General features: G+C 42.3%; 4 protein-coding genes and 2 long non-coding RNA genes across 6 annotated transcripts; 3 read left to right on the top strand and 3 right to left on the bottom strand.

The window, feature by feature from the left end:
* Positions 1-333: 333 nt before the first annotated feature.
* Positions 334-2,924, bottom strand: LOC112185333 (root phototropism protein 3). Its single transcript, XM_024323572.2, has 2 exons — positions 1,913-2,924; positions 334-1,083 (listed from the first exon to the last, which is right to left on the bottom strand). Exons 1-2 carry the CDS (start codon positions 2,720-2,722, stop codon positions 535-537), a joined length of 1,359 nt encoding a protein of 452 aa, XP_024179340.1. The 5' UTR covers positions 2,723-2,924; the 3' UTR covers positions 334-534.
* A 9,831-nt stretch (positions 2,925-12,755) lies between these two features.
* Positions 12,756-16,842, bottom strand: LOC112186441 (plastidic ATP/ADP-transporter). Its single transcript, XM_024324871.2, has 5 exons — positions 15,718-16,842; positions 14,840-15,094; positions 14,090-14,233; positions 13,635-13,982; positions 12,756-13,405 (listed from the first exon to the last, which is right to left on the bottom strand). The coding sequence occupies exons 1-5, from the start codon at positions 16,471-16,473 to the stop codon at positions 13,070-13,072; spliced, it is 1,839 nt and encodes a 612-aa protein (XP_024180639.1). The 5' UTR covers positions 16,474-16,842; the 3' UTR covers positions 12,756-13,069.
* Positions 16,843-28,631: 11,789 nt separating this feature from the next.
* LOC121051594 lies at positions 28,632-29,165 on the top strand. The gene is made up of 3 exons (XR_005806176.1): positions 28,632-28,735; positions 28,844-28,908; positions 29,146-29,165. It is a non-coding gene; the product is annotated as an uncharacterized LOC121051594 (long non-coding RNA).
* Positions 29,166-29,177: 12 nt separating this feature from the next.
* On the top strand, positions 29,178-29,870 carry LOC121051593. Its single transcript, XR_005806175.1, has 3 exons — positions 29,178-29,330; positions 29,530-29,686; positions 29,792-29,870. It is a non-coding gene; the product is annotated as an uncharacterized LOC121051593 (long non-coding RNA).
* A 31,954-nt stretch (positions 29,871-61,824) lies between these two features.
* On the top strand, positions 61,825-63,686 carry LOC112187846 (loganic acid O-methyltransferase). The gene is made up of 3 exons (XM_024326797.2): positions 61,825-62,009; positions 62,085-62,771; positions 63,201-63,686. The coding sequence occupies exons 1-3, from the start codon at positions 61,908-61,910 to the stop codon at positions 63,543-63,545; spliced, it is 1,134 nt and encodes a 377-aa protein (XP_024182565.1). The 5' UTR covers positions 61,825-61,907; the 3' UTR covers positions 63,546-63,686.
* Positions 63,687-64,172: 486 nt separating this feature from the next.
* LOC112187847 (caffeoylshikimate esterase) lies at positions 64,173-65,518 on the bottom strand. The gene is given in 2 exon segments (XM_024326799.2): positions 64,173-64,793; positions 64,796-65,518. Coding segments are annotated over 2 exon segments (981 nt in total). The 5' UTR covers positions 65,478-65,518; the 3' UTR covers positions 64,173-64,494.
* Positions 65,519-72,089: the final 6,571 nt, after the last annotated feature.

Raw genomic sequence — 72,089 nt, 5'->3', positions numbered from 1 at the left:
AAATTTAAATCAAGTGGTGAGTGATCATGAATTTCATGCTCACCATTGATCACGTGAAGATCTCTGCACTTATTATAAGATGAACATAATTTTATGCAACTTATATACTACAACAATGGAATTTGATCGTTAATTTTTTATTCAATATGGACTAAAGTAATATCAACTCAACAAACCCGCAAACTCAAATATGTGCACAAGCGAGGAAGGCATGCAAGATGCATGTGTTTAGTGCAATCGATCAGAAGAAAAGTGGATTATTAAACTATAAATAAAAAAAATCTCGCATTTGCGATCGTAATGTTTTCCCACTAGCATATAGGAAAGATAGTATAAATGAATGCGATCATGACATCAGGGTTAAGTTCTTTTGTTAATTTCAGATCATACTTGTCAATGCACGACACATGCAATTATTATTTTTTCCTTAAAAACTTTGCACAATACACTTAATACTACATACAACATGCATGTAATCAGTCCCATAGCTAGAAAAAGCACGAAAGCCAACCAATTCCCAACCCCCTTCAACATTTAAGACATAGAATTCCTCCACTTCGGGGTAACTCTACCTCTAACCAACTTGGTCTTCATATCCATCGCTGGCGTTTGTTTCCCATACCCAACCTCCCCTTCTCCACCCTCATTAATCCTCACCAGACCATTCCCGCTCTTAAATGAAGGTATTCCAAAAACATTCCACTTGAAAATCCCTTTCTTTTTCTCCCTTGATTTTCTCTCCATCTGCATTTGCATTGAGCTGCATTGGCTCTGTAGCCTAAGAACCTCATCTTTCAAGCTCCTTATCTGCGTATGCAGATTCGACATGTCTCGCTTTGAGTGGCATCTGGCGGCGCCTGGATCTGCTAAGGGGTTTGGGCTCCGTGCACTGCCGCTGAACGAGCCACTCCAGTCGATGTTTCTGTGGAGCTTGGTTTGCTCGCAGAAGAGAACTTGGATTACAGCTCTGACGGGCAAGCGTTCGTTTTGAGCAGCATGAAGAGATGCCTCAGGGGAGAGCTTTCGACTGTCAATTAGTCTACACAGACTCTTGCGATCATGCTTGGATACTCCAGGATGTGCCTGCATGCAGCAATATATATATGGCCGGAATTAAGGAAGCATATATCAGTTAGTTTATAATTAAACACAACATGCTAGATATTTAGTCTATATATATGCAACTCAATCATCGTAATTCCTCTTTCTTACTGTCACGTACTATTCTTTCAGGGGAATTCTAATTAAAAACTAACCAATTGGATGCTATTACTCGGTCATCTAAAATGTGCATTAAACTTATGAATTTGTCTGGTAATTAATCAAATAGTTAAATGAACTCTAATTCACTAAGACCTTAAAAATAAACGGTCCGTCCTCCGGGATGCAAATTCCTGGATAGCACATCCTCATCCTTACCGATGAAAGAACAATGTGATATATATTGAAAAAGGCAGGGACCCTAATTAATTTAATCATATATATATATATATATATATATATATATGCACAGCGTTAATTATGCAGCAGAATGGAACAACAGATAAACCAAATTTTGAAATATCCAGATGGGTTGGCCGACCACTGTGTACATTAAAAAAGGGCATTTATGTCATTTTACTAATAGAGTCGTCCAAGAAGCCACCTAATTAAACAGTTTCAGATGTCTTGCTGGTGACAACACAGCCATATATGGCTCCATTCGATCTTCAGGACCAGTTAACAGATAAGCTTAATTCTTTCACTGGCTTCTGTACTGTCTACGTCCTAAGCTCCCCTCTTTCTTATCTTGTTTCCGTTATAGTTACAGAGTGAATCATCCAACTCATCTTAATTAATGAACTCAAATTATCCAAAATTCTTACTGATTAATTAAGTGATGAACTACTCAAATGATGCTATTATAACTTACTTTGAGATAAGTATCAATGGCTCGGTATAACCCATCATCTGTGGCTCGAGCATGGCTAGGCAGAGCTCCAGCGAGGGCCGCAAACTCCGGCAAGCTCAGATTCACATCCACAGCGGCCTCAGCAAGGTAACAATCAACGAGCTTCGCCACCTTCACCATGGCAGCTCCACTTTTAGCAGCAGAATCCTCCAGGTTCACAAACCTCTTCACCAACCTAATAACAAGTTCAACGTCCAATAATGTCCCGCACGTGTGACTAAAAGAAGGAATCATGAGTTCCTTTAGTGACGCTTGGTCTAGCTGCCACGAAATCCTCTTCTCCAGCTCTGCTCGATAAGAGGGCTCGACCCCCACCATGTTGGCGGTCCTTAGCAGCCGGAGGAGGAAGTTGCACGGGATGCAGTCCTTCTCCGGAGGCAGAACCCCGACTAGGGTTTCAACGAAGAACCTTTTTCTCATCCACAAGGCTGTAACGCTTTCCGGGGAGGACTCAAAGTTCGTCAGGCTGCTCTTTTGGTCGGAGAAGACATCACCCAAGAGGTCGGGAAGCCATTTGGAGGCGTAGTGGGTGATAATTGAGCCGATGAGGTCGGGTCGTACGCCTTTGGCCTTAATTCCGGCTAGCGTTTTGACAAAGTAGTCCATGTCGAGAATGCAAGCATCGTCGAACCAGCATTCTGCTGCGAACGGGGAGGGTTTCCCTGGGAAAGTGATGGATTCTTGCAAGTAGTACTCTTGGTTGTTCTTCATTATTTTGGTGCAGTGGGTAATGATGGAGTTGAGGGTATATATGCTTTCTTTCGCGTACATGTAGAGGTAAAAGTAATTCCTGAATTGGCAAGAATGCCCTTCTGTTATTGAAATGATCTGAAGAAAAGGACACGGATGGCTTGGGGTTTAAGTAATCTCAGTGGTGTAGCCTGTACTGAAGATGAACGGGTGAGAACCGAGGAGGACGATGCATATGGATAAAAGACAGAGAGAGAGAAAGAGAGCTGGCTAGCTATTAGGGAGAGGGTGAGTAAGATGAGTACAAGATGGGTTATAAGTGCAAACTATTCCTTCCTATGACACATTTAATGGCTCATTGTCTGGTATGCATGGAGAACAAAACTAATTATAACACCACCGATGGCTTGAAAGAGACTCCTACCAGAAAACTCTTCCCTCCCTCTTTCTTCTTCTCTGTAAATTACTGTGAGGATCCAATATATATGACCAGAAAAAACGGTGTGATATATTTCACACAACACGTACACCGCACGGTTATCACATTTCTATATAGAGTACTCTTGATTTGCACCAATATTGTGTTTATGATTAACCGGGGAATTATTACATTGTCTTGGATCATAATTACTATGATTAACCTATGGACGTAAATCGAGACTGCTTTCTTAGATTGCAAAAGAATGTTGCAAATAATGAAGTCGATGAACAATCCACTGAGATTACTTAAACCCCATAATTATGTATCAATTGACGAGAATTGTTCATTGACTTCATTATTTAATTAACCCATAATTAAACTCTATCCTAATTAAATTGCAAAAGAATGTTGCTTTGGAGTACTATGATTCAAATAATGAAGTCGATGAACAATCCTCGTCAATGAGACAGATTTGGTACGGTTATGTATCAATTATGTACTCTAATTACGTGATGGTAGTTGGTATTAATGGGTTTTTTTTTTTTTCCTTTTCTCCATGGTGTAGTTTAATGATAGTTGGTATAGGGATGGAATGATAGGTCTATCCGAAAGCCTCTATACCAAGTTACCAACTATAGTATATGAACCTATAATTAGAGTACTCATCACTTACCGAAAGATGAAGAGATGCTGCTGTTGAGAGTAATATAAAAAGAAGAAGGTTATGGGTATTGCCGCATGAAAGCGCCCACTCTTGTAAGTTAGTACATCAAACTAGCACGTGAACTTTCCCTTCTGTATGGTAGCGCTAGTAGCGCTAGCTGCGCCACTGACCAACAACGCCTCCTCTGGATGCGCATGTCCCCACTAGAGAATTCTGCTAGGGGTGGTCCATAATACCAAACTTGTTCATTTAGCGACGGTAACGGGACGAGTCGAAGCATGGTTGAACCTAATAAGGTGTATGGCCCGATCTCAATATTTAGCAATGTAAGGCGAACAATCGAAATGTGGCCTATGTAATTGTTTTTCTTCAGGTAATTAGATTACACTATTATTCTTGTTTTTGGGCTGCTGAGGTGAAACTCAAGAGGTTTTCAATGTTTATGGGCTGGCCTCATATTTATTGAAGAAATGCATAACTGCGGTAGAGAACTCAAGTTAAACCTAAACGAATTATAGTTCATATTTATTGAAGAAATGCATAACTGCGGTAGAGAACGCAAGTTAAACCTAAACGAATTGTAGTTCAAGCCCATTTCAATCCTTTGTGTAGTCCTTGGTTTCATAATGCTGTATGTTGTCATTGTTGCCCTGTATGATGGTTTCTTGGACCTTACCGATCTCGATGCAGAGTGCAGACCCTCATGTTTCGGCTCCAAGAAATTTTTCCTATTCTGAAATTTGAGATGTTTGAATGGTTATCAACAAAACTCTAGATTGTGCTAAGGGTTGAAGTGCATGGGCGTAGGGAGAGGGGCACGAGAAGGGTCAGCTTCTCATATTTTCATCTTAATTAATTGTTGATTAATTGAACTTTCTATATAAAAATATAAAGAAATGCTCATCTAAGCGGTAAGGGACAAATGCATCTCAACCACATGTATTAAATATGAAAGCAGAAATTATAACAATTTAAAACTGTGCATTTATCTTCAGCCTCAGATTCATTTGTCCCTCACAATCTCTTAAAAACTGTCCTTTTTTTTTTAAGAGGATCAAAATATTTCACTTCTACCTTTATGCTGACTCGAACCCAGGACTTAGATCCTAGGTAGTGGGTGGTTTAACCACTAAGCTAACACCACTTCGTCACTTAAAAATTGTCCCTTAGATGAGTAGGCATTTAAATATATAATATAATGTTCAAGTGAATCTCTATTTTGTGTCTGATCCAAACTCTAGGTTACTTGACCTAGTGGTAATAGGGTGTTAATTAGAGATAATCTCGGAGAATCTTAGAGATATCCATTCAATGTATGATTAATTTTCCTTGTACAATTCAGATTCTATGCATTGTGATCCTCTATATAAATCAATGAGAATACACAACAACTTTCTCTCAATTACTGTTTCTCTAAAACACGTTATCAGCATGAAACCCTAATTTCGTAGCCCTCAAATTCCAGCACCCACCGCCTCACACATAAAATCCCTCAGCCATAGGAGCCTAGAACTGGCGGCGAAACCACCAGAACCGGCCTGAATCCACCTAAACCGGCCATCGAAAATTCCAGACCGGCCCTGTTAGCCTCGCCAGACCTCTGCACAGCCCCTGTTGAGATCTGCCGAGAAGCCCCGCACAACCCTTACTGAGACTCGCACACCCTTGTGGCCTTGTGCCTGCCCCTGCCGACACATGCGCATCTCTGTGACTGCCCCCTTGCACACCTGCAAAGCATCTGTCGACATCTGCCAACAGATCCCTCGCACACCCCTCAACAGCCCCACTCGCGCCCCTGCGCACGACAGGCCCCTGCAACACCTATTGACATTTGCCAACAGAGCTCACGTGCCCCTTGCCCAAGCCTCGACCTCTGTCGACAACCCTCGCCTAGCCCCTGCAAGAGCCGCGCAGCAACCTCGCACAAGCCTTGCAGCAGCCCTGCACGGCCCTGCCAGCTCCGTCAGCAGCCACCGCCAGAACAGCTCCGACCATCATCAACCACCACAGGCCGCCAGTTTCCAGCACTTTTCCGATGAAATCTCCAACAACTTTTTCCTGCCAAATTTTCCGACGACCTATTTCAAGGTATTTTTTTCTAAAAGTTTCCGTTTTTGAAGTTTTTATTCTTTTTCTCGGGGACTTGCAACCTCCCTTTCTTCTTCATATGGGAGACCAAAAGCCGAACTGTGGGAGTTCGTGCTCACTCCAAACTTGGAGCTTATAGAGTCCTCCAAACTTAGAGTTTGTTGAGAAGAAATGATCGACCATAAATATCATTGTTTCAATCTAATCCAAACCCCTCTTGGAATTGGATATCTTGGAAGCGACTACGCTCAGAAATCCCTAATTTCTTGGAAGTGACTATGCTCAGAAATTTTATTGTTTTTCTTGGTAGCATTTTTCGCTATGAAACTAACCCTAATCTTTTGTTGTTTTTCAGGATAAGTAACCTGAACAAGTTGAACTTTGTTCTACTAGAGACAACAGGCTCAGGATACCACAGGTGGGTCGGTGATGTGCGCCAGCATCTTAAGGCTGATGAAATTCTGGAAACCATCCAAGAGCCAAGTCAGAACGTGCTCACTGTTGAGCAAGCTGCCTCTTTTGAAGCGAATCAAGCTAAAGCCATAATTCTCATAACAAGGCACATGAATGATGTGCTCCAAAGTGAGTACCTCAATGAAGATAACCCTAGAAAACTATGGGTAGAACTCGAGCAGCGATTTGGCAACTTTTGTGACTCCCTGCTTTCTGATTTAGAGGTGAGATGGCATAGCCTCCGCTTCTGTGATTTCAAGTCTGTACTTGACTATAACTCGGAAGCCCTTCGTATCAAATCTTTGATGGAATTCTGTGGAAAAAACATTACTGATATGATGTTGATCGAGAAGACTCTCTCTACCTTCCCCGTCTCCGCACTGATGATTGCTAAGAATTATAAGATTGATATGAATGCAGGACGTATCACAAGGTTTCATGAGCTTATTGGTGCCAGAAACGTAGCTGAGAAGCACAACAATATCCTTGGAATTATAATGCTAGACCCGTGGGAACCAAGTCTATTCCGGAGTCTAACTATAGTCGCTCCCCCAAGGGAGGACACAAGCGAAACCCTAAGAATAGGGACAATTCTGGACGTTCTGGTCCATATACTCACCCTAAAGAAGAAGGAAACCGCCAAGAGAGGCGTGCACGGAACTTTGGAGGTCAACATGTGAAGAGAGAGAGGCGGAGCCTCCGGCCATGGTGGTGACTCCACCAAAGGGAATGGTCGTCCAAATCGCGCCCCAAAGGTGCCTCGATCAAGGGAACCTGACTGTAATGATGTTTGTCTTCGGTGTGGATCATCCGGACATTGGGCCAAAGCATGTAGAGTATCCCAGAATGTTGCAGACTTATACAAGGCATATCGTGAAGCAAGGGAAGCACATTACATGGAGCAAGATGATCAAGATGACGATCTGGCTCTTAGGGTAGACGACTTCAAGGGCCAAGAAACTGGCGATTTTGATTAAGTCCTTTTATTTTCCAAGAGATGTAGGCAATTGCCATAATATTTTTGTAGTCGATGCCAATGGTTTAGTCTTTCTTCAAAGTAGGCTCACCAAAAGTGAATGTGATGTCTATGAAGGTTTTGAGATTAGTGGTACTTAAGCGAGCCTTGCTCCATCGACATCTCTCTACCCATCTGGTCACATTTGCATTAGAGTTACCAAAAGAAGTTAGACGACTGTTATTGTTTTGCATTAGCTAGTTTACTGGATTAGATTTCCTTGGGCTAAAAAAAATAATTATGTAATTCCGTTTGGCTTATTAATAAAAGTTGAGTTCTTTTTTATATGACTCATTTTTTCAATTACGAGCTTTTCTTTTAGGAATGTATTCTGAAGAACTACAATGTCTTGTGGATAGTGTGACCATGCATACCATTCTCCATCATAGGCAATTATTCTTGGAGATGTTGCCTACATATTCCTCTGTGACTACAATGGTTGGGCCATCAGGTCTAGTTCAAGGACATGGAATTGCCCAATTCCTATTGCCAAATGGCATATTGATTAATATCGCAGAAGCTCTCTACGCTCCTAAGACAAATCGAACGTTATTGAGTTTTAAAGATATTAAAGCCAACGGATTCCATGCGGAAACGCATACTGAGAACGGAAAAGAGTTCCTTTGCATTACCTCTAATGATTGCGGATGAAAGCGCATCTTAGAGAACCTTATGTGTCAATATAGTGGACTTTACGTCACTACAATTCGACCAATTGAATCCCATAATGTGATAAGAGAAGATCTTTTCGATTCCTACACATATTGGCTTTGGCATGACCAACTAGGACATCCTGGTCGTGATATGATGATCCGTATATTAAACACTTCATACGGATATCCATTCTTTAGAGCGAAATTAAGCAAGAATCAAAGATTGATTCCCGGACTTAGCGTGACCGTCGCCGCTGCTGCATCTGGCGCAACCTCCACCCACCGCAGCCGTAGGGCCACAAATGTCCCCTTTGACAACACCACAAATGGCGCCACCCATGGCCATAACGCCATGGATTTTAATCCCCATGACCATGACGCCATGCATGCCACTTCCCATGGTTCAAACGCCGTGATGGGTGATGTAGTCATACATTTTGCTTCTAATAGCTCTACAGACGCTCAAGCCCAACCAAAATCCTCATTGGTTGCTTCTAAGCCCCCTCACGCATTTTTCAAAACCTATTCCTTAGGAAAATTAGGACCGAGACCGTCCTACGCAAAGGATCCCAAAATACTCATTTCGTTCTTATAGAGAATCCAAGGGGATATCTGTGGACCAATTCAACCATCATGCATACCCTTTAAATACTTTATGGTATTGGTTGATGCGTCGACACACTGGTCACATGCCACGCTGTTGTCCACTCGAAATGCTTCTTATGCTAAACTCCTTACCCAGATTATCCGTCTACAAGCTCACCTGACCATCCAATTAAGTCAATTCGACTTAATAATGCTGGGGAGTTTACATCGAAAACGTTCGATGACTATTGCATGTCACTAGGGATTGATGTAGAGCATCCAGTTCCCCATGCTCATACCCAAAATAGTCTTGCGGAAGCCGCCATCAAACAATTACAAATGATAGCACGGACATTGGTTATGCTCACCAATCTCCTTATTTCCGCTTGGGGATATGCAATATTGCATGCAGCGACACCTATGACCCACTGCCACCCAACCTTATTCTGCGTTACAACTAGTGACTAGGTACGAGCCCGATATCTCGGACTTACGAATATTTGGGTGTGCAGTTTATGTGCCTATCACACCGCCACAGCGTACCAAGATGGGTCCCCAAAGACGAATATGAGTATATGTTGGATATGAGGCTCCAACTATTGTTCGCTACCTGGAACCCTTGACATGTGAATCTCTTTACAGCTAGATTTGCGGATTGTCACTTTGATGGGGAAATAAGAACAAGAATGTTCAACAGGAACAACAGGAATTGTCGTGGTCTGTCTCCACTACGTTTCGGATTTGCAATAGTAGCGGTTTATGTTGATGAGATGAACATAATTGGCACCCTTAAAGAGTTAGGGGAAACCGCTGAATACTTGAAATCTGAGTTTGAGATGAAAGATAGATCTTGGGAAAACACGGTTTTGCCTCGGTTTAGAACTTGAGCACAGTGAAGATGGTATCTTGATTCATCAATCAGCTTATACCCAAAAGATGCTTAAGCTTTTCAATACTGACAAGATTAAGCATTCAAGCACCCCAATAGTCGTCCGTAGTCTTGATATGAAGAATGATCCATTTCATCCAAGAGATGACGATGAAGAAGTGCTAGAGGCAGAAGTGCCCTACCTAAGTGCAATAGGCGCATTATTGTACTTAGCTCAATGCACTAGACCAGACATCTCATTCGCTATGAACTTGTTAGCTAGATATAGCTCTGTGCCAACACGACGCCATTGGACTGGTATTAAAGATATCTTTCGAAACCTAAGTGGTACGAGTGATATAGGCTTGTTTTATCCATACAGAGAGACGATAGATTCAGACCCATCATATGCCAGGGACGCCACACATAGTGGTCTGCGTTCCCTCTCCCCATCCCAAAACGACATAAGTGTTTTGGAAGGTCTACCAATCAGAGCTTAGTCGCTACGTCTTCAAACCATGCAGAGATTATTGCTCTTCACGAAGCAATTCTTGAATGTATATGCAGAGCTTAGTTGCTACGTCTCCATAGTTACGCATGTTCGAAGTAATTGTGGTCTGAAGTCTACCACAGATGAGCCAACAAGCATTTATAAGGATAATGCTGCTTGCATTGAACAAATGAAGCAAGGTTACATCAAAGGCGACAACACCAAGCACATATCGCCCAAATTCTTCTACAATCAGCAACAACAGAAGCTCTTCAAGATCAAAGTGAACCAAGTTTGATCTGAGGACAATGAGATCAAAGTGAACCAAGTTTGATCTGAGGACAATGTGGCAGACTTGTTCACTAAGTTATTGCCCAAATCCGCGTTCGAGAAACATATGGTAAGCATTGGCTTGCGGAAGTTTTCTGAACTCCCGTGATCATAGTCATTAGGGGGAGACGCATACATCAGGGGGAGATGTCTACATGTTGATCTTGAAACGTGAATGATGTGTTGTACTCTTTTTCTCCTTCGACCGAGGTTATTTTTGTCCCACAGAGTTTTTGTTACTCGGCAAGGTTTTTGACGAGGCAACGAGATGAGCACCACGTTTGGGCGACACAAGGGGAGTGTTCAAGTAAATCTCTATTTTGTGTTTGGCCCAAACTCTAGGTAACTTGACCTTGTGGTAATATGGTTTTAATTAGAGATAATTTCGGAGAATCTTTGAGATATCCATTCAATGTATGATTACCTTTCCTTGTACAATTCAGATTCTATGCATTGTAATCCTCTATATAAAGATGCCCCTATTATCAATGAGAATACACAGCAATTTTCTCTCAATTACCGTTTCTCTAAAACATATAATACTATAATGACCCTCCTAAATAAGTCCTAACAAATGACAATAATATATGCTTTTTCAGCTTTACCATTGGTCTAATTAAATGCATAATTTTATGTCTTTACTTTCCGGTTTTAATGTTTGATACATTCCTTTTTCAATTTCTATTAATACAGAGGAAACCAATATTCTCCAATAAATCAATATAATAGGGTAATTTATAAAGCTAGGTATAAGTCAACTATTTAAAGATTTTACATGGAGCTAGCAAACTTTTTTTTTTTCCAATGTGATAGTTATTTATGTTTTGACTCTCCTAAATAAAATTTCTAGCTACACTACTGTTGAAGTCAGCATTCAACCTATGATCTCTCGAGCATGAGGTGGAAGATGAGGACTTTCAAACTTAAGCCAACAACAAAAAATTGATGTCAGGTTCTCCAATAAAAAGTTTGCTCCCTGTTTTTGACACTAGTGTAACATCTTGTTCCTGAATCGTTTGCTAGGTTTTAGAGGGATCAAGATTCAAGAGGGTGTTTTTTGTTTACTCTTTATGGTTTTATGGCTCAAGTTGTGTTTATAGTTTCCTTTTCAAATTACACAATTACCCAATTTGTTTATCATGTAATTGCGATAATGTCACTAGGTTTGTTTTACTATATTCCACTTTGATTTTTTTTTATTGGTACAAACTACAAAGGCTCAAAAGAAAAAGATTACATGGAAATAGACTCGGGAAAGAAAAAGTCTAGCCTCCTCCTTCCTTTCTTCGTGTTCAGTGACGCTGTTTTTGCATTGTTGGGTGGACCATCCTTTTGAAATGTGGTATCAGTTTGATGCAGTTACTCTCTAAGGTGATTTGCAAATGGAGAGTGAGAAGTCGAATAGGGAGCTATTGAAATGGTGAATCTGCAAGTGCATTTCGTGATTTGTATGAAATAGTTAGGGGAATTTGTGGTGATTGGTGGATCAGCAAGTGCAAATCGTGATCTATGTGGTGAAAATCGGCGTGGCGACAAGTGGTTGAATCTACAAATCGTTACCTGCAACATGTTCCGATTTGATGGCAGACATATATAATAAGGTAGTGGCTTCTTTTCAGTTTATAGTTATTGTTTGTTTGAAGTTTTTAGTTGTCTTTAGATTTTGAATTTGTGTTCAGATCACAAATAAGTCCATACTCTTTCGAGTTAGGGTTGTTGTAATTTCGGTGCGTGCCTAGATTTGGTTATCTAGTGTGCTCTCAATAGAACTCAATTTTTTGCGCGCTTAAGAGTTAAGGCCATATGTGAAATTACGAGCTTGCATTGATGTGATCATGAGATCCGGGAATAGTTTTGTATCCCAGTTATTGCTGACTATTTTGATCAATTTGGCTTGGTCAATTGTCCAATTTTATCCTCGTCGTTGAATCCATTGACATGTCAGTCTCTACTCTTTCGAGCGAAAATATTTAGTTTTAGTTTATTAATGTTTTTGTTTGTTGTTAGTTGTAAGATGTTGTAATTGCAATCAATATATAATTGCAGTTTATTTGAATGAAATTTCTTTCCAAAAGATAAAATAGACTCGGGATGCCACGTCTAACATGAGTCGGTTGCAAGAGAACCCGTTCCCAACACCTTGTTACAAGAATGAAGTTCCAATTTCTATGGATCTAGACTATCCATTTTAGCAGATCTTGTTAAACGGCTTTGATTTAGGTTGAAGAATGTAATTAGCCTTTAAATCAATTTTGGGTTAGCTTGAGCTCTTGGCCAATTTAGACCACTCACATAAGTTACCATATAATTTGGAGCTGCCGAAGCTGTGAAGCAAAACTCCAGATTCAAAGTCTGCTGGTCCCCAGACTCAAGTACCCGAGAGGGGAACATCAATTTACAGATTTTTATGGAATTGAGCCTTTAGTTTACTCAATCCACTCACTAAAACAGCATCGCTGGCCTCAACCAGACCATATAATCAGGAAAATAGCGAACTCATGAACATAACAATGACTTGGCCTCGCAATGTAAGATTTTTCTTTGAAATAAGAATCAAGACAAGCATAGATTTTTTTATAAAAATAAACTAATCAAGTTTATTCCAATTGTAAATTTAAATTTAATTCTACAAAATATGGGAACTCGGACTAAACAGACTAATTCAAATATCTATGGAAACAAAAAAGCTGGCCATAAAAGGGAGTCACAATCTTATGCTTATTTTTCAAGCAAAGTAACAACTATCCTACCACCAGTAATCACCTAGCTTTGCTGATTTGCTGCTTCTCATCAACCACTTATTCTTCCTGTTTTGGCCAACGAACAGGAGACTTGTATGTTGCAGGGAGGTGAAGTGACGCTTAAGCACTGCTGGTTGAGTCTCCGAGTGCTGGGTTCAGCAATGGCTCGGTCGCAAGAGAACCGTTTTCACTTCCTTCAGACACAACCGGGATCTTAACATTCGCTCTTTCCATCTCCTTTTCAAGTTCTTCCTCCCGTCGCAATGCAGTGAACTGGGTGTCAAGAGACCTGGCTGCTCCAAGCCATGCGAGAACAATCACCAGAAGTACTCCTCCAAGGTAAGGAGTTGAGTTTGCAAGTGACCCGAATGTTAAAATCATAAACTGCTGAATAAGAGCACCACCAGACTTCCCCAATGGGTTGCAGACAACATCAATGGCTGCCTTTCCTTTAACCTGGAGCAAGAATAAAATAGCCAGTATGAACAAAAGAGGTCTCAAGTTAAAAATTAAACTGGAAAACTCAAAACTCTTTTTCAAAGACAATCATAAGCATTTGCCGAGCTAAAGCTTTCATCTAATGATGATGTCTTAACAGATGACAATTAATAAATAAAAAGAAGGCATGACTGACTATTTAATGGCGGAGTTCTAAAACCTTGAATTCCAAGTAAAGTGCTCAAACCTTAGTGTCTTCATCCAAGGGAATGTATGCCATTTCTTTGCACGGGTCAAACAAACTGTACTTGGCACTCTTGCTGAAAATGTTTTGCAAAGCACCCACATATACAGCTGCCAGAAGAGGAGTCATCCCAAAGCTTGCAATAGCTGGTGAAAGTGGGCCACCAAACAATATCAGAGAGAAGAAACCAACTCCGGTCAGAAGTAGTACAGTAGGTGTGATCTTCGCAGCAACTCCCCATCCATATTTTTCGAATATAAATTGGCTGAGCAACATCATTGTGAAAGTCGCTATTCCGGTGGCAGTTGAGAAGTCACCCATAAAAGAAGAGTACTCATTCGGGCTTGGAAACTGCACAGTACACAAGGTAACAAAAGCAGTGAAATATCAATTAGCAATTCAATCCTTTTTCATTTGTTAAGGACAGGCAAATATCAAGTACTCTAGCTGAAGTTTACCTGAGCTTTGAGCTTGGACTTCCATGTAACCTCAACAAGGTTGATACTAATACCATATGCAACCACCAAAGTGGCAAGATCTCTGATGTATGGTGAAGACACCAAAAACTTCAAACTCTCCATTGTCCCCATTTTGGGCTTTTCCTGTAAAGAAATTGAAGATTAGAAAAAATGCTATGCCTCATATTCAACTTAGGATCATAAAAATATGCACTAGCCTGTCAACTAAGTACAATATGTGGCAATTCAATAATCATAGCTTTTCTTCACGATAGTTCCATGTTTTGGAATTTCATCAGGATAGGTTTGATAAATTAGTGTTGGGGAAAATTGCTACAAATCATACAAGTGATATGACAGTTCCATTAATATCATGGCTATAAGAGCTATTACCCATACATAAGAAAACAAAAATGGCCTTCAAATCATTTTGGATTCATTAAGCACCATGTTAACAAACATCCAAACTTAGTAAACAGAAAAACAGCCCATTATAAAAACATTGGCAAGGAATCCAAGAAGCTTTAAAGATTACCACAATATGTAAAGGATTTTAAATACTATTATGCTACTTTTTCAATTTCCAAATAACATGTAAACAGGTGGTGCTGTGATAAACAGTAATCAGGCAATAACAGAGCAGACCAATGTGAAAAGTTGGGACTTAGGACCAAAATGAACAGAATCAGACAGCCTATGTATCAACACAACTGAAATGTGTAAACAAGTAGTCTTGTAGCAGTAGATTACCTTCTTCTTCTTGCTGCGGGTGGGAAGAGGAGCATAAGCATTTGTCCACCAGTATAGACCGCAGATTGCTAAGCCCATCATCACCACAATGCTCATCATCCCCTTTAAGGAAAGGGCCCAACCATCAACTCCAGGACCCAAATTTTTCCTCAAATTAGAGAAATACTTTACGGTTCTGCCTGAGAAAATGAGGGCAATATTGGCCCCAAGTCCAAAAAGAGGGTAAAACCTTTTTGCTTCGTCAACGGTAGTTATCTGCACAAAACACGTCTAACATTAAGTATGCAAAACATTGGGAAGCAGGCCATAAAAAGTTGCGTGGGAAATTGTTGAAATCGTTTTGTGTATTCTGTAATAATCCAAATTCTTGGCAAACAGGTCAGATGGGGGTTGCAAACTAACTGTGATATTACTGATATATGTTACAAGAAAAATTAATATTCATATGAATCACAAGTTACACTAAATGCTTAGGAAGCCAGCACTTCGAAACATCAAACCACCAAAGTTGGTTCTTGGCCAGTTGGCCCATACGCTGTGCTAAAACAGAGATGACATATACTTTCTGCTTAATTTTGAAGGATAAAAAGCAGAGCACCATACGCAATCAAGAAACCAAATAATATCAAGACTCCAATTTGATCCTAAGAACACATTCCGTTTCCATTTATGAGCAGCCCACACAAATGAATTGTTTCTACAACAATTTTCATTTATAAGGAATCATACACACACACACACACACAATGAACAATAGATGTACCAAAAGTAAGAATGAAAACAAAGAAACTAGGAAATGTATATGTCATGGCACAAAATAATCATATATCATTGATGCGATAAGATTAGTAGAAATGAATCATAGGACAAAGTTATACCTGATTGGCAAACCCCCAGAAAAGCACAGAAACGACCACACTCCCCCACAATTCAGCCATGACATAGAACAAACAAAAGCTCCAAATCCTCAGGATTGCAAGTGGACCAAGGAATCTAGGGCCAAGAGTGTTGAGAAGACTATCAGCAAGCGCTTCAGGGTGGATGTAGCTGCTCATGGGATACAAGATGAACCCGAAAGCCCCAAAAAAGGCGATGAATGGAAGAATAACAGTGTAGAAGAGAGCCTTCTTTGACAAAACATTAGACAACTTCGTGTACAAGAGCATGAAGCCAACAGCCATGGGCAAATTCACCCAAGTCTTTAAGAATGGTATAATCTCTGCACTACTCCCTTTAGCTGTTACAACCAACACATCTTTTGTATCTCTCAGGATTGTGTAATTGAAAAGAATACAAAAGAACATCAACCCAAGTGGTACAATCTTCTTGAGGGTTGAAGTCCCAATCCCAAAGAACTTGCGCTCCTCAATTTCACCAAACCCATCAGCCGCAGCAGCAGCAGCCTCAGCTCTGCAGACGAACAAGTTCTTCTCTTTCGCGCCAAAGCCATGAGTTTTGGGGGCAAAGGTTTGAAATTTCTGGAACCCATTTGAGGAGGAAAGAGAAAACCCAGTTGGGGTTTTGGGTTTTGTGGAGAAAGCTCGTTGCTTTAAGCCCAGAGAAGGCTGTGAATACCTGGCCTTGGGATTTGGGGGCAGAGAGAGGAGCCCTCTGGTTTGTAGAACAGCCTCCATGTCTCTCTTTAGGTCCCTTCAACAAAACCCAGAGGTAGGTTTTAATCAAGAGGAGCACATGAAGAGATTTAAGAGAGACACAGATAAGGGAAGTGGGGGAAATACAAATAAGGAGAGATAGGGTGAGTCAAGATCTTTTATAGCTCTGTCTCTCTCTTTCTCTCAGAAAGGTGTGAAAGGTGTGAGCCTGTGAGGGGTAAGAATGGATGCAAATATCTCTACCGGGGTAAAAAACAAACTTACAAACCCAACACACAATATCAAAGTAGTAAGCTTTCACATGAAAAAAGAGAGAAAATTTTAGAGAAAATTTTAATCTCTTTTGTTTCCAGAATCAAAAATTTAACGGGGAAGATGGGGTTAAGAAAGTGCAGAGCAAGTTGGTTTAAACTGTGGGGCGTTCGTGGCCGCAAACACACACAGATGGAAATGAGAGCGTGACTGGAGGCAAATTTGAAGTATGGCGCAGTCGGGGTAGTCGGAAAAGCATCCCACAAGTTCGCCCAAGAATGATTCTCGTGATGGTGCATTCACCCAAATGCCCCTGTTTTGGGAAATGACGAAAATGCATTGGAGATATTTCTCATAACTTTCTAGGGTGTATGGTTCTTTTGTTGAGGCAGGGACGGATGGGCCTTTGAAAGTTACACGTAGGGTTACAAATGAGTGGAATGTGATGTTATTTATTGATTCCACGTTTCTATATAGGGGCTTTTAGTAGTTGTGTGATGTGTTAAAGAACTTAAAAATGAATTTAACCTTTGACAGAGTAAGAAAGTTTTTTTTTTTTTTTTCCTAATTATGAGACATGTTCACCTAAAAGATAGTTGTAAAAAATGTAATTGAAAAATTAATCTGATTGCTGAAAATAAATGCACAATTTTAAGTTGTTATTATTTCAACTTTTTAGTTTAATAGATGTAGTTGAGATGTATTTATCCCTCACAAGCTAAAATTTTCTTTTAAGTGAGTAAGTTTGTTGTGATTATTATACATAGTAACTTAAGCAGTAAAATATTGTGCAATGAATGCAATACTTGAGTATACATTAGACTATTAGAGACATATCTGTGTACATTAAAGAGTGTTTTGTTTGAATCAAAAAGTCATTAATTTCAATTATTATCTTCTCACACTTGACCTCATTCGTATCTTTCATTGCGTGTAATTTATATTGAAATTTTATCCATCACTAATTTGTTCGGTTAATGAGAAAAGAGATCATACTATGAAAGGTTTGAGGGTGATAAGCCCCTAGCGGCGACAGTGGCGTTTCTCCAAACTGCATGAGATAATAGATTATAGATTTTCTTTTGATGTATGTATTATTCTAACCTTTGAATCAAGGCAATTAAATATATCATATCCATCCTTTCTTCCCAAATCAAGGTCATTTTAGTTTTATTGATTATAGTATACACAAGAATGATTGATTTTAGAGGTGTGAATTTTGAAACATTGTATTAGTAATTTTTCACATGAATTCAGAGGTGTTACAACTTTGATGCAGAAACCAAACACATCCACTGTAACTTCACTCTTAAAAGAGAAGGATAATAGTATTTCTATTAACATATGACGTAGAATATAAGGTAGAAAACTAGAAAAATCTAGAATTTGACCTTTGGAACAGACCAAAAAAAATATTTGATATTTGGAATAATAAGAGAGTTTCTGCATCAAAGCATTTAGGCAGTCAAATCAACATTTTAAGATTTTAGGAGAATTGAGTTTTTGTTCTTTTTTAATTTTTATTTTTTTTTCTTCAATTTAATTTATTTTGTTGTTCCATATGATTCGTTCCTCTATATGGACGAGTCAAGTTTTGAATTAAAATTTTAATTTTAAAGTTTGAAATATAGATCGTCATTTTTAATAACAACAATCAAATTTCGTTCTTTTTTCTCGCAGGGGTGGGTGGCAGTGGCACAAGAGTTTGTGTTTGCAAGCTTGTTGTTTCAAAATAAGCGTCCTCTTCCCTCCCCAACTTAAATCAGCCAAGAAATGTCTCAAGTCAAAACGAGGGGGCTTTTAGTCTTATACTTCAAATCTTTCTTTTCTTCTTCAATATTAAGAACGTACGCTAATTAATCAACATACTAAATGTCTATGAAGAATTTCAACCATTCTAAGCTTTGGGTCCGTGTGATTGTGATTTTTCTATATGATAATTGACTAGGAGATTTTTAGAGATCCATCAATTTAGATTCCAATGAGTGGGATACACATAAAGACAATGGAGGTGTGCGGCAGTTGCACGTTTAGCCCCTCTTATTATTGAAAACAATTTTTATATAACCAAGGACCGACCTTGGCTATTGAACACACATGTAGTTTCCAACTTTGCACCAATATAGCTAAGAAGGAACTCTCGTCCTTCCAAAGATTGAAAGCATCAAGTACCAAGAACTTTGGAAGCTTGTTAATATGATAGTAAGGAATTGGGACAGTTTGCAGTGAACTGATACGGCTTCGTTAACCTTGCTTGCTCGCAAGGACTAACGTTGAAGTGTAATGGAAGAGGTGATCAATGAACACAAGTTACACAAGCCTTTATTCGATCCAACTCATAGCAATGTTGACCTGGTAAACCCGTAAAAGAACCACAGCTATCTGAATGTTCATGTGCGACACGCACGCCTCAAGTGCGAAAGTGGTGCATGTTAAACAATTGGGCAAATGGGGTAGGGTATGGTGGGGGACGAAAAACATGTACTTTTAGAACCGTCAATAAAGAAAATGAAGTGACCGTCAATAATGAAAATGAAGTGATGTCTAAGACATGCAACTCAATATTTCAGAGCGTTGGAACCTTGTGTTTAAATCTTTCTATGTTACTAACTTACTATTAAGAGATTCTATTGTCAAAAGATATTCTGGACTTTAAAAAAAATAAAATAAAAACTCAATATTTAAGAGATAATTTTTTATGCCGGAATTAAAATACTAGTAAAAATTATCCACATTATAAAAATGTGCTTATTTATTAGAAACTAAAACGAGCATGCCCATTAATACCCTGCCACCCATCTCCTAATGACTGCAGTTTGCATATAGCGAGAAATTTCATTAGCACGAAGTGAATTTCTTAAATCAACCAGAGCTAGAGGCAATGTCCGTCAAACCATCACCGTCAAATTGGCCTCCTTGTTTGCTCCGCCTGGATACATCAAAGTTCTGTCTCCATCATCCACATAAGAGATAGTTGTGAGTCGTCTTATCACTCTTATGCTTATGAGAGTAAGAACTAAAAAGTAAGATTATAGCAAGTAGCAACCCTAAGTGAAGGATCCAAAACAATTCAAGCACAAAATCATAATATACAAGATTATCTGTTGATCGCGAGTACGCACCAACTCACAAAGCAAGCTGCCCCCAACTTTGCTCTCGACGGTCCAAAACCATTTACAAAGGGCTTTTAAGGTGGCCGCTGAATTATTATTAAATATTAAATCAATTTATTCACAGGTTTGCCCTAAACAGGTTGCACCAATCACCAATGGGCTTCGGTGGCGGTGGACGTACTCGGGTTCGATGATGGACGGCGGGGTTTGACCCACGTGGTCGTAAAGGCTACATCATACATTACCTACCTCGAAAACTGGACGCACGCCGTTCAACACGTAGTTCCTCCTCTTACCCTTCTCTCTTAGCCGCTAGCTACCAGCTCCATCCCTCCTTCCCTCACATACAACCGCATATTGTTCACACACGTCATTCCTATCTCTTCTTTTTGTCCCCATTTTTGTATGATATGATTAGGGCTTTTCGATTGGCACTTCTTGGGCTTGGCGATCCAATTCTACGCAAAGGTGCTTAAACAAAACCCTACACGAGAAAGGCAGCTACAAAGGTTTCCCAGCAATTTGCCTCGTTTGCTTATATCGACCCTGAACGGTTTCTTTGGGAAACAAGTAGGTCATTTTGAAAATAATTTATCACGAAGGTCAGGCCAACATGTGGGCAACTATCATTGAGTCTATATATGTATGTAAGCCTCGTTTGTTGTCACATACAAAGGTTTCCCAACAATTTGCCTCGTTTGCTTATATCAACCCTTTAGGGCCGGACACCCAAAGCCAAAAGCACGAAACAGAATCAATAGCGGCCCAAAAAGTGTCGGAACAGGCCGGGATTGAAAATAAAAAAACTATTGTTTAGGCTTGTCCAGTTCTGAATTTAATAAATAAATTCAATCTTGTTTAAGGATATCTCTATTTGTATTTGACCCAAACTCTAGGTTACTTGATCTAGTGGTAATAGGGTTGAATTATAAGGATCTAGATTCATATTCAATGTACGATTACTTTCCTTATATGATTGAGATTATATACATTGTAATCCTCTATATAAAGAGGCCCCTATTATCAATGAGAACACACAGCAAATTCCTCTCAATTCTCGTTTCCCTACAACACGTTATCAGCACGAAGCCCTAACCCTGAAACCCTAATATCGTAGCCTTCAATCTCAGGAGCCCAGTTACCGGCCTCGCTTGCGCTTCCCCCACACCAACGTAGCAACATTGCCGTCAAAAAAAAAAAAAAAAAAGACGCAAGACGCTATGATGCAGCAAAGAAAGAAAGAAAAAACGGAAGCTGCGCACATTGGCAGAAAAAAAAAAAAAAAAAAGATAGAGCAGCCCACGTGCTGGGCAGAAGAAGGAGAAGAAAAAAGAAAGAGAGAGAAAGAAGGAGTAGCCCACATGCTGGGCAGAAAAAGAAAAAGAAAAAAAACGAGGAAGAAAAAGAAAGGAGAGAGGCGGGCCCAGCAGAAAAAAGAAAAAAGAAATAGAAAAAAAAAGGGGAGTGCGACGCCCAGCAGAAGAGGAAGGAAAAGAAAAGAGAGGGCCCGCGGCCCACCTGCCACCAGAAAAAAAAAAAAAAAAAAGGGACCAGCCCAAAGAAAAAAAAGGGAAGGCCCACGGCCTGAAGAAGAAAAGAGAAACAAAAGGAGGGGAGCAGCCCATCAGTCAACCCTTACAGTCAACAACTTTTCCGGCGATTTTCCGGCTAGATTTCCAGAGAATTTCCGGCCATTTTCCGGTGACTTCGGGCACTTTTTCGGCGACTTTTTCTGGCCATTTTCCGACCATTTTTTCCGGTCAAATTTCCCGGCGACCTATTTTGAGGTATTTTTTACTAAACGTTCCCCTTTTTTTAGAGTTTTTAAATTTATTTTCTCTTCTTTTCGGGGACTTGCAACCTCCCTTCTTCTACCCCCTTTTTTTAATTATAGGGGAGACCAAATTAAGCCGAACTGTGGGGGTTCGTGCTCACTCCAAGCTTAGAGCTTGTTGAGATCTCCAAACTTAGAGTTTGTAGAGAATTTATGGTCGACCACTTACATCATTGTTTCGATCTAATCCAATATCTCATGGAATCGAATTTCTTGGAAGCGACTACGCTCGGAAATTCCTAATTTCTTGGAAGCGATTAGGCTCAGAAATTTCATATGTTTTTGTGGTAGCCTATTTCACTCCGAAACTAACCCTAATTTCTTGTTCTTTTTCAAGATGAGTAACCTGAACAAATTGGACTTTGCTCCATTAGGAACAACTGGCTCTGGATATCACAGGTGGGTTCGTGATATCCGCCAGCATCTCAAGGCTGATGGAATCCTGGATATGATTCTCGAGCCTAGCCAGGACGTGCTAACTGTTGAGCAAGCTCAAGCTTTGGAAGCAAATAGAGCAGCCTTAGAGGCAAATAAGGCGAAAGCCATCATCCTAATGATTCGTCATATGGATGATTCGCTCCAGTATGAGTATATGAACGAAGAAGACCCCAGAAGGCTGTGGGTCTCACTCGAAGAAAGATTTGGCAATGTCCGTGACTCCTTGCTTCCTGACCTAGAAGTGAGATGGCATAGCCTCCGCTTCTGTGATTTCAAGTTAGTTCTTGACTATAACTCAGAAGCACTTCGCATTAAATCCTTAATGGAATTCTGTGGTAAAGAGATCACCGATGCGATGTTGATTGAGAAGACTCTCTCTACCTTCCCCGTCTCTGCATTGATGGTTACTAAGAACTATCGAATCGATGTTAATGTAAGACGGATCACAAGGTTTCATGAGCTCATTGGAGCTATGAATGTCGCTGAAAAGCATGACAATATCCTTGTGAAGGACTATAATTCGAGATTCGTGGAAACAGAGTATATTCCAGAATTCAATTATAGTCGCACCTCTAAGAGAGGGCGCCAAGAGGGAAACCCTAATCTTAGGGATACTTCTAGACATTCTGGTCCATATAATCGCTCTACTTGGGAAGGTAACTGCCAAAATAGGCAAACACGGAACCGAAGAGGTAAACGTGGAAAGAGAGAGGGAGGCAACGCCTCTGGCCATGTTGGTGGCGCCACCAACATTAGGAGCCATCTAAAGGACGCTTTCAAAGTGGTTCAATCAATGGAGTCTGAGAGAAGAGATGTATGTTCTCGATGTGGAGTATCCAATCATTGGGCACACATTTGTAGAGCTCGTGAAGAAATCATCACTGCCTACAAAGCATATTGTGAAGCAAGAGAAGCTCACTATGTGGAACAAGAAGATCATGAAGATGATCTAGAGTGAAGGGTCAAAGACTACAAATCTGGTTGGGATCAATAGATCGCCAATTCTGCTTAAGTCTTTATTTTTCCAAGAGATGTAATAGGCAATTGCCATATATATACTTTGTAGCAAATGCCAATGGTGTAGTCTTTCTTCAAAGTAGGCTCACCCAAAGTAAGTGTGATGTCTAGGAAGGTTATGAGATTAGTGGTACTTAAGCGAGCCTTGGTCCACCGACATCTCTCTACTCACCTGGTCACATTTATTTTGGAATTATTGAAAGAAGTTAGACGACTACCATTGTTTTGCATTAGCTAGCATTTGGATTAGATTCTCCTAATGGTTAAGAGACAATGATGTACTCTGTTGGCTTATGAATAAAACTACGAGTTCTTTATGACTCCATTTTGATTCTGAGCAAATGACTTTTGTGACTACGATGGCTGGGCCATCAATATTAATTCAAGGACATGGAATAGCCCAAGTTCCACTTGCCAAATGGCACCTTAATTTCTGTTACAGAAACTCTCTACGCTTCTAGGGGGAATCACACTATGAATAGCCAATGGATTCCATGCGAAAGCGTATGTAGAGAACGGAAATGAGTTCCTTTGCAATACCTCTAATGATTGCAAAAAAAGACGCATCTTAGAGAAGTTTATGTGTCTCTCTAGTGGACTCTATGTCACTATTCGAGCTATTAATCCAATAAAAGTTATGAAACAAAATCTCTTGGATTTAGACACATATTGGCTTTGTCACGACAGGATAGGTCATCCTAGTCATGATATGATGATCCGTCTACCAAAGACTTCACATGGACATCCTTTCTCTCGAGCGAAATGAAGCATGAATCAAAAGTTGATTCCTGGACTAAGTGTGACCGACGCTGCTGCCTAGGGCACTGCCTCCGTCCACCACCAGCCTAGGGCTGGCGCAGTCCCTATCCATAACCCCATGGATGGCGTCCATCATTGTGATGGCGCCCTGCGTGATGCTGCAATCACCAACTTGCTTTGAATAGCGTTTAAGACGCTCAGGCCCAACCAAAATTCTCATTGGTTGCTTCTAAAGCCTCTCGCTCGTTTTACAAAGCCCGTTCCTTAGGGACATTAGGAAGGAGACAGTCCTATGCAAAGGATATGACAATACCCATTATGTTCTTACATAGAATCCATGGGGATTCTGTGGATTGATTCAACCAACTTGCGGACGCTTAAATGTTTCATGATGTTGGTTGACACGCAAACACGCCTGTCACGTGCTGTGCCATTGTCCACCTATAAATGCTGCTTATGCTACATTCCTAGCACATATCATTTGACAACGGGCTCACTCCCCAGTTCATCCTAGTCAGTCAATTGGATTTGACTAAGCTAGAGAGTTTACATCGAAAGACTTTCGATGGATATTGCAATGGGACTGATGTTGGACATCATATTCCCATGTACACACCCAAATGGTCTCGCGGAAACGACTACGATGGTAGTCTGAACATTGGTAATTTGCACCAATCTTCTTACATCCACTTGGGGTGATGCACTATAGCATGCAACTATGCTAATTATTCTACGACCTACCGCCACTCAATGTACCTCTGCGTTACAGCTAGTGACTGGGTACACATATTTTGTACTTACGCACATTTGAGTGAGCCATTTATGTGCCTATTGCGCCGCCACAGCTCACTATGATAGGTCCTTACAGACGAATGGGCCACTCAGTTGGATTTGAGACTCCAACAATCGTCCGCTACTTAATGCCCTTGCAAGGCGATCTCATTACCACTAGATTTACGGGTTGTCACTTTGATGAGATAGTCTTCCTATCATTAGGGGGAGATAAGAACAAGGATGTTCAACAGGAACGACAGAAATTGTCGGGGCATGTCCCCACTATGTCTCATCTCGATCCCTATTAAAGTGAAGAGATCACACAAATATGCTGCAAACAAGCCTGCAAGGAAGGACGTCCCTACAAGAGGACGTAGCGCCACCCTACATGGAAGTAGGCATGGCACCAACGCCAAAGAGAGTGGCACTCTGGCGTTATAGGCCATGGCCCCAGTTATGATGCATGGGAGGCCCGTGGGTTCGAATGATACATTGGCACAAACCAATCCTTGAATCATCGACACTCAAAATCCGTCTCATGAGAATCTTCCAGGTTATGGTTATCGTTGGGGGACGCCTCAACGTCAAAACCTATTCCTGAGAATATAGAGCTCTATGAAAATTACACTAGTGTACATGAGACGTGGGATAGAAACTCCATCATGATTGATGATGTAGTTGCGCATTTTGTTGCGCATGAGTTTATTGAGTTAGATGATATCGAACCATGCTCCGTTGATGAATGAATGCCAACGTAGAGAAATTTGGCCTAAATGGAAAGATGCGATCCAGGTTAAGATGGATTCTCTAACGAAGAGGAAGGTTTTCAAGCTAGAGATGCCAACACCTACTAACATAAAACCTGTTGACTAATGGGTCTTCGTTAGAAAGCGTAGTGAGAAAAAGAGATGGTAATCTCGCCTTATGGAGCAAGGCTTCTCACAAAACGCCCTGAAATCGACTACGATGAGACATATTCTCTCGTAATGTATGTCATTGCACTCCACTACCCTGTCAGTTTGGTAGTTTCCGAATAACTGAACATGCAGCTTACAAATGTGGTCACTACGTATCTCTATAGGGATCTAGACACGGAATATACATGAAGGTTCATGGTGAACTTCATTTATCAAAGTCAAGTGGCTCTAGACCACGGAGCGCATTTATAAAGAGGTTGAAACGCTCGCTAAAATGACTACTTGATTGGGAAGAGATATGCCCACGCGTTTCCATAACAAGTTTCGGATTCCATCGCGGGTCATGTTGGACATGATCTTTATTAGAAGCCCTTAAAGAGTTAAGGGAAACCACTGAACACTTGAAATCCGATTTTGAGATGAAGGATTATGGGAGAACACGATTATGTCTCAGTTTGGAACTTGAGCATCGTGTCGATAGATGCTTAGGCATTTTGACAAGGTCAAACCTTCAAGCACCCCCATGATCGTCCGTAGTCTTGATCCTGAAAATGATCATCTTCGTCTGAAGGATGATGACGAAGATGTGCTAGAAGCAGAAGTGTCTTACTTGAGTACAATAGGCGCCTTATTGTACTTAGCTCAATGCACATGACCGAACATCTCATTTGCAGTGAACTTGTTAGCTAAGGTATAGCTTTGCGCCAACGCGACGCCATTTGATTGGTGTAAAAGATATATTTCAATACTTGAGATGTACAATTGATATGGGCTCGTTCTATCCCTACAGAGAGATGATGAATTCGGACCCATCACACACTACGAACACCACCAACACTGGCCTGCGTCCATTCTCCCCATCCCAAAACAACATGTGTTTTGGAAGGTTTTGCTGATATTGGGTATCTCTCTGACCCATACAAAGGTCATTCCCAAAATGGTTAAGTGTTCACCATGGGAAAAGACCGTGATATCTTGGAGGTCTACAGAATAGAACCTAATCGCTATATCTTCGAACAATGCAGAGATTATTACTCTTCACAAAGTGGTTCGTGAATGTATATGGATTGGATCCATAATTACGCATGTTCGAAGCAATTGTGGTTTGAAGTTTACCACATATGAGCCTACGAGCATTTAGGATAATGTTGCTTGTTTTGAACAAATGAGGCAAGGCTACATCAAAAACGATAACACCAAGCATAATCAGCAACAACAGACTTTCCTCAAATACCAAAGTGAACTAGGTTCGATCTGAGGATGATGTGGCAGACTTGTTTACTAAGTCATTGCCCAAATCCACGTTCGAGAAACATATGGCAAGAGTTGGCTTGTGGAAATTATCTGAACTCCCATGATCGTAGTCATCAGGGGGAGACGCAGACATCAGGGGCAGATGTCTACATGTTCACCTCGAAAAGTGAATGGTGTGTTGTGCTCTTTTTCCCCTTCGACCGAGGTTATATTTGTCTGTTTCTGTTGAAGAATACGGTAACTAAGAAGCATGATGGGGAGAGAGAGAGATGACACCGGATGTATAGTGGTTCACCTTGCACTTGGGGCAAGGCTACGTCCACTTAGATATTTCTACTATGAGTGAGGCCAAGTGACCTTTGTAGGGATACAAGTATAGGATCATGGATCCATCCCCTCTAAGAAGGGGAGGACTTCCTCTTATAGCTAAAGGAAGTCCTCCTCTAGTTTACATTTCCAATGTGGGACATAATACACATATTTACTTCTCTTGAAGCCTCTTGGAGAGCATGGGAGGGTGGCCTCCTGGCAAGATACCGGCCGACCTCCACCATGGCAAGGTAGGTAGGGTGTCGGTCTACCGGATGTATATTGTAGGCGCGACCTATCATGTCGCGGGGCCCACCTATGAGGTTGTTGCTTATGCTTGGCGGTATGTAATATGGGCGGTATGTACAAGTCCTCTAAGTCCCCGAGTAAGAGGCGCTTCTTGGTTGGGGAGTTTAAATATGATGCCGCCAAGTATGAGTGACGACCACTACAACAAATTTGGAATTATACAACGAATTGATATGCAAGGATTGATAAATTCTTTGCAATAGGTTGTATTATACAAAGAATACCAGAGGTCCTTGCATTTAGTTTGCATAATATGTAAGGAAAACATAAATTCCTTGCATTTGGTCTACCAAATTAAAAAACATGTAAAACTCCTTGTATATACTTTTCATTTCCTTGCATACGATTGAGCGGGGTCTTTGCCGCTCCATTCATTTAATCTATTTCTCTCTCCATCTTTTATTCACTTAGTCTCTCTCTCTCTCTCTCTCTCTCTCAAGCGCAGATCCAAGAACACACCACACACCCAAATCTGAATCTCGCCTCTTCCATCCGTTTTCGTCATCTCCTTCTCCTTTACAGGCTCAAATCCCGCTCCATTGCCTCTTAATCCCAAGCCCAGAACAGATGCTTCTCTCCTATATCTTGAATCGATTTCTTTTCTTTGATTTGGATTTGGGTTTTGTTGGGTTCTTCGATTTCGGTCTATGATAACACCCACCTCCTTTTTCTCTCCGGGTTTCTATTTTGATGTGGGTATTGTTAATTTGTTCAATTTTTCCTGTAATAGCAGGCCTTGCTTCCTAATCTGGGTCTTTACTGTCCTCTACTCACTCTTGGTACGACATCTCTCTCTCAGCATTTTTGGGTTTTCTTCTGTAATCTTTTTCTTTATCATGTTAATTTGTGATTTAGTTAGTAGCTCTTTTTACAGTTAGGTAATATGCCATTCTACTATTGTTTCTTGAATCCCAGTCTCGCACAGGTCATTATCAATAATTTCCTCCCTTGTAATCTCACTCAATTTTTTTCTTTCCCATTAGCAAAACAATACATGGTCTTGCTGGATGTTCAAGCAGGTTAGTAGAAAGACTTGGCCCCCTTTATTTTCTTTTTGATTTGTATTGCAGATAAGGCTAGTAGAAAGACTTGCTTTAACAACCCGATGTGCCCTGGTACGCAGTACTTGGATGCATCTATACATCCACTTCTTTTCATATTTGCATTAGTAGTTTCTTTATATACTTCGCAACACATATTTCAGTTTTACTGTGCAGTCTTTAAGCTTGCTTTTGCTATGCTTGACGTATTACTCAAACTTGTGGAATCATCATAAGTTCAGCTAGAGTTGAGATAAACTTTGAACTGTTAGTGTTTTTGATAGGAGCACATGTTATTAATTTAGCTATTATTCAATGTTTATTAGAGAAGTATTCTTGTAGGTTCGATCTTCAATCATCTTTATTTGCTTGCAGGTGATGGATTTTGTTATTCCCAATAGGTCTTGCAAAGCTTTTCTGGACTTGCTGGAGACACAATTGTCAGAGTGACTATTGTGACTTAATTCGATTAATTATTTTCCTCAATTGTCATTGTGGGCGGAGCTGTATAATAGGTCTTGATTGTATATTTACACACTCAAATGTAATTGTCATAGTTTAAGCTTTGGGGGGGGGGGGGTAGATTTAGTGACGAATAAGAAGCTCAATTGATTGTTATATACGTATCTCCATTGCTTTATCACCAATTAATAAGACGTGACCGAATATATGTGCAGAGATGATCCTAACACTCCTCCAAAATCTTTTGCCCTGTGACCATCATTGTCGTCTTCACGTTCTCCTCTCCAGTCAACAATGGCAGACGACGATGTCAACGACATTGATATGGGGTTATCTCTGAGTGCGTCATAATTATCAATACTTCATAAAATTGTGATGAGGTAGAAGGCCAGTTATTGAGGTAAGAATTTATTACTTTTATGGTATATTTTTATCTGTGTTGGTTTTGAGTAAAAAGTTGCTGAAGAAATAGTTGAACAATGAACATGTAGGTGCAGAGGAAGATGTTCATCTGACCTCCTTTTTAAAAGAGAATAGCTTGTTTTATTGATCAATGGTTATTTCAGGACGGTGCTTATATTTGGCACATTTGTATTCAGGTCATTATATTCAGCACTGCCCTACAAATGGTGATCCAAACTATGACATCAAAAGAGTGAAACCACCCACTGGCATTCCCAAGTCCATGGTGATAGCAACCCCAAATGGCTCATATGCACTGCCGAGTGGTGCAGTAGCTGTATTGAGGCCGAATGAGTAAGCTTATTTTGTGGTCTAAAGTTCATACTTTTTATGCTTGACTGCTTGTGTAATCAGTTGCTGGTATGAAAACTTAATATAATAATTGATATATGATCACAGGGATGGTTTTGAGAAAGAGATTGAAGGTTTACCGTCTACGCGTTCTGTTGGTGATTTACCACCTGAGCTACATTGCCCCTTGTGCAAGGAAGTGATGAAAGATGTTGTTTCAACGAGCAAGTGTTGCTTTGAGAGCTTTTGTGATAAGTGTAAGTTATAGTGCAACTTTCATTGCCTCGCTTGAGGTTAGGTTTTCCCTTTTTAATGGAAGAACTTCAACTTTCCTCACAAAAAAAATATTTTTCGTTACCCTCATCTGGCTCATTCTAGCATTTAAAGCATCTAATTGTTTTTTGCTTCTTTATTTATCATATCAGTTTCGTTTGGATTTGCTCTAGCTCACATTTATAATTGGTATCAGGAATTACATTACCTCAAAGTCAGTGTGTGTCTGTGGGGCTACAAATACACTTGCAGATGATCTACTGCCAAATAAGACTCTCAGGGATACCATCAATCGAATCTTGGAGTCTGGTAACAGTAGCACTGATAACGCTGGGAGTGCTTTCCAAGTTCAAGGTTTGTGCTTGACTTATAGGAGTTGGATGGATGTATATTGTTTTTCAAATAGAGAGCTGTTGTGGTTATTTAATGATTTTTTGTTTGTATATTTCAGGAAAGAAAAGGAAAAAGAAGAAAGTTCGCATGCCTTCAAACGGTATGATTTCTTCTATCTTTTTTGTAAACAGCTTGGTTTTGTGTCCTATTGAATCTCTCTTACCGTATAAATTGGGAATAAAGCATTTTCATCCTTGTGCTTTTTTCATTATAGGCTAGCATAAGACATCATGGTATATGACGAAGTATGAAAGTGCTAGAATCTTGGGTACTCGTGCTGTGCAGATTAGCTATTTTCAAACTATAGGTTGTTTATATATATATATATATATAATTTTTTTTTTCTGAGTGAAAATGTTGGTTACCCATTAAAAGTTTTAATGTTTTGATGAGCAGTATGAATACTCTTGTGATGGTTGAGTTGGAAGGAGAGACTGACCCACTTGAGGTATGCCTCTCATAGAGCTATGTTGGATTGAATGCCTTGATTATTTTGTCTAGAGTTTGATAATATGATTCATAGCTTGTATAGGCATTATTACCTCATTCCCAAAACCTATTTGCAGCTAGAATGATCATGTTTTGAATGCCAAAGTTGTAATTATCAAGGTTACAAATTACCATGGCATATGCAAAACTAGCTTGCATACTATTTGATTATTGTTTTGCTCTGGTACTTCTTTAATAGTTTGTGTCAGAAAACGAAATATTTTGGATGCCTATGTGTTTGCATAACGTGAGAGAAACTGTGTGCAGCGAGTATGTGTATTGTACTTCCAGCATCTCATTGTACATGGTAAAATGTGTAATACATAAATCATGACTAATGTAATACATATAGCAACTTCAGTCTTAAGACTCTGGAAGTTAGAGTATAAACGTCTAAGGTTTTGCTTACTTAGAAAAGGGATATTTAGTTATTTCAAAGGCACTCTTCTTTATGAATTGAATTTGTGATTAGTGCTAATAGACTGCTGGCATCTGCAGGTGGTCACTCATTGCAGGGAGACTTCCAGGGCACTGAAATCAAGAATCACTTGGACCTATGTGCTATTTATCTTGATTTTGTTAATCTTGTTATAGATTAGTGATTTAGTGTAGCCTCAATTTTTGATGTACAAATGAACTAATTGTTTTTTATTCAAGGAATAAAAGAAAAGAGTGTGGAATGACATTTGGGGTATATTTCTATTATTCAGTTTTATTTTTTTATATTTTTAATACTAAAATGCAAGGAATGATATGCAAGGAATTCTCCTTGTTTATCAGTTAACCATAGTTAACCCCAGGTGTTTAATTCCTTGCATTTGAGATGAACAATTCCTTGCATTTGTGAACTCAAATGCAAGGAATTTTCAAGTTGTTGTATTTGCTCTTTTGCAAGGGCCTCTTTGCAAGGACCTAAATGCAAGGAATATTCCTTGCATTTGGGTTAATGCAAGGAATTTCCAGTTTTTTACAAGGAAAAAATTCCTTGCAAAAAGTCATTTTTCTTGTAGTGGACCATGTTGAACGTCATACCCATACTAGTCTCCGAACTCCGTAAGCAAGAAGGGACTCGTCGGGTCTTGTAAAGATTCCATGGAAGGTTGGTGCCACGGGGCCCATTGTCAAACTAGTACCTGTAATAAGATAAAGAGTATACAAAATAGCATATTGATTGCACTAGGGCAATCTAAGTGACATTTTGAGTCAAATTCATCAAGGTGTATGAATGTTTGTATGAGATGTATGTTATAATGTAGTGTTGACATACGACGTATAAGTCTAGAATGTATATGTGGTTGTGAAAGTATAACAAAGTGCATATGATGCATAGATATGTGATAAACGCGATGACGCGTACATAATGATATGTATATGTTGTATGCATGTGATGCACATGTGTTAGAACTGGGAGTGTGGTTACTCGCCGAGTCCCCCAAGTTACGTAGTAAAACAGGAATTTGGATTTAGGTTACATTCGACGAAGCCGGTAAGGCTGAGAATGAAGCTTCGGTATCGAAGTAACCATTGACAATACTAGCGAGACTATGGCGTGACCATGATAGTCCCCGAAGGATAGGTTAGAGGAAGGAACGCTAACTTACTTAACCCGAACGTATAAGCCATAACCCGATTGTTTGGCTTATGTGTAACGGGAATGTAAGAGTTGAGCTCGCTCATGTTGAGCGGGTGTGAGTTTTGTCCTATGGTCTTATTAATGGGATGTAAAAGAAATTTAATTGTTGCGATCAACAATGGGTGAAAAATTTCAATATTTCCATTAGTAGACCATAGCACGAAAAGTATGAGCGTGAAGCTCGATGATAGTCCCGGTCGGGTACTATCTCCACTTGTGATAAGGGGTATGAATAAGTCCCCCAAATATACAGAATGCTCGGGAGGTGAGATGACTCAAAAACAAGGGACTGGACCTTGGCTTACCCCGCCTCCGGTACCAAGTGGGGTTTCTGAGGGCTTGAGCCTGTGGTTCCCAATGGGGTAGAATGAGGATTTGGGTCTTTGATACCCTGAAGGGTAAATGAGGACTTAAACCTCTGATACCCGGAAGGGTAGATTGAGGACTTGAGCCTCTGGTACCCGGAAGGGTAGAATGAGGACTTAGGCCTCTGATACCCGGAAGGGTAGAATGAGGACTTGAGCCTCGTAACCCCGTTGAGGTACCCGGTGACTTTGGCCTCCTGTACCCTGTGGCGTGGCCCCGGGTAGGATGAGGAATTATGCCTCGTAACCCCGTGGGGTTTGAGCCTCTTGTATCCGGTGGGGTATAGGCGTCGGCCTCTAGTACCCGTTAGAGGGTGAGGGTTTGAGCCTCCGATACCCAGAAGGGTGTAGATGAGGGCTTGGTGCCTCTAGTACCCGATGGGGTGGAGTGAGGGCTTGTACAACATGGCCCGGTGGGGTCACGTGAGGGATTGAACCTCCTTAACCCAATGGGGTTGAATGAGGGCCTGTAGGCCTCCTTTACCCGGTGGCGTGGCCCCGGGTGGAATGATGTAACCCCCTTGCCTCGGGCCCCGGGTAGAATGATGGCTTTGAGCATCGTAACCCCGTTGGGGTACCTCGCCTGATTAGAGAGGATTTATGCAAGGATATGACCTTGGGTTACCCCTTGGGGGTACCGCGCTAGGGGCGAGATTTATGAGATGCATGTTGCATTTATTTTAGTGTGTTACATGTATATATGTAGCAATTTTAATTGGTTGGCAAATTAAATTAACGTATGACATTAATACATAGGCACAATAGATATGATACTTAAATTATCACATTTTGTAAGCATGCTTAGATAAGTGATTATCAAAGCATGTAAAGCATGGGATTGGCTCCACTTGAAAGAAAGTAAGATAATGACTTATCTAGAGCCGATAGGATGAGACTTCAATGGTGTGATAAGAATTGAAGTATACAATCGTGAGGCTTTATTTGAAGTGTTCCAATTGACCATGGAGGTATCGGTTCCGTTGTGAGGAAGTTCCCGAGAAGGATAATCGAACCTCAAAACAAAGGAAACGATTAGCATATAAGTTTGTTAATCAACAACATCAATAATTTGCTTATATGTAGCTTATGAGGCAGGTAAGGCGATGCACGTATAAGATGTGTTTATATGGATATAAAGTGCCTTGAAAACTAGAAGTGTATGAGGCATTTTGATTTATATAGTACCAATGCATAAACATAGAGTACTCAAAGATGCTAGTAACTGTTCATGGCAATTTGATGGATTGAATGTATGTAGCCGAGACTTCATTGAATCATGTAATTATGCAAAAATATATGTTTGAACATTTCTCAAACTGAATATATAATTTTCGAATGAAACTTGAGAGGCATGAGTGGTGAGCTCATGTACTAGCATGTTTAATTGGCAATGAAAGACCGTTTGGATTGTAATTAAAATGTGTGAGGCCAATAATGAAAAATTAAGCTAATATTTGATCTCGCTCTAATGAGACAGACATGAAGCATGAGGAATGCTCGGTTGTAATGTGCGCAAAGTTTGTCTTTGCATGCAGCAAATGTAACAAGTGGGTTATTTAAAAGATGGGGATCAAAATGACAATTGACAAAGTCATGGTATAAGTAGCTAATTGTATTGTGATGCACCCGTGTGATGTTGAAAGTAGTATGTGAATTAAGAGAGCCATGCATGCTTGACATGTGTACCTCTAGATCATAATCATGCCTCAAATATAAAGCCACGAATCATAACTTTATGCAAGTATGCAATATTTGGATTTGATATTATAATATCATGCTTGACACGAACTTGTTCCGAGTGAAAAGAACCACATGCATGTCTGTCAAAACATATAATTTGGACGGGGCATCCATTTTATAGCCTTTAAGCCTGTGCATGTGCACCACATGGTGGTTTAGTTCAGGAAAAAGAAAAGTTTATGAAAGGTGGACATTCGATTCTCATGAAAGAAGATATACATGGCAGCTATATTTGAACACCGGTACCCGTTTTCTGAAAGCAGATCGATGCATATAGAGTGGGCAGTAATTACACAAAGAGCGGCATCATGCACAGATATGATTACTGATAAATTTGAGAAATGGTGAGTGTGAAGACTTAGCTTTTCTTGCTCATCGAAGTATACTGCCGGGAGCTCTGGAATTCTGGCAGCGCTGCAAGTAGAGTACCAGACGAGGAAGATTCCGGGTTAGGTAGATCCATAGAACCCCGGATGGTTGTTGCCAAAAACCTTCTTGGGTGATCTCTCCGGTGGCCTATGCTTACCGGGTTGGTGTCCAAACCAGCTTCCCGGTTGCCAATGAACCCGGGAACAGACGATGTCGACCGGCAATCAAGAAAGGATCCGGGTTGTCGAAAGTGAGCGGGTTGCTGTGTGTTGCCCCTCGGAGGAGGTAGCTAATGTTGTAGAAGAAAACAAAGCTATGTTCTTGGTGGAGTTTGACTAACCAAAGAGGTCCCGGTCGGTGATGATCCAGGTGGGGAAGAAGTTAAAGAGGTCCCTGAATTGTGCAAGTACTCCAAAGTGCCGGAAAGATGGCTCATTGACTCGGGTCGTATTCGAAACTGCTCGTGCATGGATGCATTCATACCAGTTCAGATCAGTTAGGAAGGTGACGAACTGGCTTGTCCCGGACGGGACCCATCGATAGAAGTTGTCACGCTGAGGGTGAGTCATCGGGGTGGGTTGGGTGTCCAGAGTAGATCCATCACCCCCCCCCCCCCCACTTTTTTTTTTTGAATCCCGGAGGAGCCATGGATGTCCCGGAAGGATATGCAGGTACCCGAAATCCCGGACGGATGGATCCCAAAGTCGCATATGAAGATAGGCGTAGCTGTGTAGCTCCTTGACCGGGATGTACTTGAAACTTCACATACGGAGTCTCGGGCGGGTCGAGGGTCGTAGAAGCTTGTTTAGAGAATCAGATGATCGATGGGAATGATGAGGTACTGGTGACTGCGAGATTTGAGATTAAGCAAGGTTGCTTTGCTTCCGGGAGTGGGAGCACCGAGGATTGCCGGTGGCTTGTGATCTCCTGGTTGAGTATACAGTTTCAAATTAACTTTCCGAGTACCGATAATGAAATGGTGCATATCACCGATGTGTTGTTTGCCAAGCTAAGTGGGAACTCGTTGTCAACTGGACCTTGACTCCTTGATGGGTGGTGGTGTGGCAGCGTGACCATGAGTGGTACCGGAGACTTGGCCCGATGGTAGTCACCAGGAAGAATATGATCCCGGGAGGGTTTGAGTTTATGGGTGCCAAAATGAGATTTGGTCAATGAGTTGAGGGTGCGGGGTGTGCACGTACCCGCTGGCTTGTGAAAGTACCGGAGGCTTAGGGGTGGAGGTACCCGCTGACTTGTGAAGGTACCCGCTGACTTGTCAAAGTCCCGGATGCTTAGGGGTGGAGGTACCCGCTGACTTGTGAAAGTCCCGGAGGCTTAGGGGTGGAGGTACCTGCTGACTTAAGTACCCGCATGTACTCATGTGCCCGGACGGATCATGGTACCCGGATGGCTCCTCGGAGGCTTGGGTGAGGAAGGTGAGGGGGTGTCCTGCGTGTACCCGGATGGCTTGTCTTCAAGGTCGGAGGTTCATACCCAAACATAGGGCCCCTCCTTCTAGCGCCAATGTTTCTGTTGAAGAATACGGTAACTAAGATATTTCTACTATGAGTGAGGCCAAGTGACCTTTGTAGGGATACAAGTATAGGATCATGGATCCATCCCCTCTAAGAAGGGGAGGACTTCCTCTTATAGCTAAAGGAAGTCCTCATCTGGTTTACATTTCCAATGTGGGACATAATACACATATTTACTTCTCTTGAAGCCTCTTGGAGAGCATGGGAGGGTGGCCTCCTGGAAAGATACCGGCCGACCTCCACCATGGCAAGGTAGCTCGGGTGTCGGTCTACCGGATGTATATTGTAGGCGCGACCTATCATGTCGCGGGGCCCACCTATGAGGTTGTTGCTTATGCTTGGCGGTATGTAATATAGGCGGTATGTACATTGTCCCACTGGGTTTTTGTTACTCGGCAATGGTTTTAAAGAGGCAACGAGAGAAGCACCGCGTTTGGACAACACAAGGGGGAGTGTTTAAGGATATCTCTATTTGTGTTTGGCCCAAACTCTAGGTTACTTGATCTAGTGGTAATAGGGTTGAATTAGAAGGATCTAGATTCATATTCAATGTACGATTACTTTCCTTATATGATTGAGATTCTATACATTGTAATCCTCTATATAAAGAGGCCCCTATTATCAATGAGAACACACAGCAAATTTCTCTCAATTCTCGTTTCCCTACAACAAATCTTTTGTTATTTATATTATGTGGCTGAGTGTAATTGGTCTATATATGATTTTACATAAAATTGAAACCTGGTCACTATTTTTTTCAGCCTAATCCCTAAACAAACTAACCATTTAGTTATTCACTTTGTCAAAGGCTAATGCTAAATCCCTAAATCCCCAATTCAACAATTCTCAAATTTCTCTCCAATTCATCACACATCAAAGTACCAATTCAACGTTCATCGATCATCATAAATTCATCACCAAATAGCACACTACTATAATAATGGGCAAAAGGCACACACAACATTTGTGACAAAATAACCTCAAAAGACACATATAAACGTGTCCAGCAATTATAGCAACGCTGCAGCCACTTTTATCAAGGTCAGTATGTTGTAGGTTGGTTGCTTGCAACTTATTTGCCTCGTACTACCTAATGACGAAGTCATGGGTTCAAGTCTCCATGGGGTAGGAGTGAAATCCTTTGATTTTTTTTTTAAAGAAAAAAAAAAAGAAAATGTTTAATATTCCTTTTATAATCCATTATATAAAAGGGAAAATCATTCGTACAGTACTTGACTTTTTCCCCATTCTAAACTTCAGTACCTCACTTTCAGAAAATATCAAAACGGTACCTGAGATTTTGACTCTGACGGAAGACCAACCTGGTGCCGTTAGCTTCGTTACGGAACTTGACAGCTGAAGGATATTTTCGTCTTTTCATGTCTTAATCCATTATTCTTTTATCTAAACATTTTTTTTCTATTTTTTTCTCTCTCCCTACTGTTCCTCTTTCTCGTCCCCATTCAAACCCAGAACTCTCTCTCTCTCTCTCTCTCTCTCTCTCTCTCTCTCCCGTCCCCTCTCGTTTATTCAAGTTTGGAATCCTTGGACTAATCAGTCCGCTATCAATTTCCTCTATCTCTCTTCCCTCAATCAATGAATCTCTCTCTCTCTCTCTCTCTCTCTCTCTCTCTCTCTCTCCCTCTCTCTCCCGTCCCCTCTGGTCTATTCAAGTTTGGAATCCTTGGACTAATCAATCCGCTATCAATTTCCTCTATTTCTCTTCCCTCAATCAATGAATCTGTATCAGCTATCTCTCCTATCTGTATAGCCGGATTCAAAAAACCCGCCGGCGAACCCGAGAAGTTTTCAGGCTTCTTCCTGCCTCAGTCGCAGGTCATTCGGAGCAGGGATGACCGAGCTCCAGTTGGCGATGCCGAGAGGAGTCGAGCGACGCCTGTCTGACGTCGGGTGCTGGCTGGAAAGTGGAGATACCATCAGTCTGAGCCTGTCGTTACAAAACGGTCAAGACTGAGGTCGGTCTGGGCTGCAATCTGGTGCTCCTCAAGCTGGTTCAACTTATATATACTCAAATCCAACGGCTGAGATCAAACAGTGATTAAAATGGACGCTCCAGATTAAACCTCCTCTAATTTCTATTTTTAATTATATTTTTGGATATTACCAACTTCCAAAAATTATTAAAAATAGCTCAGGTGTACAAAAAAATCCTCCGAAAGTTCTACAATCTCGAAACGACATCTAGTTTAATCCTATGGGCTCGAAAGATAAAATTTGACAAACCAAAAATTTAAATAATTTTTCAAAAATAATAGATTTTTTTTTATTATATGAAAAAAATAAAGAAAACAAAAACAAAAGGGTAAATTGGTCATTTAATGAGCAAAATATGCCAGCCGTCAGTTTTTGTAACGAAGCTAACGGCACCAGGTACCAATCTTCGGTCGGGGTCAAAACCTCAAGTACCGTTTTGATATTTTCTGAACATAAGGTACTGAAGTTTAGAATTGGGAAAATGTCAGGTACTGTACGGATTATTTTCCCTATATAAAATTCAGCTTTTGGAATTTATACCTTCTTCATACCTTATATTAAGGGAAAAAATTACATTGTTCAATCGTTCCTATTACAAGCTGTCAACCCCAGTGAGGTTTAATACCTTAAGAGTACATCAACAATTTAATGTTATACAAAACACTGCACCTAATTCAAACTTCACAAAATCTTCTCTGAAATTTTCAACTGTGAACTTGCATGATGATCGAGTAGCTATCACCAAATAAACACAAGAGATCAGGGGTTAAATACCAAAAACATAGATGCATTAAGCACAAGTGATAGTAACCGAGAGGCATGAATCTGAACAAATAGCTAAATTCAAAGCAACTGCTATTATTAACATACCTTACTTTACCTTTTAAAAAATCTTTACGAATATTTAAAGATACCAACAGCTACCAAAAAATTAAATCGAGCATCTGTTCTGTCGCAAAAAAATAGGTACTAAAAAGAGCATCTGTTATGTCTAAGTATGACGCACGAAATAGATTCAAGAGAAAATGAATGGCATAATATTACTAGCATATAAGATGAGTGGCAAATATCCACAACCAATATGCAGAATTCCATGTTCAAGCATCTTATGTCTATAATCCATTGAAAAATCGACACTTGAATAGAAAATGGACTTAACAGATGGGTGCACATTTTAGCGTAAAACAAAAGAACAAAATAACAACTTTACCGTGTAATTGAGTTTCCAAAGATTCATTATGCATCAGTTCACAAATGATGGACCTTTTCAAAGCCTGAATGCTAGTCATCAATCTTGACTACAATGCCAAGAGCTTAGCCTATTAAATACTTGCAATGTGCAAACAACACAACACAAGGAAATGAAAATGTCAGTAATTTGTCACTCATTGATCTATTTCTATTTTGAAAGGAACATAACACAGGAAAATAATCAATTCATATAAAGGACTATTTGAGGGTAACAAGTATAATCACTTACAAAAGCATTAGCATGGTAACAAGTTTAATCACTAACAAAAGCATTGGCATCAAATTGAAAAGTAACAGAAACTATCTTATTACTACAAATTCAGGATGACTTATCATTCTAAAAGTAATACCAGTAAACCATAGCTTGATCCCCATGATGGGAAGGATGGTTGCAATAAATATCAAGCCTTCCTATAGCAATCTGTTGTTGTCACAATATGCCCACCACCTAAAACCAGTGCCATCAACAACAGACCTTTAAAAACAAAGCTGAGTGTAAACAATCTGTATACAATCTGTAATCCTATATAAACCTAAGTGTAAAGATGAATAAAAACAAACAAGTTTACCAATATCTAAGATGGTATCAGAGCAATACACTCTTGAGACCCATATCCATATCTAGATTACCATACCTTAATTCCGCTGCCAAAATACCAAATATCCTAAGAACTTTGTTGTAGTTCTTCTTTTTACCCATACCACCAGACTAAATATAAGCCTTCCCAATACCCATATCAGTATGCCCACTTCATCCACCTACAAGATCGTTTTGTTTTGACAATCTGTAGCACCTCCATCAATCATTGATAACAATCACCATCAACTTGAATCTGTATCTCCGCCAAGACCCAAAAAGCCAGTATCGGACCCGACTTCCACCGTGCAGCTTCTAGACCGGACAAGACCTGACCACGCCAGACCTTCAGTCGCCATCTGCCACTGACCAGCGAACTCAGGAGGTTGTTTGTTTGCCTCAGACAACGGCCACGAGCTGCGACCTAAGGTTATTTATTTAAAAGCCACGTTGCATCTATTTATTTAAAAGCTTCGATTTGTTGAAGGAGAGAGAGAGAGAGAGAGAGAGAGAGAGAGAGAGTGAGAGGAAAAAAAGGAAAACAAAAGGAGAGAAAAAAAGAAGAAGCAGCAGTAATTATGGTTCTCGACAATAAGCCATCCAAGAAGGCATCTGAGGAGTCACTTAATGTTATAAGACGATTATCATCCACTGATAATGGTCCCATCACTCCTGATAAATTGGATAGCACTAATTTTATTTCTTGGTCTAAACATGTCAAATTAGACATTACTAGTAGAGGTAAACTTGGTTATCTCACTGGCAAGAAAAAGGCACCTTCAGAGGAAGAAGATGAAGACTGCTATGAGACTTGGGTACAAGAAGACCGTCTTGTTCAAGCTTGGCTACTCAATTCTATGCACAGAGATGTACGAGGAAATTATGAAGGACTGGAGATAGCTAAAAAGATATGGTATGCTGTCAAGACTACTTTCTCTGTTGCGCAAGATGACACCAGAAACTATGAACTCTAAATTGACTCGGTTTCCACCAAACAAAATGGAGCTCCTCTTCATAACTACTATAGCCAAATCAAGAAGATTTGGCAAGAACTTGATATCTTAGATCCTCTCCGGCTCAAGGATGCAAAATCTATTGCTTATATGGCAGAAATGGTCAGTAAGCACTGTGTCTACTTCTTCTTAGCAAGACTTGATCCACACCTCGATGGTGTTAGAAGTAGAATTCTGAACACAAATCCGCTGCCCTCTATTGAAGAGACTTATTCTCAAGTTAGTGTTGAACATAACAGGCTTCAAAAAATGATGTTTGAAACAATTGTTGAAGGATCTGCCATGCACACTCAATACCAGCCACCACATGTACGTAATCCCCAGTCTTCGTCATCTGCCTCGTCTTGGAAAGCACCCACTCCAGGATTTATGAAATGCATTCATTGTAAGTCTCTGAAGCATACTGTGGATAATTGATTTCAATTGAAAGGTTATCCAGAATGGTGGGAGGGGCATGTTGCCTGTCGTAAGGAAACCCAAGCGAAAAAGGCAAGAGGTTATCAGCCCTAAGGCAAACCTAAGGCGGGACTTCAGATTGCCTCACCAGCTCCGGAGGAACCAACTGAAGGTGATTACACTGGTGGCCCTACCTTCGCTTTCATGACTGATTCAGGTACACTGAGTTCTTCTTTGTCTAGTATTTCTGACTTTAATTGGAAAGATATGTGGATAATTGATTCAGGCACAACAGACCATATGACTAATGACTCTAGGAACCTTCAAAATTTGACCCCAATTCACTGATCTGGCGAACCCAATGCAAATGGTGTTTCCTATCATATTACTAGTGCTGGATCTATCATTTTGACATATTCTATTACACTTAATACAGTTTTACATGTGCCATCATTATCACATAACCTTTTATCTGTCAAACAAATAACTAAACAATTATATTGTTGTGTGATTCTTTACCCATAGTATTATATATTTCAGGACATCCTAATAGGGGAAATCATTGGGCGTGGTATTGAGAAGGGGGGATTGTACTACATGGAGATGACATCTGCTGGTAATCGCCGTGTAAGTGAAGTGAAACAAGTTCATAAACATTCATCTACGGAAGTAGAAAAAGTCTAGTTGTGGCATAAAAGATTGGGGCATCCATCTTTTGGTTATCTTAAAACTCTACTACCTTCATTGTTTAACCATCATAAAGCATCAAACTTTAAATATGATACTTGTATTTTAGACAAGAGTCATCGTGCGAACTATCCTTTGAGTTATAATAAAAGTATTGCACCTTTTGATTTGATTCACTCTGATGTTTGGGGTCGTGTCCAGCAACCCCCTCTGGTATGAAATGGTTTATTCTCTTTATTGATGACTGCACCTGAATGAGCTGGATCGATTTGATGCGACATAAGAGTGATGTGTTCTCTGTGTTTCAGACCTTTCATGTCATGATCCATACCCAATTTCAAACTCCTATTAAAGTTTTTCGCTTAGATAATGGTGGAGAATATATATGTCACACATACCTTCTGCCAATATCTCAACACCCTTGGCATCATATGTACTTGCATGAGCATTTGCCGAGCATAATTAGCTACAATAAGCCACGCTCATACGGCCGCTAGCGACACCAACAGCTATCAAGGGTAATACCTACAAAAACACAACCAAACAGGCTATCACCCGAGCTCCGGCTCATCCCGAGACCACCGCTGACGCGCAGTGTCAATATCACCTCGCTAAAGCATCAGAAGCTAGGAACTGAAGCATTAGTCCCACATCGAAGACAAGGAAGAGATCAGTCTCTTCCCCACGTATAAAAGATCCACTCCTCTCTCTTCATTAATTATGTATTTACTACTTACCTAACGTTATTCTGTCAACACAAATACATTGACTAACTTAGGCATCGGAGAAGAGAATACCGCCAACCGCAATCTCCCTTTGACACCCTTGGTATTTCATTTGATAGATAGCGGAAGTAACAAGAATATCACAAATAGCGGTTCACCCCCTTGAACTAGCATTAACTAAGATTTAGCTACAGCTGAATCCTAGATATTAACATTGGTGCCGTCTGTGGGAGTCCTTGAGCAAAAGGTCATCCCACCATAACTAACGGTAGCGGGAAAATAGGCGAAAGGCAAGCGGACCAGTCCGTCAACCCCCAACCCACCAACCTCATGACTAATGTTAACCGTGCACTATTCAACACTCCGATCAACCCTAGCGTGCAACCCCAAGATACTCCCCAGATCCCACAAACCGAAACTACAGCGGAGGCCCGTCCATGCAGCAGTTGCCTTCTGGGCCAGGACCGCGCCTCTATGTATGAGCTGACATTGCCGGATCTCCATAAGGCAAAGAGAGAGTGCGAATAAGAGAGCAAGGAGAAGGACGAAGCCCAGAAACAAGTGGCCACACTGATGTGAAGATTAGACAAGCTCAAGAAGGCGCTGGAGGAAAACGCTAACCCAGCATAGAGCGAGCAATCGCAGAGCACCCGACGTAGTCGACCCAGCGGTGGAAGATTGATACATGCACCAATCATCCAAATGTAAGTCTCGCTGAACTCCTCTGAGTTGTTGGGAATGGGCCCCCCACCCCCACCACGATTGATGATGGAGCAAGAAGTGGAGTCACAACCCCATATCAACCACTTTGCGACCAGAGTAAGAACTGAGGGCAACCCGCCCGCCCCCAAGAGGGAATTGGCTCAGCGGGAATTCCAAGCAGGGCCCACTACCGACGCAACTGCTCTAATCTAAGAAAGGATGCAGCAATTAGAGCAAAGGTTAATCCAGGCAGAGGCAGGCGTCCCAGCGCCAATCCAGAATCCTCTCTTTACGTCATGGTCAAGGCCATTCACCGCTAGGATCTTGCAGGCTGTCAAGCCAGCACATGCAAAAACACCAAAGATTCCATAATATAGCGGCCTGACTGATCCATTTGTCCACATGGACACCTTCAAGAAAGTCACCAACAATAAGAGATTCGATGACGCCATCATTTGCCACTTGTTAAGTGAAACGTTGGATAGTGAGGCGATGAGCTGGTTCTTCGAGTGCCCGCCGGAATCCATAGACTCATTCCATGCACTATCGAATGCTTTCCTGTCGCTGTTCATCCTGTTGGCTGCCAGACATCACAACACAAGCCAGTTGTTCAGCGTCAGGCAGGGAGTAGAGGAAACATTGAAGGCATTCGTCACTAGGTGGAGGGCAGCGACATCTCGGTTTCACGACCTTGACAAAATGATGGCACTAGCAGCCTTTAAGCAAGGACTTCTATCATCTCAACTACAATCATTCAACGCCGCGTATGACCAAGTCATGAGAGAGGTTGTCGTCAATGCGCAAGCATAATTCATTACATAAGGAGAAACCCCACCACCTCTGCCAACGTCAGCAAAGTCCAGTAAGCCTTCCTCCAGCCAACAGGAGACCGCTAACAAAACCTTGGCTACACCGCCCACTGACAAAAAGAGAAAGTGGCAACAAGGTAACTACCAAAACAAGCGGCAAAAGGACCAGCATTACCACAAGGGCAACCGTAACAAGCAAATAGAGTCCTCCTAGCGGTACACAGTGCTCACGGTCCTCACAGCCTTGTATGAATAAATATACGATCAGTACAAAGACTAGATCCCACCGCCACCTCCAAGAAAATACCCAAGAGTGGGGAAACCAAGGAACACCGGAAAGCGGTACAAGTACCACGAAGACAGCGGTTACAACACCAACAACTGCAACGTTCTTAAAACGACGACCGAGACTTTGTATCATGACGGCAAGTTGGAATAGTTCAAGGTGTGGCAGCCACCGCTAGTTGTCGCCAATATCGAGCCCATGCCCCGTATCAACACCATCGACGATAGTGCTCCTATCACTAACATGTCTCATAGGGCAAGAAAGAGTTATGCACGCGCCAACCACCCCAAAGAAGTTTGCAACATCCGCTAAGCTACTGAGATCTAGGTGGGAACCCATAACCTTCTCCGAGGAAGAAGAACGTGGAGTACGTCTTCCACACGACGATCCATTCTTGATCGACGTCATGCTCGATAAGTGGTCAGTAGGCAGAGTCATCATTGACAGCGGATCCGCTGTCAATGTCATCTTTAATGGCTGCTACAACCAACTTTAGCGGAACAAAAAGCTACTCCAAGATCACGAACCACTGCTCAGTTTCTCCGGTGACATTACACAACCACTAGGTTCTGACTACATGCACCTAGCCATCGGCGCTAACCCATGCATAGCGGAGATACATACAGAGTTTATTGTTGTCGACTGCTTCAGTTCATATAATGCCATCATAGGTCGACCGGTGCTCAACAAGCTAAAGTGCATCATTGCCGGATATATGCTACTCATGAAGTTCCCCACACCCAACAGCACAGGCTGTGTGAAAGGTAGCCAACAGCTAGCGCAAGAATGCTACTCAACAACTGTGGCACGGTCAAGACGCTGCCATGAGATCCTAACGGTGGGAGGTCGTGTACCGCTGACGAATGCAATGGAAGATCCTTGAGACGACGAAGAAAAGTATGTGAAAAAGGAGCCAGTCAACCCAGAAATGTCCCTGTAGGTTATCAGCATCTCTGACGAAAACCCTGAGCGGACGTTCAGTATCGGAGCTCAGCTAGCCCCTAAGATAGCGGCGGAGCTCACGCAATTTTTGCGGGACAACACCGCTGTATTCGCATGGTCCTAGGCCGACATGCCGGGCATCTCCCATGAAATTATCACGCACAAGTTGAGCATCAAACAGTCTTTCTATCAAGTCAAACAGAAGCGAAGGGCCTTCAAGGAAGAAATATATCGTGAAATAGGGGAAGAAGTCGCCAAGCTACAAGGCATCGGGTTCATCCGCCAAGTCAATTATCCCCAATGGATTTTCAACTTGGTCATGGTGAAGAAGCCTAGTGGGAAGTGGAGAATATGTGTGTGGACTTCAAGGGTCTTAACAAGGGATACCCAAAGGACAGTTTTCCGTTGCCCCGCATTGACCAATTGGTCAATGCTACAGCAGGACATGAGCTCCTCAGCATGATGGACTCTTTCTCCAGATACAATCAATCAAGATGCACCCCGACGACCAATAATGTACCACCTTCATAACCGTCAAAGGCCGTTACTGTTACAATGTCATGCCTTTGGGATTGAAGAAAGCTGGAGCAACATACCAGCGGTTGATGAAAGCCATGTTCGCAGAACACCTTGGCAAAACAATAGAGGTCTATGTGGACGACATGCTAGTCAAGAGAATCAAAGCCAGCGGACACGTGACAAACCTCTACATCATATTTGCCATTCTCTTGGCCTACGATATGAGCCTAAACCCCAAGAAATATTTTTTCGGAGTCACCATTAGCAAGTTCTTGGGAAACATCGTTAGCGAATGCGGCATTGAGGCTAACCCCGACAAAGTGTAAGCCATACTGAACATGAAATCCCTGGTGTGGAAGGTGCACATCCAGAGCCTCCAGGGCAAGCTCACCGCCCTTTCTCGTTTCATCTCCAAGCTCACCGACAGATGTCTCCCATTCTTCAAGGCTATGAAGAGGACCCACAAGAAAGAAATTGACTGGACCCTGATTGTGAGGTAGCATTCCAAAGTTTGAATGAGTACTTAGCGGCAGTTCGACTTCTTTCCATTCCTGTACAAGGCGAGATACTCTACTTATACCTTGCGGTATCCCCTTCAGCGGTAAGCTGCACCATTGTACGACGAGAGGGACAAGACAAACTACAGGTATTTTATGCCGGAAAAGGTATGAACTACTCTGAAACCAGGTACACCCTATTGGAACAGCTCGCTCTCGCACTCATCGTCTCCGCTAAACTTCTCCGCCAGTACTTCCAGGCCCACACAATCCATGTCTTGACAAATCAACCACTAAAGCAGGTTATGCAGAACCCTGGGCATTCGGGATGCCGTAGCAAGTGAGCCATCGAGCTCAGCGAATTCGACATCGAATACAAACCGCGAACCGCCATGAAAGGCCAAGCAGTAGCCGACTTCATCGCTGAGCTCATTGAATGTCAGGACTAACCCATCCTTAGGGCAGAAGAAGGCACCATGGAAATGACAACCGTTGAGGAACCAACACCCAAGCAACAGTCAGACTGGAACTTCCATGTGGACGGCTCCGCCTGCGCTAAGGCATGTGGCGCCAGCATTATCTTAACCTGGCCAGGGGGACTGAACGTGGAATACGCGTTGAAATTCAACTTCACAGCCTTAAACAACATGGCGGAATATGAAGCACTCATTGTAGGCTTGCTCCTCGCCATCGACTTAGGCACTGACAGCATCAACATATTTAGCGACTTCCAGTTAGTGGTCAACCAAGTCAACGACAGTTTCTAAGCCAAAGACAAACAGTTAGCGGCATACTTAGGATACTTCAAGACTCTTATCAGAAAATTCAAATTCCACACCATCACGTAGATCCCTAGAGAAAAGAACGCCAAGATAGACTCTTTGGCAAGGTTGGCAACCACTCAACCTCACCAAAGCCCAGCAGACACAAGGGTGGAATGCCTTGACAAGCCAAGGATCACCAAAACCCTAGCGAAAATTTTCAACATTGAGGTCAACCCCACCTGGATGGATGAAATAATAGAATACAAGCGCAATGGGACACTGCCAACTGACAAGGTTGAAGCGCGACAGCTCAAGCAGAGGGCAACCCGCTATAACATACAGAATGGCAAGCTTTATCGCCAAGTGTTCACCCATCCTTACCTCCGATGTTTGACCCCAGAGGAGGGGAAGGTCATTTTGGCAATGATACACTCCGGAGAATGCGGCAATCACTCGGGTTCTAGGTCTCTGGCAAATCGCACCGTGCGATAGGGGTACTTTTGGTCCACGCTTGGCGATGACGCCAGGCAAGTCTCAAAATCCTACCACAAGTGTCAACAATACGCTGACCTCCCTCATGCCCCGGTAGAGCCCCTCTCAATAATCATCGGCCCATGGATTCACTCCACTTGGGGACTAGACCTAGTTGGCAAATTACCAACGGCTAAGGGACAGTTCAAGTACATCATCGTCGTCATCGACTACAACAGTAAGTGGATTGAGGCTGAGCCGTTGAAGGTAATCATTATCGCAAAGGTAACTCATTCCTCTGGAAAAACATCTATTGCCGGTACGGCATCCCCCATACCATCATTACAGACAACGGAGCACAGTTCAACAACAAGGAGATCATATCTTTTACCGTCAATCTAGGCACCAAGATGAACTTTGCATCTGTGGCTCACCCCCAAACTAACGGACAAGTTGAAGCAGCAAACAAGATAATCAAGAAGCTGCTAAAAAAGAAACTCGATGACTCCAAGGGTTTGTGGGCGGAGAAGCTCCCGAAAGTCTTGTGGGCCATCAGGGCAACCCTAACATCCAGTAACGGTGAACACTGTTTCCCATGATGTTTGGGACTGAGGCCGTCCTACCCATCAAAGTCACCCAACCTACCGCTAAGGTCGAAGGCTACTGTTCCGAGACCAACACCGAAGGTATCAACCTTGACAAAGATCTCCTCAAGGAAAAATGCCACAAGGTACATTTGCACAACTTGCAAAACAAGTAGCGGGTATCGCGTTTCTATAACGTCAGAGTCAAAGCCCGGAACCTCCAACTTGGGGATTGGGTAATGAAAGAGGTAATTCCACCACCAACAGCCCTCCGCCCCACTTGGGAAGGACCATATAAAATAGTAGAAGTCGTCAACCCCGTCACTTTCTACTTAATAGACAAGGATGGTGTCACAACGACCCACCATTGGAATACCCAACACCTCCGTTATTACTACAAATAGTTATACCGCTACCCAAGAGCATCTTGACTTAGCTAAATTTTTGTACAATATTTAGCTAAAGGAAGCTACCCGACGGGTACTCTCTATCTTTTGTAAATGCTAATCTCTCAACTATCAATGAAACGAGGAATTATTCAAACCATTGTTCTCCATAGCACAAGTTAACTAGCAATGCCAACAACATTCAACTGACACGTCCACTATATCGTGCACTTGGAACTATTTTAATTCCCTTAAAGTTTCATTGATTAACAAAAGCGTAAGTCAAAGTTCTAGCGGTATATTAACATTAAAAAAAAAAACACAAGCACATTATCAGTGGCAATCCCACACTTAGACAAAACTCAAAGAAAGAAATAGCATCACTTCATTAAAGGCTCATGGTTCCAATACAAGAAAAGAAATGCCTCGGTAGCGATACAAAATAAAGAAAACTAAGTCTCCTGAGACTCTCCATGCGGGGCTGCAACGCAGTCACCGCCTACTTGTGTCAGTTGCGCAATCGAGCGGCTAGTCTGATCGGAGTCAAGGGCAGTAGGGCTCGGGGTTATCATCGTCCCGTCATCACTGGTGTTGGCCTCCATAAGCTGAGCATGAGAGGCGTCGAAGACGGTCTGCAGAGGAGTCTGCTGAGATCCTTAGCCGATCCGCTGGATGGACTCGTCACTTCCAGACCTCAGCCTTCAGGCTGGGACGAGTTAGGACCACCTTCAGCGGTCCGCGGCTGGTTCTGCTCCGCTTGCATCTGGGCAGACTTCTCCTAGTCGATCACCTCCTCGGCATCCATCTTCTGGAAGTTAGCAGTAGCGCCAGCTATACCGGCCTTCGTCAGCTCCTCCTTGTACTCCTTAGACTGCTTGAAGGTCTTAATGGCAGTGGTAGCCAACTTTTCTTTCTCCGCCACCCAGCCCTCGACCCGTTGCTAAAGGCGCTTGACCTCTTCCGAGGGAGCAGCAGCCTCCCGCTGCACATTGTCCAGCCTCATCGCCTTAGCCGTCAATTGCTCACCGACCCGGGAAACCTCTTCCTGAAGCTTCGCCACCTCGATGTTGTGCTACACATCCTGATCAACGGCAACCTCCAGTTTACCTCGCGCATTTACCAAATCAACCTCCGCCTTGGAGAGTTGTTGCTCACACTCCTTCAGCCTCTTCTGTATGGCCGCCAACTCCGTGCGCAGACTCTCCACCTCGCTGCACACCCGTGCCTCCCTAGCAGATGGTTTGGAAACGGCTAGGAACAACTTGTTTAGCCCAACAGCAAGATGGCTGAAGGGCGAGCTGAACGGTGACTATTGCAGCGGAGTGTCCCGAACGGTACCATCCATGCAGCCGAACCCCAGCCATTCGCATATGCTGAAGAGCAGCTCCCACTCACTGTTAGTTAGGAACTCGGAGTAGAAGGACAGAGAGTCAAGATCGTCAGATGCCACCTCCCCGCCGGTACCAACATCAACCTTCCTATCCTTCCATACCCTCTTTTGCTGCTAGCGCAAGGAAAGCAGCATATTGTCCACCGCATCTTCTTCTTCCTCCCCATCATTTTGCCGCCTCTTCCTCTGTAGAGTGGCAACCAGGACAGCGTCAGCAGTGGCTGGTCCCACCAAAGTGTACGGCTCTAGGCCTGCTATGGTAACGGCCTCGCCACCCCCAACATCCTTCAGCAACGCGACCTTTTCCTTTTATGACACGCGACACTATTCGACATGCCTCTTCGCGGGCTTCTCCTGTAGCCGAACTTCGATAACAGAGCATTGTGCTCTAGCGGCGGCAAGACGGGCATCTGTCTCCCCGGCAGGAGGAAGATGGGAGTGGTAAGGCATCTCCAGGACAACCTCTTGGTCAGAAGGCCGGACCTCCTTCGTCTTTGGATCAACCGTAGTTTTCTTGGCTTTCTGGGCCGCCGCGAACGTACCTTCTAGGTAGTCATTAAGACCAGTGTTATCCATTGTGTTGTTGAAGGCTATGCAACTTAGTTTGTTGCCGGGAACGGGATCTGCACAACCAACATCACTGTAAACCAGCAAGTACATGCCGTCACACAAAACAGTAGGCAAACCGTATAAAAAAAAAAAAAAAAACAAAGTATGCTCAGAGGTGACTGCCTGGAATCTGAGTCAAGTTCAATGACGCCAAAAGCTCCCAGCTAGTCAGAAGCCGCAGGTCAAGTAGGTTGCGATTCTCCCAGCAGCCCTTGATTCTTGCCACGGGGCACTTTTCCTCCGGCGTTAACACAAAATGCAACCCCGCTGCACACACCAAGAAGCAAGGCAATATTAGTTTCCAGTATAACATAAGTGAAGCAATGCAAACACACAAACAATCAGCAGAAACCTTGTATAGGTTGAAATTTAGACTTAATCCTATGGGTAGGGCCCTCTAGGTTCAGGGCCGCTCGTACTCCCAGCCCTCAGTCGCGACACAGTAGGTGGCCCGCCAAGGGTACATGGAGTCTAGTGGATTCTCAACTAACCGTGGCGCCCAGGTTCGCTGGCTCAGGTTCACCTGACCGCTGTAACCCTTCCTCTTCATATAAACCAACTCGTAGAAGTGCAGAACCTCTGCCATAGTCAAACCTTCACAGCTGGACATCCTCCATATTGCATTCAGTCCCATTAGGAGCTTCTGCATGTTGAGATAGATTTGTCAGAAAGCAAGATCAAATTCGCAAAGAAGTATCTGGAGGTTTGGCAGCAGCGATAACCGAACTCCTTGCCAAAGCACCGCCTCATGGACAGCCGCATATCCCGCCGGCAGAGACGATGCTGGCTCGTTCCTCAGTGGCGACCTTAACTTCACCACCCCGGGAAGCTTAAAAACCCGCTTCATCCTATTGATCGCCACTTGTGACATCGGCCCAACCGCTTCATCCATTGGCGTTCCATCTGACAAACTCCACATCGACATAACGGCGCTATCGTTGACAACGTCACCACCTTCCCCTTGTGAACCGCTGGCGGCGCCATGACTGGCCAACCATTCCTTTCGCCGTTAGCTGGCGGAGATATCTTCCCCCGCCGACGGAGCAGTTTCTGCCCTTCCCCCACCGCTATGTGCATCATCGGCCATCGTCGAATATATGATACATAGCGGTTCGATATCTATCGGTTCCGAGAGTGAGGTTTCTGCAAGGCAGATACACGCAACGAATCAACAAAAACCCTATCTAAACCGCTGAGAGACAGGTCAGACCCGAAATCCTCACTGCTTGAGATCTCTACGACGTTATCCATCGAAAACACCTTAAAACCCAGATCAGTTAGTTCTAAGTGGATCTAAAATACACCTATGTCAGATTCTATCCAAGAACACCACGAACACAAGTTCAAACAAAACCCAGAAAGCACCAAAACAAGAAACACGTATACCCCTCCGAACCCAGATATGACCATCTAGCAAACTCAAAACCATCAACCCTCTGCCAAAAATCTCCAAAACCTACCCCCAAGACTTTCTAGACCCTCAAACACGTCATAACAACAAGAACAAGAACACATTCAGAGGCCACAGACACAACAAACAATGAAAAGTGAAAGCCAGATCACCAACCTGAAATATGTGGAAGTATGCACTTGCAAATGCCTGCTTCTGCCTCTGAGATGGTGGTCTCTCTCGAAAGTTTAACGCCCTCACTAATCACTTACAGTACTCACTCCTCCAGGCTCTCACAGAAGAAAAGCTTGAAGACGACGACTCAAGGTTTGAAGTTTGCACAAAGTGTCAAATATCTCTAAGTTCCCCCTCTTTTATGTCAACATCAAGTAAATCTAGGCCGTCCGCTGGAAAATGACATCGCATGGGAACCATACACGTGCCCCTAGATCACAACCACTATCCGGATGACTCGGTTACAAAAGCAGCATTTACTAGCATTAATGGCTAAGAGACGGGCATGCTAAGAAGACGTACACCCACACGCCATCCCAATAGGTTGCCAACACGCGTCGGGTAGTGTTAGACAAAACGTCTATCCAATTCAACCGTCAAAAACAACCATATCAATCGGCAAAGCGAGACAGCCTCCGCTAAACGCAACACCGCTAGAGGAACTTCTCCCTCCCATCTTGCAAGCGAGACAGTCACTGCTAAGCACAACACCGCTAGCGGAACTTCTCCTTCTCATCTTGCAAGGGAGACAGTCAAACTTCTCCCTTCCGTCTTACAAGTGAGAGTCTCCGCTAAGCACACCGCCGCTAACGGAATTTCTCCCCTCTTTCTTACAAGTAAGAAGGATCCCGCGACGTTTCTTACCTCTTACTCTCAGGGGAGGGAATTCCGCCAGCGGCGATTCCCAAGGCAACGCCTCGTAATGACAATGATAACCACACGACGTTGCATTCAAGCTCTGTTCCTCCAGGACAAGTAAGGGGACACGTCAACACAGTCTGAGACGGCCCTAATCAGGCACGTGGACCCCCGCCACTTGGGTATCAAAGATTGGGCTCGCTGCCTAACACCCGCTGCTTAGCACAGTTCCCCTCAACAAATAATATACCGGCCAAACAGAGGTCTATTTTAGCCGGGGAGTGAGGGACTCCCTGGGGGCCTAGCATGGGCCCACCCGAAAGGGTGTAAAGTGTTTGCTCAAAACAAATCCATGGTTGACGCTAATTATGCTTTCGCAAGACTAGCAGAAGTAACGCTTCAAACCGCTAGGCAACTCCAACCAAGATTGCCCTCTTTGATTGGGGACTTGTACTTACATGAGCATTTACTGAGCATAATTAGCTACAATGAGCCACGCTCATACGGCCTCCAATGGCACCAACAACTGTCAAGGGTATGACCTACGGAAACACAGCCAAACAGGCTATCACCCGAGCTCCAGCTCATCCCGGGATCACCGCTGACGCGCCGCCACGCGCCACGCCAATATCACCTCGCTGAAGCATCAGAAGCTGGGAACTGAAGCATCAGTCCCATATCAAAGACAATGAAGAGATCAGTCTCTTCCCACCTATAAAAGATCCACTCCTGTCTCCTCATTAATTACGTATTTACTACTTACCTAACGTTATTCTGTCAACACAAATACATTGACTAACTTAGGCATCGGGGAATAGAAGACTGCCAACCGCGGTCTCCCTTTGACAGCCTTTGTATTTCATTTGACAGATAGTGGAAGTAACAAGAATATCACAAATAGCGGTTTGCCCCCTCGAACTAGCGTTAACCGAGATTTAGCTACCGTTGAATCCTAGACATTAACATCATACACTAGACCACCTGTCCTCATACACCTCAACAGAATGGTGTGGCGGAATGCAAGAACCGCCACATTCTTTAAGTTGCTCGATCCATGTTGCTTGGAGCTCATATGCCGAAATATTTCTAGGGTGATACCATCCTCACTACTGACTACCTCATAAATCAACTTCCCACACAAGCTCTCCAACCCTCTCTTGGGGACAATAGTCCACCACCAAAAACACCTATCCAAGCCCTTTCCAAACATTTACCTTTGCCGCCTACCTATGCTCTTCCTCCAAAACTCTTTGGTTGTGTGACCTATGTTCATATTCTTCGCATCAAAAGGACTAAATTGGAGGCATGTGTGGAAAAGTGTGTCTTCATAAGTTATGCTTCTACTCAGAAGGGATATCAATGCTTTAAACTCATCACTAAACGAACATATGTTTCTATGGATGTTACGTTCTATGAACATGATATCTACTTTGCCCTGAAGACTCCTCTTTAGGGGGAGAATTGTGATGTAGAAGAACAGTCTTCTGATATGTCTTGTCTATTTGAGATAGTGGAAAAACAAGTACATAGTAACAAGTTATCAACTGCAGGCGCAGATTCTACGATGACTGAGAGTAATAATCATTCACCAATATCAGAAGCTACGGAAACAGAACCTTCACCAGCCACAGAAATAGAATCTGGTGATTTTGACTGCCGAAACCAGTTGCTAACACTAGAATCTACAGACACAGATAATACCCTCCCCCTTCTACTACTTCATCAACTCCAATGCCCCTTTAGGATAATCCAAAGGTAATTACTAACCTTGCTTTCCAATCCCATGATAATACAAATGTTGAACATTCCCCTGAAATAGGACCAAGTAATACCACTAGTGTGTACCAATTGCCAGCTTGGAAAAATATAGGGCAACCAAAAGCTCAATATGAAGCAGATCCTAAAGCCAAAGCCAAATATCCAATAAACAACCACATGTCATCCCATAGGCTATCCAAGTTGTTAATGTTGGTGACTGAGAGGTCTAATTAACGTGAGAGAGAGAGAGAGAGCGAGACACAAGAAGTATAGTGGTTCGTCTCCTGCCTTAGCGGGAGACTACGTCCACTTCAATATTGTACTATGTGTGTTTGGGCCTTGTAGCCCAAAGGGGATTACAAAGTGTGTAATGGGATCGAGTTTAAATGGGAGGAGGGGTCCTTTTTATAGGTAAATGACCTCTCATTTACATTTTCTTTAATGTGGGATGCAAACCCACTATTATAGTCTTAGAAAGGCTTATTATGGAGGCAACTTGGCAAGGCTGGGAATGTGGCTTCCCGGCGAGGTATTGGCCGCTTCCGACTACCACGGGGTAGGTTGTATGTCGGGCTACGGTATGCATGTCGCGGTTGGCCCCACCATGGCATGTGGGCCCCCATAAAAGGGTGTTACTTATGCTTGGTGGGATAGCAAACTAGCTTGCTAGTAGAGGTATCTACAAGTTCCCCAAGTCCCCAAGTAAGAGGAGCTTCTTGGTTGGGGAGTTATATACACGATGTCATGAAGCATAAGTTACGTTCGAGAGGCTCCTAGCCCCTACAAGTCCCGAACTCCGTAAGCAAGAAGGGACTCGTTAACTTACACAACAAAGACAAAAGCACGCATATGTAGAATGCTTGTTGTATTGGGCAACAAATGTGAGTTGCATTGATATGCGTTGGCATATACGAATGTACGAGATGCATGATACATGTTGATGTATACATGTGAATGGCGCCGAGTACGATCAATTATGACTTATAAACTCGAGACCGCTTATGGTTGTGTGAACATATCGCGAATAAGCATATGAATTGCATATGACGCGTGTGGTGCTCGCAAGAGGACGAACGAGGTCAAGTTGACGAGGTTACGCTCGGTGTAAGTTGCATGAGTGCCATGAAGGCAAGCGTTTGTAATTCTTGAACGATGAATACGCGAGCACTTGTGTTTGTTTGGTTTTCGCTAGTATTAATGGAATGTGAAAAGAATTCAATTTGTGGCAAACGACAAATGGTAGAAGAATTCAATGTTCCATTAATGTGTATTATTTCGAGGGGATAAGAGTGTAAAGCTCGAGAATGCCGGAAGGCGTGAGCATAAAACTCGGGGTTGCCAGGAAGGCATGAGACGGAAGCTCGAGGGTGCCGTGAAGACGTGAGCGTGAAAGCTAAGGAATGCTGGGAAGGCGTGAGTGTGAAAGCTCAGAAATGTCGGGAAGGCTTGAGGGTGAAAGCTCGGGATGCCGTGAAGGAGTGAGCATGAGGCTCGGGGGAGCCGCGAAGGCTTGAGCGCAAAGCTCGGGGGTGCAGGGAAGGCTTGAACGGGAAGCTCGGGGGTGCTGGAAAGTCTAAGCGGGAAGCTCGGAGGTGCCGGGAAGGCTTGAGCGGGAAGCTCGGGGGTGCCGGGGAAGCCTGAGCATGAGAGCTCATGAGCAGGAAGCTCAAGGGTGCCAGGAAGACGTGAAAGCAAAGCTCGAGGGTGCCGGGTAGGCGTGAGCGTTAGAGCTCGTGAGCAGGAAGCTCGAGGGTGCTGCGGAGGCGTGATCATGAGAATTCGTGAGCCGGAAGCTCGAAGGTGCCGCGGTAGTGTGAGCTCGGGAGTGCCGCGGAGGCGGTGGGCGTTAGGTAGAGAACTTAATATTTGATACCCAAGCGTCGGGGGTTAACCGCCGGATCAATGGCTACCGTGGGCTGAGTTAACCGGTCCCTTTACTCTTTCCTGGAGGAGAAAAACTTGACTGTAATGCCGCGTAGAGGTCATTGTCATTATGAGGTGTTGCCTTACCACATGGCGGTTGGTCGTAGACTATAGACTCGTGGAGTCTAGACCCGTTTAGGTTTCTTTCCCGTGGGGAAAGTTTGACAAAGTATGATGCTCGGAGGCTAGTCCATATGTTCACATATAGAGTATATGTAAAGCTTGTAATTGTATGAACAATGACAAATAAGTGTAGCAAGTAATAATATATGGATCTTATGGCCATGTGACATGCGTAATAGATAATTGCAAGTGCATGTGATGGGTGTCCATATAAAATTTTGAGAGTAGCTTCTGATGAAAGCTATGAAGTATTGTGACCCTAGAGCTTAACTAAAGAATGTTAGATATGTTTGAGCGAGTTAGGTTGTGTTCGAGCGAGTTAGGTTGTAGTTGAGTGGGTAGGCACTGTGCGAGCATGCGGGGCTAGCCCAAGTAAGTCGTGGCCATGTTTGATACCCAAGCGAGTCGTGGCCATGTTCGATACCCAAGCGAGTCGTAACCCAATCAAATCGTTTATCTGAGCATGTTTAATTAAGCCATAAGTGTCACAAGCTTCTAGATGTGGCATAATTTGTTTAAGTGAGTGTCACATGTTTATTTAATTAGATTGGAATTAAATAGAAGCATGTTATGTATATATATAGCATGTGCTTGTATTAAAGTTGCTAATAGTGTTTTTGCATTGATGTGAAACATGCTTAGAGATCGTTGAGATCGATATGTGAAGCATGGCATCTGTAGCATGTAAGGCCTAGAAGGGGTTGCCGAATCTACGAAATGTTGTAGGCATGCTTAGGAGTTATAAAAGCATGGCATTGACATGGCACTAGCTCAAATTGAAATAGCGTAAAAGAAGATATAGTTACTTATCTTATGCCGATTTGGAGTGAATTGGAGTTTGGAATTGATATAAGTACCCAAATCATGTTGGAGTTGTCCAAGCATGATGCTCCATTGCTTTGGCGGATAAGGTGTTCCGATAATGTGCATAACTCGTAGTCGAGGTAATCTTTGCAAGTAGTTGAAGCTCGATATAAATAGTTGAATTTTCTTAAAACAAAGAAATGATTAGTACGTACAAGATTTGTAAACGTTAGCAAACACTAGTAGCTTGCATGTGGATTTTTAATAGAATAGACAAACTTCTTGAATATATGTATAAACTATGCAAAGTGCGCAAGTCATGTAGTCCATTAAAGACACAGCCAATGATTGTTTACAAGTCATGTAGTCATTGCGAGGGGAGTTGCAATGGTGATGTCAGAGGAAAGTTTGGCGAACGAAACTTGTCAGAGAAAGCTTGGTGGGTCCGATCCTTTGAGGGACACTTGCTGCGTTTAGCGGTGCTCTTTGCTTGGTTTGCTGCGTTTAGTGGGTCTGCTGGGTTAAGGTGATTGGCACCTTGGCGGATGGCGCTTGACCGGCCTTGGATGACGGAAAGGCTGTATTCTAGTATATGGTGGTGGATTGTTCAAGATATTCTGGAGTGAAGCTCCGCTAAGAAGTTCCATCAAGAAGAGTGGGTGTCCTGAGTAATTTTGCCTAAGACTTGGCAGTGTGTTCCCGTTGATCCTTTTGGGTGGTGTGTTCTCATCTAAGAGGATAAATGGAGTGGGAACTCGCTAATCTTAATAGAGTCGCAAAAGTGAATTGTGCAGGCGGTTAGTCAAGATTTGTTGGCCCTGGCGGTGTTCGGCTGTATACAGTGGAAGTTGCCTGGCAGTGACTTGGTGCTCAGCAGAAACTCGAAGTCAACGGAGAGATGGAGTCAACAAAACAATGCAAGGCCGGATGGCAGGCCTAGCGGACACTCGGAGCTCGGCGGAACAATGCAAGGCTTGACGAGCTCGTCAAGTTTAGTTGACGGTGATGAACCCATCAGGTTCAGTTGGTGGATGTGATCCCAACAAGTTCAGCAACTCCGTTAAGTTCAATTGACGGTGACCAACCCGACCTTGTCAAGCTCAGTTGGCGGAGTTGAAGCTTGGCGGATCAATCTTTGAACTCTGAAGCTTGACACTGGTGTTTGGCGGTAGTGTCTAGCGGTTGGCAGAGGATAGGAGTTGCCATGGGTGTCCAAATCAGATTTGGATTGGGTGTCCGTCGATTGTGTCTGCCGCAAGTGGCAGCTAGCGGTGTCGCTGGAGCTACTCACTGATGTTAGTGCTATAGCTTAGCAGTGGCGGAGCTGTTTAGCGGAGTAATGATCCAAGAACGGTATTTTGCTTGGCGGAGGTTTCGTCTGCCACAGAATTTTGAAGTCGGAAACTGTAATTAAGGGCTGGTGCTTGTGGAGGTTTGCTAGCGGCATAACAAGCCAAGGACAAGGCTCCTAGCTTTTGGGTGTCTACAGTAAATTGGCACCCTAAAATTTTATTTATTTTTCTTTTTTAGTTGGAGTTGACCAACCTTATCAGCGTTGACCAAACGTTGACTGGCCCATATGGGAGTTGACCAAGCATTGACTAGCCCCGACCAAGCGTTGACTCGACACTTAAGGGTCAAAGTTCATGGTAGGTGACGAAGCCTTTGTGTTGGCTTCCCACAGACGGTGCCAATGTTAATGTTGGTGACCGAGGGGTCTAATTAATGTTAGAGAAAGAGAGAGAGAGAGAGAGAAAGAGCGAGACACAAGAAGTATAGTGGTTCGTCTCCTGCCTTAGCGAGAGACTACGTCCACTTGAATATTGTACTATGTGTGTTTGGGCCTTGCAGCCCAAAGGGGATTACAAAGTGTGTAATGGGATGAAGTTTAAGTGGAAGGAGTGGTCCCTTTTATAAGTAAGGGAACCCCTCTCATTTACATTTTCTTCAATGTGGAATGCAAACCCACTATTCTAGTCTTAGAAAGGCTTATTATGGAGGCAACTTGGCAAGGCCGGGAAGGTGGCTTCCCGGCGAGGTATTGGCTGCTTCTGACTACCACGGGGTAGGTTGTATGTCAGGCTACGGTATGCATGTCACGGTTGGGCCCAGCATGGCTTGTAGGGCCCCCCTAAAAGGGTGTTACTTATGCTTGGTGAGATAGAGAGGTATCTACACAAGTCATATGCGTCTTTTGTGTTTCATTTATCTGCTATTGTTGCTATTGTTATTCCAACTAAAGTGCAGGAAGCATTAGCAGACCCTAAGTGGACTAAAGCCATGGAGGATGAGATGGAAGCCTTGCAAAAGAATCATATATGGGAACTAATACCAAAACTAGCAGGAAAGAGAATTGTAGGGTGTAGATGGATCTATACACTAAAGTATGCTTTTGATGGGACATTAGACAGGTATAAAGCCAGATTGGTTACAAAAGGGTACACCCAGACATATGGAATTGATTACCAGGAAACCTTTACACCAGTTGCCAAGATCAACACCATTCGAGTATTATTATCTCTAGTTGCGAATCTAGACTGGTCTCTAAAACAGTTTGATGTAAAGAATACCTTTCTTCATGGGGACTTAAAGGAAGAAGTGTACATGGATCTACCTCCAGGCTACCCTCTGGCCTTACAAACAGGAATGGTGTGCAAATTGAAGAAATCCCTTTATGGCCTCAAGCAATCTCCTAGGGCATGGTTTGGAAATTCAGCCAATCTATGAAACAGTTTGGTTACAAACAAAGCAAGTTTGACCATACACTGTTCCTGAGACAGAGGAAAGATAAGATCACTGTTCTTATCATTTATGTTGATGATATGATTGTGACAGGTAATTATCCAGAAGAAGTGAAGAAACTAGAAGCACATCTTCATATGAGTTTGAGATGAAGGATGTTGGAGGATTAAAGTACTTCTTGGATATTGAAGTGGCCAGATCAAATGAGGGCATCTTCTTATCCTAAAGAAAATATTTGGTTGATCTACTGAAAGAGACAGGTTTACTAGCATGTAAACCAGCAGACACCAATGGAGCAAAATCACAAGCTAGCAGAATTTCCAGACCAAGCGCCTACCAACAAAGAGAGATATCAAAAGTTGGTAGGCAAACTCATTTATCTCTTACACACTCGTCCTGACATTGCATATGCTGTGAGCGTTGTAAGTCAATTCATGCATGCACCAAGTCAAGATCACATGGAAGCAGTAAATAGAGATTTGAGATATTTGAAGTCAACTCCAGGTAAAGGGATTTGTTTTCTAAAAATAATCACTTGGAGATAGCTGGATATACAGATGCAGATTGGGCTGGTTCACTCACGGATAGGAGGTCCACTTCAGGTTACTTCACTTTTGTGGGACGTAATCTTGTCACATGAAGAAGTAAGAAGCAGAAAGTGGTAGCCAGATCAAGTGCAGAGTTTGAATTTAATGAAGGATTTAGGCTTCAAACCAAAATATGCCATGGACTTATATTGTGACAATAAAGCAGTCATTGATATAGCACACAATCCAGTTCAACATGATAGAACCAAACATGTAGAAGTGGATAGGCATTTCATCAAGGAGAAGTTAGAGTAAAAAATCATTGACATGCCACATGTAAGAACTGAAGATCAATTGGCTAACATTCTGATGAAAGTTGTCTCTAGTAAAGTATTCTACAACTCACTTGACAAGTTGGGTATTCGAGACATCTATTCCCCAACTTGAGGGGGAGTGCTGTTGAGCTGTGCCAATTTAGACTAATTGTTTGATTGATTGATTGAGTTGTAGGATAAGATATAATGATAGGATAAGGTTGCAATCATAGGGCTAAGTAGTGTAGTTGCTGAATACTTTCCTTCTGTATACAATCTGGAATCCTATATAAACCTGTGTAAAGATGAAAAAACAAAACATACAAGTTTACCAATATCTAAGAGTCTTACAGTAAGAAGAGAGAGATATATGGCAGCAGAGAAAATCAATAAATTGAGTGAAGAAGGTGAAGCATATCCAATGATAGGTGGAGATGGATCCAAAAGCTATGCCAAGAACTCCACTTACCAGGTTTTCTCTTTTTCCATACACTTCACTAACTGTTTTTACATTAGAGTATAATTGATTTCCTCTTTGATCTTGCAGAGAGGAGCTGTGGATGTTGTCAAACAAATTATAAAAATGGCAGTTGCAGAAAACCTTGACATAGAGAAGATCATGTTATCGAATCCCAACAACACGTTTAACATTGCAGATCTGGGTTGCTCAGTTGGGCCAAATACATTTTCTTCAGTTGAAAACATAATTGAAGCCGTGCAGTCCAAGTATCAAAGCCAAGTGCCGCGGCTGAGTGCATCACAAATCCCGGACTTTCAAGTTTTCTTCAACGATCACACCTGTAATGACTTCAACATGCTCTTCAGGTCCCTCCCCGATCAGAACAGGCAGCGATACTATGCCGCCGGGGTGCCTGGTTCTTTTTATGGTCGCTTATTTCCTAGAGCTTCCATTCACTTTGTTTACTCTTCTTACGCCCTTCAATGGATTTCGAGAGTGCCAAAAGAGGCAACGGACAAAGATAGCCCTGCCTGGAATAAAGGTCGGATCCATTATCTAAATTCCACGGATGAAGTAGTGAGGGCATATCAAGCGCAGCATGCTGATGACATGGAGTGCTTTTTGGATGCCAGGGCACAAGAGATTGTGTGTGGAGGTTTGATGGTACTCATCATTCCTGGTCATCAGCTTCAAGGTTCATCAAATGATTCTCATTCTTTTCTTAATGTCACATATCGGCTTTTAGGATCTTCCCTCACGGACATGGCTAGGAAGGTAAGCGATTAACAATTTCTCTTTGTTTAATATTATTGTACTAGTACTAGAAATCAATCCATAATATTTTTTAACTCAGAAATGGAATATAGGCTAAACCCAGAGATGAATGATAAATATTCCAACATGTAGCTCAATCATTGAAGTTGTTTATTCTTTAAATTAGTTCATCCGATCTGCCATAAACCCTTTGCGCCACGAATCAATCGAGATAGAGAACGTTTGGTAATTATCTAAACTAGCTAGCTTGGGTAATCAACTTTTTCAATATTGATTTGTGCCAAAGGATTAAAGATTTTATATGTAGAAGCAATTGAAGAGAAACATGTCCCATATATGTGACATAATTGTTGTTGCTATATATGTTGAATTGCAGAAGATAATTTTAATTTCTTCCTTTCTGCTGCTACATGGCTTCACTTTATGCAGGGAGTAGTTAGTGAAAACAAAGCAGATTCATTTAACATACCTATCTATCATATGTCTCCCCAAGATCTGGAAGCTGTTGTGGAGAAAAATGGATGTTTCAGCATAGAGAGTGTGGATCACTTACCTCAGATCCCGAAACTTGACACAGTTACGAAAAATGCCCAACTGATTGCGTCTCACTGTAGAGCCGTCACGGAGGAACTCTTCAAGCAGCACTTTGGAGATGAATTAGTTTTAGATGAGCTCTTTGACTTGTATCGTAAGAAACTTGAAGAGCAACCCTCCATCTTCGACTCCATGGGAACAACTACCTTTCTTGCTGTGCTTAAGCGCAAGGCAAATTGAATATGTGATATATTGAACAGATTCCTCTTGTTTAGTTTTTTCATTTTAGATTGCTGCTGATGAACAAAGTTAATCTATTTGGTGATCATTTAGCTTCAACACGTACTTCCAGCTGATGAAAGAGGTTGCAAAGATTAGGTGTCCAACCTCAATGCTCAAAAATGAAACTTCTATCAGACTTATTCGTGACCTTAAGTATATCAAGATCGATGTATACATACAACTCCAAGGAGAGTAATTTAGTGTGGTAAAAGGGGGTCCCTGAACAAGCAACCAAAAAACCTTAATAGAGTAGTCAAAGATTGAACAGAAAAATGGTCGGAGGACAATCCATTTACAAGAGGTTCATACATGAGTACATACATCAGCACAATCAATGGCATTGAGCCACCAAGGGACATCTCTAATTCTTCCATTTATAATACACTTGATGGAAACGAAGAACACGAAATGAAGCCTAATTCAGACATTGATCTCTCTTGGTCATTCTAGACACTCTGCTTCACTTTTACATTAACAAACCAAAAGAAATTCCTACCGCTGATAGTCATTATCTCCCTTGAAAGCAAGTTGCTACCTATCTCATTTGCATGATACCAAACTACAGATTATGAAAGGAAGCAAAAATTTCTCAAATCAACCAAGTAGGTAGATAGGATATAAAACTTCACATCGAAAAAACCAAAGATATAGAAAATGATCGATTGAGGATGTACTTGTCTCTCGTGATAAAACCAGAGTTCGAATCTCCTCTAACCCTTTAGAGATAAATCTATAGTTTGAATCTCACTCCTCATTTTGGATCAAAGCCAGAGTTTGAACACCTTTGCATTTAGCTTTAAGAAGTACCAAACTAAGTTAAAGATATAAACCTTATTATTACATTACGATCAAACACACATTTTGTCACATCTCATTAATCCCAAACCCAAAACCCACATTTAGTAATCTAGGGTTTAGGTCCATACTTCTCCGCCCTCTCATCGATCCACTCCCTCATATCCTTCAACACAAGGTCGGCATTCTCATCAGTCTCTCCTTGTATCAAGGAATGGTACATCCCATCGTAAATCTTCAAGCTCTTGTCCACACTCGATGCCTTCTCATACAACAGCTTCGACGACGTCGGACACGTCACCCCGTCGGCAGTCCCATGCACGGTCAGAAACGGCGCCGTTACGCGGGAGAAGTTATCCTGTATGTACTGGCACACCCTAGCAATCTCCCTCATGGTCCCCACCCTGGGGGCCCAGTGTACCTCCTCGGATTGGACGCTATGATTTTCAGCTTCTCGGGATCCTTGATGGCCTTTCCGACCATCTTGTTGTCCGGCATCGCCGCCCACGTGTCGGCGAGGCCGAACAGGAGCCCGTAGACGAAGAGGTGGAGCTTGCTGGGCTTCATGTTCTCCGGTATGACGAAGAGCGGCGCCGAGAAGATCAGGCCCGTCCACGTGTCGGGGTCGGACTGGAAGTACATGAGCATGGTAGCGGCGCCGCCCATCGACTCGCCGAAGAGGAAGGCCGGGAGGCGGCGGTAGGGCTCGCTGCGGCGGACGTGGAGGAAGTAGGAGAGGGAGGTGGCGGCGACCTTCTCCATGTCGCCGAGGTAGCAGCGGAGGCCGTCGGAGCGGCCGTGGCCGAGGAGGTCGGCGGCGAAGACGGCGTAGCCCCAGGTGGAGAAGGTGATGCAGATTTTCTGGAAGAGCCAACCGGTGTCGGAGCCGTAGCCGTGGGTCATGAAGACGGTGCCTTTGACTGGTAGGTCGGGATCCAACGGCAGGAAGCTCTGGGTGAAGATCTGGCCGTTGGGAGTAGGGAAGTAGGATTGAGTGTTGCGCACCCCTTGGGAGGCGTAGTACTCCTCCGCCGGCGTGTCACCCCAGAAATTCGGAGGCGTCTCCGGCGCCGGTGCCGATTTTTCGGTCGACATGTTTTGGTGGAAATGTTTTGAGGATAAAGGCAATATAGAGAGAAATGTTTGGGTCAGTTGTTGGGGTTGGTGAGGGGGAGTTGGTGGACTGACCTTTTGGTGGGGCCCGCCACTTAACTAAAATGGCGTTGACGTGTGGAGATTTTATAGGACCGCAGAATATCCAAAAATTATAATATTGTAGCATGGAGGTTAGTTTGGGGAAGTATGGAACTTATAGAAGGTTTTTGCGGACGGTGTCGTTTGGGGACGGTGTCGTTTGATTCCTTTAGGTAGCTTTTTGGGAGTAATTTTCAGTGAGCTCATTTTTGAGATGGTCGATTGTGCCCTTACCTACTAGCTTACCTTATGATAGCGATCCGAAAAAAAATAAAACATACTTGTTCTTACCTTATATTCTCAATAGAAATTACCTAAATAATAATCTTTGGTCAAATATTAGAAGTAACAGTATTAGTGCATTCCATCCAAATTTGGTAATTGCTTTCAATTATAGAAGGGTTTTTGTTCATGTACTCCATTTCTATGAATTTTTTTTTTTCCACTTACCCCGTTAAGTTTTTTTAATTCTCTCTTACCTAAAACATTCTAAGAAAGTCTTCACTAATACCCCATTAAGATTTTTTTTAAAATTTTTTAATACCATTTTACCCTTACCCTTTATTACTTAGAGAGAGAGAAAGAGAGAATGGAAGAGAGAAAAACCATATAAGACTTTGCCGGAGCCGGTCACCAGTCGCCTGAATCCGTTCAACTTTCGTTGGAATCCGGTCACCGATCGCTGGAATCAGGTCACCGGTAGCCGGATTCTGGCCAACTTTAGCCGGATTCCGGTCACCAACTGCCTCCCACCAGACTTTTCAGAAAACCTCACCGGAAATGTTTATTACCCAATAGAGGGGCAATAGACCTCTATTGCGCCCCAATAGACATCTATCAGTCATGTATTACCCTCCAATAGACGTCTATTGCCCCAGTAGTGTATTGCCCCCCAATATACGCATATTGCCCCCCAATAGACATCTATTGCCCACCAATAGATGTTTCGATTACCAAAATAGGAACTAATCTTCCTAAAATTATACAAATAAAACTTTGATTAAAGAAAAAAACGAGGAGATTACATCAATTCAAAACGTCTATTGCCCCCCAATAGACATCTATTGCCCCATAATAGTAACTCCCCCTCCCTTCTGGGCATTCTGCTCTGCCCCCATTTTACCCAAAAAAAAAAGGTCACAAGCAACATGACAATGATATGATACTGCTGTTGTGAATACAAAATGTTTCCTCCATTTCACCACCAAATAAGATCTATTGAACATATATGCACAACTGTTTCCATTTCCCACAAGTCTGCAACTATTGAACATAAAAATGAATCAGACCTCTTCAATACTGGCAATATACTCATCAAGGCGCAAATCATTAGCTTAGTAAGTGCATTGGCAGCACATTTTCAAACATACACAGACGGATCTCTAGCACATTTTCCCATAGCAACCACAACCAAAGGTGCAATAACATGCAGCCTAATCCTGGCCATGGCTAGCAGTGCCCATGCCATCACCAATGGGTTTGGATCCCCTAGATCCTTCTGGAAGCAATTAATCAATAGCAAAGCCTCATTCGGACGCCTGCAACATGAAATTTTACACACAATAACACAAATTCCAGCTCACAAACAACTCCAAAAGCTTATCAAGTAGTTAGTAATTCAAATTAACATACTTCTGAGCATAATGCAATAGGTACAAGTAAACTAGCCTCTTGACCTCCAGTGACTGAGTGGCTACGTTCTTAACAACCTGCAATTCCTATTCAGGAGCTTCAGAGTATATATACGATTTTCTCGGATCAAAATTTGCTGCCAAACAAGGCCTTAGGAATTAGATTTTCGAACCTGAGGGAAGAAATTAGAGACATTGAAGCCATGGGCGATGAGAGCGAGGAGGCGTTTGAGAGCTTCCTGCGGAGGCGAGAGAGAGTCGGCGCGGAGGAGAGAGAGACGGAGCCAGAGGCGAGAGAGTCGGCGTGAAGGAGAGAGAGACAGCGCCGGAGGCGAGAGAGACGGCACCGAGGTGAGAGAAACAGCGCCAGAGGGGGAGAGATCAGGATGAGAGAGTGATTGATGTCGAATGGCGTGATTATTAATCTTTAATTGGGTTGAGGGTAACATGGTCATTTGGTGTCAAATTGTGTATGTGGGAATAAAAATTTGTTACCGGGTTAAGTATGATAACTTTTGCTCATTTTGAAGCTTTGGGTCAAGGACCCATTATATAATATAACAATTGTTTAAGACATCTAGTTTGTGTGTCAGGCCCAAGGTCTGATTACTTGTCTGAGTTATAATAGAGTTTGTCTTACATATATTATCAGAGATATTTTATTCAATGTATGATTCACTTTCCATTAAGACTCATATTCTCTGGTTATAATCATCTACATAAAGAGACCTCTATTATCAATGAAAGTACAACTCAATTGTCTCCCAATTTCTGATTCCCTAAAAGACGTTATCATTGTTATTATGCCTCATTGAGATCACTGTCTGGTATAATGGTTCCTCAAATACGTAAATTTGGTAAGTCCGAGCGAGATCTCTCTCTCTCTCTCTCTCTCTCTCATGTTTTCTATGTTGCCGTACAGTCTCCCTCTCCAGTTTTCCATATCTTGTTACCCCTCTTCCACTTCACTGTCCTCCTATCTCCTCCCTCTCCACTTGTTATTGGCCTTTCTCCCCCCATGGCTGAGGCATCGATGGCATCTCAAGAGTGTGGGATCATATTCCCCAAGGATGTGATGGCACTGGTGTCTCTTGACGGCGCCAAACTTTTGGAGACTTACGCGGTGGTGGCGTTGGATCCTCTCTCCATGGATCACGGCAAGGCAAAGTCATTCTCCTTGCCCATGGCTATGCCTCCTCTCCTAGGCTCGACCCTGGTGGTGGTGGCAGTGCTGTTTTGCCATGGTGATGATGACGTGCCGGCGATATGGAGCATCGATCCGGGTGGTGACATGCTGCTTGCAGCAACCTGCTTCTAGGATGGCTAGGGTTTGATTCAGGTTCTAGGGTTTGTTGGGGTCTGAATGTAGGCCTAGCCCATTCTATTTTATTTTTATCTTCTTTTTTCCCTTTTGTTGTTGGGCTTAGAAGTGACATGCCAAGCTTAACACATTGGGTGTAGGTTTTTATTTTTTATTTTTTAGTTTTTCGTATGCGAAAAATGGTGGCACGTGCTTTTTTAGTATGGTCGTGATTGGCTTACATACCCACTATTGTTCCGTATATGTAGGGCTCTTGCAATTGGAGTGTGTTACTATTTAGAAGTTGGGTTAAGTATTGTTTACTCCCTAAACTTTCAAGGAAAAAACAGTTCAGTCCCTCACTTTTTAATTTCACACGTTTACTCCTTCATCTCTCAATTTTGGACCAATAGGTCCATTTCGTTAACTCTCCGTTAAACTATACTGTTAAATGCTGACGTGGCTAATCCTTTAATGCCAACTCAGCTTGATGAGACCCATTTTAAAGATAAATACCTATTATAGCCCTAACTATGTTAAAAAAAATTGAAAACCTATCGTAAATACCTTTTCTCTTCTTTAGCTTCTAGAAAAGCACAAACGCTGAGACTCAAGAACCAGTCTTGGTTAGGGAGGATCTAGCAACTGTCCGACACCAGAATTAGTGAGGTGGGTAGGGGAGTCCATCTCAAGAGGGCACACCAACTAGACCAGCCGCTAGATTCGATTTGCGAGGAGCCCAATGCCACGAAGAGTTATGGATTCACCTGCAAAAAAGCATTAATTTGAGAGATTATAGGGTTGATTATCCAATTGATGGGCTTTGTTGTTCCATTAATACTATTAATTAATCCTTGCCAGTGAAGGTCGCAGCTTTAATAGCAGCACGGGGTTCTGCTTCAAGAGCGGTAGTGAATATTTGAGCTGCAAATTTCAACTCCATCCTCTATTTCTTATCCTTTCCTACCGACAAAGAAAAATATATACAATAAAGCTAGTGATACATTGTAATTGTTCATTATTCTACAATTTATAAGCTCATTCATCCAATTCCTTAACTTTTATACCAAATCCCAATCTGAAAGACTGAAACCTTAGAACATGTATCAATTAAGCTTTACCCAATCCCAATCCCAATTTATTAATGTTCCAAAAACTGTATAGAAGCAGGGAGAGATCAATCTTTTCTTCCTCGATTCATCGCATCCACCGTTGGACCCAATTCCTTGTTCCTTCACCCCTTTTATGGCTTCGAAATGATAGGGGAACGACTGGGGTTAAGGTTTCATCCCTGCTTATAGGAGATTGAGAAGAGGATTAAGTCAAGTTCAGTATTGGGTGAGGATTGAGTATCGCTCAGAGGCTAGGAAAGGGTTTTTGATTTTCTAGGTTGAGCATGATTAGGATTTTTTGGGGGAAATTGGTTTAGAGTCTAAGTTGGTTTCGAGGACCAAATTAGAGTAAATATAATACAAGGCCATATTGGACAATTTACATTCCACCTGGATAACATTGCACTGAGTTGGCATTCAATTTTATGCCACGGCCACTTAACAGATAGATTGGACGGAATGGACCTATTGGTCCAAAATTGAAAGATGGAGTAAACGTGTGAAATTAAAAAGTGAGGGACTGAACTGTTTTTTCAGTGAAATTTTAAGGAGCAAACAGTATTTAACCCTTAGAAGTTTGTTTCCAGTTTGTGGTTGGCTTCTTGTAATAGTTACTACTGCTTGTAGTTGATTCAGATTAATAAAAGTGTTAACATTTTTCCTTTAAAAAAAAAAAAGACGTTATCAACATGAAGCCCTAACCCTGAAACCCTAAATTCATAAACTTGAAACCTAGCTACCTCCGCTGCACACCTTGAAGCCCTTGATCCTAGGAATCCAGAACCGAAGGCGGAACCACCAGCACCTACCGGAAAAGCCCCTAACCGGCCACCAAAAACTCTGAACTGATCTAGTTAGCCTCGCTTAAGCCTTCTGGCAGCACCTGCGCCTGCTACCCTTGCCTCACCTCTGTGCTTGCTCTAGCATTAGCCTTGCTGCCAGCCCTGCACTCACACGACCTGCAAGGTAGATTAGCCTCGCTATCCAGAATGGTTTGTGTAGGTTTGAAAAACGGTCAAGTTGTCGTCTTGGTGCCCTTAGTATTTTGGGAAAACCTCATTTGAGTCAAAATTGTGTGGGAATAGTACTGGGTGTCCATAGTAATTCCAACGAAATATGCAAATGAAATTGGGAAGTTTGAGATAATTTTCTCCATTACATGTGCATATGTTAAAGTCATAGTAAGTAAAGAAAAGAAATTAATATATTGGGTGGCCTTAGTAACTTTGGGTGCACCTAATATATTTGGTCGATATTGTAATTTCAAGTGAATGTTTAGTAATTTGGGTTAATTGCCAAACTTGTCACGATTGGTCAAACTTGGTCAAATTGGTCAATCCTAGTCCAAAAGGAAAGGTAGTCAAACCTTGGTCAACTCCTGGTCAAACCAGGAAATGTTTGTAGGACGATTAATTAACGTCAAGATTTCGAATACTTGTTCAATAGATTATTAACAATCAGTATGTCGGAACTTAAGACTCTAGTTACCTGAGGAACGGAAGATTTGCGACTCTCGGAGTACGTGAGAGAAAGTATCGGAATCCAGGTAAGGGATTCGGGACTGTCCTCGATGTGTGATTTTATTTAGTTAAGTTGTTTTTAAGATGATGCATGTTTAAGTTGTGTGGCTTGGTTAAGTTAAAATGTGAAGCATACAAACCAAACCGTATGAGAAATGTTGATGGCTTGGGTTCGATTCACAAAATCTCTAGAGGGTTAGCTATACCGGTCGGACTGTGAGTGATCGCAATGACGACCCAATTCCGTGTGTTTATTTGAGTAACTTGCATCAATTTTCGAGTCAGATTGCATTGTTATTAAAAAGTTTGTCATTCCTTGAAATATTTAGTTTAAGCATGTTTTCATACTTGGCAGCCCAAATTTTTTTTATTTATCGATCTTCAAATCTAGTGGGGGTAGAGCCCCTATTGAGCAGCGAGGATGAAAGCTCACCCCTACAATAGTGTGGATGCAGGTACTTTGCACTGGTAACGGGACAATAGTGGACGGAGCTAGGTGTGCAGAATAAGTTTGGTAAATCATCTTCCCGACTTTACTTTGATTTCTATTTCTTGAAATTTGTATTCTGGAACTTGTTAGAAGCTAGTCGTGTGCCAAACCCAGATGAATTCTTATTCCTTGAAGTTTGTTATCCTTGAGTGAACATCAAATCAAGTTTTGGACGAATAATTGACTTTAGTATTTCAAAGATTTTCACCTCAAAATTTTTTTACTTTCCGCTGTGCTTTTACAAAAAGTTTATTAAACAAAATGCCTAGTGATTCTCAAGAATATAAATCGAGCGTTTGGTTTATGTCTTTAAGATTCGTGGCATTGTGACATGCTTAAGCTGGTGAAGTGCATCTTGGGGCTTTACAAAAACACTAAGTGTTCGCATGTCTTGCGGTAACCTTGTCATGTCCCAGACTCAGTGTCAGTGGATTTTAAGCATCTAACGCCAAATCTGTGG

This window comes from Rosa chinensis, chromosome 2 (genome assembly GCF_002994745.2).
Source record: "Rosa chinensis cultivar Old Blush chromosome 2, RchiOBHm-V2, whole genome shotgun sequence".
NCBI classification, from domain to species: domain Eukaryota; kingdom Viridiplantae; phylum Streptophyta; class Magnoliopsida; order Rosales; family Rosaceae; genus Rosa; species Rosa chinensis.
Note: the sequence above shows the minus strand (reverse complement) of the source record. Positions and strands in the feature narration are given on the sequence as shown.

Bases quoted from the DNA above. Each gene is read 5' to 3' on its own strand.
- LOC112185333 (XM_024323572.2), bottom strand. From the start codon at position 2,722: ATGTACGCGAAAGAAAGCATATATACCCTCAACTCCATCATTACCCAC. The intron at 1,084-1,912 runs GTAAGTTATAAT...TGCTGCATGCAG, and splicing joins CCATTGATACTTATCTCAAA to GCACATCCTGGAGTATCCAA.
- LOC112186441 (XM_024324871.2), bottom strand. From the start codon at position 16,473: ATGGAGGCTGTTCTACAAACCAGAGGGCTCCTCTCTCTGCCCCCAAAT. The intron at 14,234-14,839 runs GTAATCTACTGC...ATTTCTTTACAG, and splicing joins CCCGCAGCAAGAAGAAGAAG to GAAAAGCCCAAAATGGGGAC. The intron at 13,983-14,089 runs GTAAACTTCAGC...TGTACTGTGCAG, and splicing joins AGTCCAAGCTCAAAGCTCAG to TTTCCAAGCCCGAATGAGTA.
- LOC112187846 (XM_024326797.2), top strand. From the start codon at position 61,908: ATGGCAGCAGAGAAAATCAATAAATTGAGTGAAGAAGGTGAAGCATAT. The intron at 62,010-62,084 runs GTTTTCTCTTTT...TTGATCTTGCAG, and splicing joins CCAAGAACTCCACTTACCAG to AGAGGAGCTGTGGATGTTGT. The intron at 62,772-63,200 runs GTAAGCGATTAA...CACTTTATGCAG, and splicing joins TCACGGACATGGCTAGGAAG to GGAGTAGTTAGTGAAAACAA.